This window comes from Pseudophryne corroboree, chromosome 11 (genome assembly GCF_028390025.1).
Source record: "Pseudophryne corroboree isolate aPseCor3 chromosome 11, aPseCor3.hap2, whole genome shotgun sequence".
Lineage (NCBI taxonomy): Eukaryota > Metazoa > Chordata > Amphibia > Anura > Myobatrachidae > Pseudophryne > Pseudophryne corroboree.
Window position 1 is genome coordinate 241517214 of NC_086454.1, and position 72089 is coordinate 241589302.

General features: G+C 44.2%; 1 pseudogene; it reads right to left on the reverse strand.

Moving 5' to 3' along the window:
* Window positions 1-36353: 36353 nt before the first annotated feature.
* On the reverse strand, window positions 36354-37139 carry LOC134968727 (spindlin-Z-like; annotated as a pseudogene).
* Between the last annotated feature and the right edge of the window lie 34950 nt (window positions 37140-72089).

Consider the following 72089-nt stretch of genomic DNA (forward strand, 5'->3'; position numbering starts at 1 on the left):
GCTCATAGTGTAGGGGTGTACACACCCACATGGCACTGGCCACACCCACGCAGCACTGATCATACCTCCCGCGTTACTCACAATAGGCCTTCGAATATTTTCAGCTCCAGGTCCATGAGGCCCTTAATCCGGCCCTGGATATCCATGTCTGAGCACAAGTGATTTAGGGGCAGATGTACCGACATTTCTCTGTTGTTAGCGGTAATACTGCTCCATTTGCATAGCGCTGCAGTGCAAAAGGCAAATATCGCAAATGTCATTATTATGCCCCGAGACGAAGAGGGCGAACTATCAGCGATGAGAGACCTGGCTGCAGCATCAGTGAAGCATGGGGACATATACAGTGAAAGGGCTCATCAGCAGACCAGCTTCAGCTGAGTTATTTTTGCAACAATGGGATAACTTTATTTAAAAAGAGCAAAACTGACAATAATGGAGAGTAGACCTTGACTCTATGCTGCAGGGAGCGCTGATAACGGCAGCTCATACAGATGAAGCAGGCACTGGAGAAAAGAGACACCTGTTAGTAATAGCTGAGGGTAATATCACCACCATAGTAGCCTATAGATGTGCAATATTCTGATTAAAAGCTATCGCAGACTGATGAAAACCAGTGAAAATTCTTTAGTACATTTTGCTAAGCAAATGTACAAGGATTTTCACAGTTTTTATTGTTTTTAAGGCATATCTCCTTTTAGTACATCTGCCCCTAAACCAGTACCTCAGTTATTTTTATTTAACCATCTGTGCTGGAGCCTGGGTATCACTAAAACCTGCACTGTTAGAGAGCCTTGAGGACTGAGGTTGGGAATGCCTGAGCTAGGCTACTGTATAATGGGGAATTTTTATGTAGGCAAAATACAGATGGACCCATTTATCAATGAGTGTAAAACTCGTTGTGAATGATAAAACTCATTGCGTATGATAAATGGTGCTCCAGCCAATCAGCTACCAAAAGTAATTTTTCAAACAAATGACAGAAGCTGTTTGGCTGGAGCACCATTTATTATACACAACAAGTTTTATCAACCACAATGAGTTTTACCACTCATTGATAAATGAGCCCCAGAGTGACAAGGAAATCGCAGACTATACAGAGTTGTAGGGAAGTATGAATTAGCCTTTTTTCAGATGGAATTTTGGCACCTTTGATTGGTTGCTGCAAGCAGGCCCGGTGACAGGGGGGTACAAAGGGTACACCCCTCCCGTGCCCCGCGGTTCAGAGTGGCCCCGTGGTTCAGAGAGGCCACAGCACCTAATTGTGATGGCTGCCGCTGTGTTGTGGAGAGGAGAGGGGGACACAGCTGCCTCTGTCTTCTCTGGAAGGTATGGTGGAAGTGTGCAGCGTATGTGCTGCAGTGAGGGAGCGGGGGCATCGGAGTCTACTCACTGCATTTGTGTGCTCCCGGGCGGCTGCTGTATGTGTGCGGGCGGGAGGAGGAAGGGAAGGTGAGGTGCCGGCCGCTGCTGTATGTCTGCGGGGGGGAGGAAGGGGAGGTGAGGTGCCGGCCTCTGCTGTATCTCTGCAGGGGGGAGGAGGAAGGGAAGGTGAGGTGTCGGCTGCTGCTGTATGTCTGCAGGGGGAGGAAGGGGACAGAGTCGGACTGGCCCACAGGGGAACAGGGGAAACTACCGGTAGGCCCCACTACCTGTGGGCCCTCCTCCTCCTCTAGGGATCAGGTACCAGTCTCTATCCTAGTGCACATGAGTTATTCATTATACATATGTTACATTATACTTCATAAGAAGATGGTTAATTATATATTTACCAAGGGGCACAGAACATGTACTCTGTAATGGTTAGCCAAACCTCTGTGGTGGCTGGCCACACCCTTAAGCATGGGCCCTTACAACAGCATTTACCAGGTGGGCACTTCATTCCCCAGTCCGACACTGGAAGGGGAGGTGAGGTGCCGGCCACTGCTGTATGTCTGTGGGGGGGAGGAAGGGGAGGTGAGGTGCCGGCCGCTGCTGTATCTCTGCAGGTGGGAGGAGGAAGGGAAGGTGAGGTGTCGGCCGCTGCTGTATGTCTGCAGGGGGAGGAAGGGGACAGAGTCGGACTGGCCCACAGGGGAACAGGGGAAACTACCGGTAGGCCCCACTACTTGTGGGCCCTCCTCCTCCTCTAGGGATCAGGTTCCAGTCCTAGTGCACATGAGTTATGCATTATACATATTAGAGATGAGCGGGTTCGGTTCCTCGGGATCCGAACCCCCCCCCCCCCGAACTTCACCCATTTTACACGGGTCCGAGGCAGCCTCGGATCTTCCCGCCTTGCTCGGTTAACCAGAACGCACCCAAACGTCATCATCCCGCTGTCGGATTCTCGCGAGATTCGTATTCTGTATAAGGAGCCGCACGTCGCCGCCATTTTCACTCGTGCATTGGAGATTGAACGGAGAGGACATGGCAGCATTCTCTCCCTGAAAAGCTCAGTAATCTGTGCTCAGTGTGCTGCAAATATCTGTGCTCAGTGTGCTGCAAATAATCTGTGCTCAGTGTGCTGAAAATATCTACGTTCTCTGCCTGAAAACGCTCCATATCTGTGCTCAGTGTACTGCAAATATCTGATCAGTGTGCTGCATTGTGGGGACTGGGGACCACCAGTATATAATAATTATAGTAGTACAGTACAGAAGGCCATTGCTGTATCTTGCAGCTCTGTGTCACTGCAAGTATCCATTCCATATCTGTGCGGCATTTTTGTGAGCAGTATATATAGTATTACAGTGCAGCATTTTGGTGACAGTATATAGTTGTACAGTAGGCCATTGCTGTATCTTGCAGCTCTGTGTCACTGCAAGTATCCATTCCATATCTGTGCGGCATTTTTGTGAGCAGTATATATAGTATTACAGAGCAGCATTTTGGTGACTAACAGTATGTAGTTGTACAGTAGGCCATTGCTGTATCTTGCAGCTCTGTGTCACTGCTAGTATCCATTCCATATCTGTGCGGCATTTTTGTGAGCAGTATATATAGTATTACAGTGCATCATTTTGGTGACTAACAGTATATAGTTGTACAGTAGGCCATTGCTGTATCTTGCAGCTCTGTGTCACTGCAATTATCCATTCCATATCTGTGCGGCATTTTTGTGAGCAGTATATATAGTATTACAGAGCAGCATTTTGGTGACTAACAGTATGTAGTTGTACAGTAGGCCATTGCTGTATCTTGCAGCTCTGTGTCACTGCTAGTATCCATTCCATATCTGTGCGGCATTTTTGTGAGCAGTATATATAGTATTACAGTGCATCATTTTGGTGACTAACAGTATATAGTTGTACAGTAGGCCATTGCTGTATCTTGCAGCTCTGTGTCACTGCAAGTATCCATTCCATATCTGTATGGAATTTTTGTGAGCAGTATATATAGTATTACAGTGCAGCATTTTGGTGACTAAAAGTATATAGTTGTACAGTAGGCCATTGCTGTATCTTGCAGCTCTGTGTCACTGCAAGTATCCATTCCATATCTGTGCGGCATTTTTGTGAGCAGTATATATAGTATTACAGTGCAGCATTTTGGTGACCAACAGTATATAAGCACATGAGGGAAGAGGGCCCTGCTCATGAGAGCTTACAATCTAAAGGGGAGGGGTAGACAGACATGGGTGACACAGATGGGGTACATAGAGAACGTGGAACAGAGGGTTAGGAATCAGGATGAGATTTGGCTCGGTTTGGTGAAGAAGTGGACCCCCAGAAGGCACAAGTCAATACTTAACATTGCAACATTTTACTGGGCTATGCAGGAGAAAATTAAAAATAGGGAAAAAAAAAAAAAAAAGAATCGATAACTTCTACCGCTTTCAAAAAGGTCAATGGAAGCAGAAATAATGGACAACTACCTCATGGAAGCCAGATACAGTATACCAAACAGTACTTAGCAGAGTTAGGAATGAGTGCTTATGAAATACAGTAACATTCTGTCATAATATTTCAGAAACTGCATGGCTGGTCTCTTGCACTCTTTTGCACTAATACACCACCTGCTTTAGGATTTATATTCAAAAACATTGTCTCCATAATCCCAAAAACGTCAGTCTTCTTGGAAAGTGGTTTGTTCCTTTGTAAGGGAAAGAGAACAAACGTTCTCAAACAACGGTTTCTCAATTTCTTTTTCCTCTGGGAAGGGATTGTGGATTCGCAGGAATATCTGAGTATTTCTGTAATCAGAAAGCAGCGACTTTCTACTAGTGATGAGCACCGGAAATTTTTCGGGTTTTGTGTCTTGGTTTTGGGTTCGGTTCCGCGGCCGTGTTTTGAGTTCGAACGCGTTTTGGCAAAACCTCACCGAATTTTTTTTGTCGGATTCGGGTGTGTTTTGGATTCGTTTTTTTTTTTTTCAAAAAACCCTAAAAAACAGCTTAAATCATAGAATTTGGGGGTCATTTTGATCCCAAAGTATTATTAACCTCAATAACCATTATTTCCACTCATTTTCAGTCTATTCTGAACACCTCACACCTCACAATATTATTTTTAGTCCTAAAATTTGCACCGAGGTCGCTGGATGACTAAGCTCAGCGACCCAAGTGGCCGACACAAACACCTGGCCCATCTAGGAGTGGCACTGCAGTGTCACGCAGGATGGCCCTTCCAAAAAACACTCCCCAAACAGCACATGACGCAAAGAAAAAAAGAGGCGCAATGAGGTAGCTGTGTGAGTAAGATAAGCGACCCAAGTGGCCGACACAAACACCTGGCCCATCTAGGAGTGGCACTGCAGTGTCACGCAGGATGTCCCTTCCAAAAAACACCCCCCAAACAGCACATGACGCAAAGAAAAATGAAAGAAAAAAGAGGTGCAAGATGGAATTGTCCTTGGGCCCTCCCACCCACCCTTATGTTGTATAAACAGGACATGCACACTTTAACCAACCCATCATTTCAGTGACAGGGTCTGCCACACGACTGTGACTGAAATGACGGGTTGGTTTGGACCCCCACCAAAAAAGAAGCAATTAATCTCTCCTTGCACAAACTGGCTCTACAGAGGCAAGATGTCCACCTCATCATCATCCTCCGATATATCACCGTGTACAACCCCCTCCTCACAGATTATCAATTCGTCCCCACTGGAATCCACCATCTCAGCTCCCTGTGTACTTTGTGGAGGCAATTGCTGCTGGTCAATGTCTCCACGGAGGAATTGATTATAATTCATTTTAATGAACATCATCTTCTCCACATTTTCTGGATGTAACCTCGTACGCCGATTGCTGACAAGGTGAGCGGCGGCACTAAACACTTTTTCGGAGTACACACTTGTGGGAGGGCAATTTAGGTAGAATAAAGCCAGTTTGTGCAAGGGCCTCCAAATTGCCTCTTTTTCCTGCCAGTATAAGTACGGACTGTCTGACGTGCCTACTTGGATGCGGTCACTCATATAATCCTCCACCATTCTTTCAATGGGGAGAGAATCATATGCAGTGACAGTAGACGACATGTCCGTAATCGTTGTCAGGTCCTTCAGTCCGGACCAGATGTCAGCATCAGCAGTCGCTCCAGACTGCCCTGCATCACCGCCAGCGGGTGGGCTCAGAATTCTGAGCCTTTTCCTCGCACCCCCAGTTGCGGGAGAATGTGAAGGAGGAGATGTTGACAGGTCACGTTCAGCTTGACTTGACAATTTTGTCACCAGCAGTTCTTTGAACCCCAGCAGACTTGTGTCTGCCGGAAAGAGAGATCCAAGGTAGGTTTTAAATCTAGGATCGAGCACGGTGGCCAAAATGTAGTGCTCTGATTTCAACAGATTGACCACCCGTGAATCCTTGTTAAGCGAATTAAGGGCTCCATCCACAAGTCCCACATGCCTAGCGGAATCGCTCTGTGTTAGCTCCTCCTTCAATGTCTCCAGCTTCTTCTGCAAAAGCCTGATGAGGGGAATGACCTGACTCAGGCTGGCAGTGTCTGAACTGACTTCACGTGTGGCAAGTTCAAAAGGTTGCAGAACCTTGCACAACGTTGAAATCATTCTCCACTGCTCTTGAGACAGGTGCATTCCACCTCCTATATCGTGCTCAGTTGTATAGGCTTGAATGGCCTTTTGCTGCTCCTCCAACCTCTGAAGCATATAGAGGGTTGAATTCCACCTCGTTACCACTTCTTGCTTCAGATGATGGCAGGGCAGGTTCAGGCGTTTTTGGTGGTGCTCCAGTCTTCTGTACGTGGTGCCTGTACGCCGAAAGTGTCCCGCAATTCTTCTGGCCACCGACAGCATCTCTTGCACGCCCCTCTCGTTTTTTAAATAATTCTGCACCACCAAATTCAAGGTATGTGCAAAACATGGGACGTGCTGGAATTTGCCCAGATTTAATGCACACACAATATTGCTGGCGTTGTCCGATGCCACAAATCCACAGGAGAGTCCAATTGGGGTAAGCCATTCTGCGATGATCTTCCTCAGTTGCCGTAAGAGGTTTTTAGCTGTGTGCGTATTCTGGAAAGCGGTGATACAAAGCGTAGCCTGCCTAGGAAAGAGTTGGCGTTTGCGAGATGCTGCTACTGGTGCCGCCGCTGCTGTTCTTGCGGCGGGAGTCCATACATCTACCCAGTGGGCTGTCACAGTCATATAGTCCTGAGCCTGCCCTGCTCCACTTGTCCACATGTCCGTGGTTAAGTGGACATTGGGTACAACTGCATTTTTTAGGACAGTGGTGAGTCTTTTTCTGAGGTCTGTGTACATTTTCGGTATCGCCTGCCTATAGAAATGGAACCTAGATGGTATTTGGTACCGGGGACACAGTACCTCCAACAAGTCTCTAGTTGGCTCTGCAGTAATGATGGATACCGGAACCACGTTTCTCACCGCCCAGGATGCCAAGGCCTCAGTTATCCGCTTTGCAGCAGGATGACTGCTGTGATATTTCATCTTCCTCGCAAAGGACTGTTGGACAGTCAATTGCTTGGTGGAAGTAGTAAAAGTGGTCTTATGAGTACGACTTCCCCTCTGGGATGACCATCGACTCCCAGCAGCAACAACAGCAGCGCCAGCAGCAGTAGGCGTTACACGCAAGGATGCATCGGAGGAATCCCAGGCAGGAGAGGACTCATCAGAATTGCCAGTGACATGGCCTGCAGGACTATTGGCATTCCTGGGGAAGGAGGAAATTGACACTGAGGGAGTTGGTGGGGTGGTTTGCGTGAGTTTGGTTACAAGAGGAAGGGATTTACTGGTCAGTGGACTGCTTCCGCTGTCGCCCAAAGTTTTTGAACTTGTCACTGACTTATGATGAATGCGCTGCAGGTGACGTATAAGGGAGGATGTTCCGAGGTGGTTAACGTCCTTACCCCTACTTATTACAGCTTGACAAAGGCAACACACGGCTTGACAAATGTTGTCCGCATTTCTGTTGAAATACTTCCACACCGAAGAGCTGATTTTTTTGGTATTTTCACCAGGCATGTCAATGGCCCTATTCCTCCCACGGACAACAGGTGTCTCCCCGGATGCCTGACTTAAACAAACCACCTCACCATCAGAATCCTCCTGGTCAATTTCCTCCCCAGCGCCAGCAACACCCATATCCTCCTCATCCTGGTGTACTTCAACACTAACATCTTCAATCTGACTATCAGGAACTGGACTGCGGGTGCTCCTTCCAGCACTTGCAGGGGGCGTGCAAATGGTGGAAGGCGCATGCTCTTCACGTCCAGTGTTGGGAAGGTCAGGCATCGCAAACGACACAATTGGACTCTCCTTGTGGATTTGTGATTTTGAAGAACGCACAGTTCTTTGCTGTGCTTTTGCCAGCTTGAGTCTTTTCATTTTTCTAGCGAGAGGCTGAGTGCTTCCATCCTCATGTGAAGCTGAACCACTAGCCATGAACATAGGCCAGGGCCTCAGCCGTTCCTTGCCACTCCGTGTCGTAAATGGCATATTGGCAAGTTTACGCTTCTCCTCCGACAATTTTATTTTAGATTTTTGAGTCCTTTTTTTACTGATATTTGGTGTTTTGGATTTTACATGCTCTGTACTATGACATTGGGCATCGGCCTTGGCAGACGACGTTGCTGGCATTTCATCGTCTCGGCCATGACTAGTGGCAGCAGCTTCAGCACGAGGTGGAAGTCGATCTTGATCTTTCCCTATTTTTGGAACCTCAACATTTTTGTTCTCCATATTTTAATAGGCACAACTAAAAGGCACCTCAGGTAAACAATGGAGATGGATGGATACTAGTATACTTATGGATGGACGAGCGACTGCCGACACAGACGTAGCTACAGCCGTGGACTACCGTACTGCGTCTGCTGCTAATATAGACTGGATGATAATGATATAAAAAATATATATATATCACTACTGCAGCCGGACAGGTATATATTATATAATGACGGACCTGCTGGACACTATCAGCACTGCAGACTCCTAAAGTAAGCTACTAGTATCAAGAAGATAGAAAAAAAAAACACCACAGGTAGGTGGTATACAATTATGGATGGACGAGCGACTGCCGACACAGAGGTAGCTACAGCCGTGGACTACTGTACTGCGTCTGCTGCTAATATAGACTGGATGATAATGATATAAAAAATATATATATATCACTACTGCAGCCGGACAGGTATATATTATATAATGACGGACTTGCTGGACACTGTCAGCACTGCAGACTCCTAAAGTAAGTTACTAGTATCAAGAAGATAGAAAAAAAAAAACACCACAGGTAGGTGGTATACAATTATGGATGGACGAGCAACTGCCGACACAGAGGTAGCTACAGCCGTGGACTACCGTACTGCGTCTGCTGCTAATATAGACTGGATGATAATGATATAAAAAATATATATATATCACTACTGCAGCCGGACAGGTATATATTATATAATGACGGACCTGCTGGACACTGTCAGCACTGCAGACTCCTAAAGTAAGCTATTAGTATCAAGAAGATAGAAAAAAAAAACCACCACAGGTAGGTGGTATACAATTATGGATGGACGAAAGACTGCCGACACAGAGGTAGCTACAGCCGTGGACTACTGTACTGCGTCTGCTGCTAATATAGACTGGATGATAATGATTTAAAAAATATATATATATCACTACTGCAGCCGGACAGGTATATATTATATAACGACGGACCTGCTGGACACTGTCAGCACTGCAGACTCCTAAAGTAAGCTACTAGTATCAAGAAGATAGAAAGAAAAAAAACACCACAGGTAGGTGGTATACAATTATGGATGGACGAGCGACTGCCGACACAGAGGTAGCTACAGCCGTGGACTACCGTACTGCGTCTGCTGCTAATATAGACTGGATGATAATGATATAAAATATATATATATATCACTACTGCAGCCGGACAGGTATATATTATATAATGACGGACCTGCTGGACACTGTCAGCAGCACTGCAGACTCCTAAAGTAAGCTACTAGTAGTATCAAGAAGATAGAAAAAAAAAAAACACCACAGGTAGGTGGTATACAATTATGGATGGACGAGCGACTGCCGACACAGAGGTAGCTACAGCCGTGGACTACCGTACTGCGTCTGCTGCTAATATAGACTGGAGATAATGATATAAAAAAAATATATATATCACTACTGCAGCCGGACAGGTATATATTATAATGACGGACCTGCTGGACACTGTCAGCACTGCAGACTCCTAAAGTAAGCTACTAGTATCAAGAAGATAGAAAAAAAAAACACCACAGGTAGGTGGTATACAATTATGGATGGACGAGCGACTGCCGACACAGAGGTAGCTACAGCCGTGGACTACCGTACTGCGTCTGCTGCTAATATAGACTGGATGATAATGATATAAAAAATATATATATATATCACTACTGCAGCCGGACAGGTATATATTATATAATTAATGACGGACCTGCTGGACACTGTCAGCAGAATGCGTTTATAGAATAAAAACACCACACGACGAGTGTTTAACTTTTTCAGGCAGACAATCACAATATACTGGTGGTCAGACAGTGGTCACTGGTCAGTCACACTGGCAGTGGCACTCTGGCAGCAAAAGTGTGCACTGTTAAATAATATGTACTCCTGCTACTGCTCCCCAGTCTCCCCCACAATTAAGCTGTGTGAGCACTGAGCACTCAGCACAGTCAGATATACATAGATGATGCAGCACACTGAGGCTGAGCACAGATATGGTATACTGTTACTGTGTCACTGTGTATCATTTTTTTTCAGGCAGAGAACGGATTATATTAAATAATAATATAATAAAACTGCACTGGTGGTCACTGGTCAGTCACTAGTAAACTCTGCACTCTCTGAGTACTCCTAAGCTCCAGTAAATCAAGTGTCTCACTCTCACTCTCTCTCTTCTAATCTAAATGGAGAGGACGCCAGCCACGTCCTCTCCCTATGAATCTCAATGCACGTGTGAAAATGGCGGCGACGCGCGGCTCCTTATATAGAATCCGAGTCTCGCGATAGAATACGAGCCTCGGGAGAATCCGACAGCGGGATGATGACGTTCGGGCGCGCTCGGGTTAGCCGAGCAAGGCGGGAAGATCCGAGTCTGCCTCGGATCCGTGTAAAAAGGCTGAAGTTTGGGGGGGTTCGGATTCCGAGGAACCGAACCCGCTCATCACTACTTTCTACATATGTTTTTGAATAATTCCAGTGATTTTGTAATTTTCTTCCAGTGATTTGGACCAATAATACCATTGATTAGAACAAATAATTCCAGTGATTTTGTCATTTTCTTCCAGTGATTTGGACCAATAATACCATTGATTAGAACGAATAATTCCAGTGATTTTGTCATTTTCTTCCAGTGATTTGGACCAATAATACCATTGATTAGAACAAATAATTCCAGCGATTTTTTCATTTTCTTCCAGTGATTTGGACCAATAATACCATTGATTAGAACGAATAATTCCAGTGATTTTGTCATTTTCTTCAGGTGATTTGGACCAATAATACCATTGATTAGAACAAATAATTCCTGTGATATTGAGGTGTTTGTGTCGCTTAGCTTAGCAGTCCAGCGACCACAGTGCACCTCTTTTTCTCTTTTCTTTGCATCATGTGCTGTTTGGGGCCAATTTTTTGAAGTGCCATCCTGTCTGACACTGCAGTGCCACTCCTAGATGAGCCAGGTGTTTGTGCAGCCCTCTTGGGTTGCTTTGCTTAGTCATCCAGCGACCTCGGTGCAAATTTTAGGACTAAAAATAGTATTGTGAGGTGTGAGGTGTTCAGAATAGACTGGAAATGAGTGAAAATTGTGGTTATTGAGGTTAATAATACTATAGGATCAAAATTACCCCCACATTCTATGATTTAAGCTGTTTTTGAGGGGATTTTGAAAAAAAACACCCGAATCCAAAACACACCCGAATCCGACAAAAAAATTTCAGGGAGGTTTTGCCAAAACGCGTCCGAATCCAAAACACGGCCGCGGAACCGAATCCAAAACCAAAACACAAAACCCGAAAAATGTCCGGTGCACATCTCTAAATATGTTACATTATACTTCATAAGAAGATGGTTTATTAGATATTTACCAAGGGGCACAGAACATGTACTCTGTAATTGTTAGCCAAACCTCTGGCTGCAAGTGCATACTGATAGTGATGATGGCTATACCCAAGCATACGAATAGTGGGTGGGTGAACTACACAGTTGTATACAACTATACATACAGGGAAATATACTCATTTATTTGCATACATGCATGCAGTGCATGATTAATTGCAGCGGACTTGGGTTCAGCTCTTCATCAGTCCCTACGTATCTTAGTGCTGTATTGTCTTTGAGGTGTCTGATTTATTTGGCTCTAATCAATAATATCATTGTAGCAATGATGACTCATCATCTTTGATGGAACTATCAATTTTGGATTGTACCAAAATGTACAAAAGGCGAACAAAAAGTGTGTCCTGTAGTAACACAGTCATCCTAAACACACAACACACAAATCAGTCTACAAAAATAAGTTTAAACAAAAGTAATTTTGGATTGGCTAAATCAAAGGCCCATTAATCCAACAGAATAATAATAATAATAATAATAATAATAATGCAGGGTAGTAAATTCCACGGGTTATATATTCCACCCATTAAGATACCAGATGAGACAGCCATCTTGGGTGCACTATATAGGATTACCCTGGGTGGAATAGGTCATGCCTAGAGTAAATTACACAAAATGTGGTGGTTGCAGCATCCTAACACTCATAGTAGAGTCTAAACATAACTGTCGTGTTCCATGTATTTTTAATTCCATACATGAGCATACCAGGTGAGGCAGCCATGTTGGGCGCCCTACAAAGATTACACTGTGGCAGATATACCATACAAGGACCAAGTCATATTTGGGAAAAGTGACATGTGTATATTATGATATAGTCTATATGAATAGATCCACAAGTAGCACATCCTGCCCATTGATAAACCGAATAAGGCAGCCTTCTGAGGCGCACTGTGTAGGTTGCTTCTGGAAGGGTGTGCTGATAGGATTGCAGCTAGATCCCTTTCAGTTAATGTACCCTCTGACATCATCATCTATTGAGAATAGTATCTTGTGGCGAGCGAAACGAGGATATATGTTTGTACTGTTGGTGGCTAGATAATAGGAAAAATAATCTTAGATTTTGGACAAAAATAACAGCATTTTAAGGGTATGGAATTGCACTTCCACCCTCACTTGACATCATATCTGGGTACATTGAATGAAAGGGATATAGACACAACTGTGCAGACAGTAGAGGTATAGTGGGGAATACAGGAAGAAAATATAAGAGAAAAGCAAAACACAGTGGCATAAAAGGCAGAATTAAAACAGTGGTGAGGTCAATATAAAAGTAATGGATTTAGATTTCATATACGGTATTTCAGGGAGCAGAAGATGATATTTGCAGCAGTAATGGAGCAAGGTGGTCCAGTCGCAAGAGTGGGAGATACCGTCAGGAGGGGATCCAGAGTAAGTACAGTAGTTAGATGGAAGCAGTGTTGGCTAATAGGTTGTTGTCCATTGTTTGCCTTCCATTTTCCTCCTTTTTAACCCTTGAATAAATCCAGCTTCGATTTAAAAATTCCAATATCACTTGAACTGAGCACTTGTTGTGGCAGAACAAGAAACATGGTGTTCAAGCAGAAAGCACATCAAAATCCAGGAGATAAATTTAGAAAGGAGCAACAGGCCGAGCTTTCTCCAAAATAAGGTGTGTAACTTATCAACAATTACAGTCCCATAGATGTTTGAATTATGCCATTGCTGCTCAAAGGGGTCGCACCAGTCCCTGAATCCTAGAGGTTGACATATTGTTTCAGACAAATACATTTGATGAATAATTTTGATCAAAAAATACATTAAAATGTTTTGTGTTATTTATTTTTTCTGTATTCATTTTTCTGGCTTAAATGAAGATCTGAACACAATTAAAGTCACATTTATGCAGAATTTCAGATAATTCTAAAGATTCACAAATCTTCTGTTGCTAGGTGCAATTGATCTATCATGGGGTGGATGGACTGAAGCTAAGACAATATTAAGCAACGATGATGTGTCTTCATAGATTGAGTGTTTTTATTTCATATAGCACAAGACACCTGGGGAGACAGATATGCTCTGAGATGAATAGCGTACTATGGCCCTCATTCCGAGTTGATCGCTCGCAAGGCGAATTTAGCAGAGTTGCTCAGGCTAAGCCTACGCCTACTGGGAGTGTATCTTAGCTTCTTAAAATTGCGACCGATGTATACGCAATATTGCGATTACAAACTACTTAGCAGTTTCAGAGTAGCTTCAGACTTACTCGGCATCTGCGATCAGTTCAGTGCTTGTCGTTCCTGGTTTGACGTCATAAACACACCCAGCGTTCGCCCAGACACTCCCCCGTTTCTCCGGCCACTCCTGTGTTTTTTCCGGAAACGGTAGCGTTTTTATCCACACGCCCCGAAAACGCCGTGTTTCCGCCCAGTAACACCCATTTCCTGTCAATCACACTACGATCGCCGGAGCGATGAAAAAGCCGTGAGTAAAAATACTATCTCCATTGTAAAATTACTTGGCGCAGTCGCAGTGCGAATATTGCGCATGCGTACTAAGCGGAATTTCACTGCGATGCGATGAAAAATACCGAGCGAACGACACGGAATGAGGGCCTATGAGCCTAATTCAGACTTGATTGCAGCAGCAAAATCTTTCTCTAATGGGCAAAACCATGGGGGTAATTCTGAGTTGATCGCAGCAGCAAGTTTGTTAGCAATTGGGCAAAACCATGTGCACTGCAGGGGGGGCAGATATAACATTTGCAGAGAGAGTTAGATTTGGGTGGGTTATTTTATTTCTGTGCAGGGTAAATACTGGCTGCTTTATTTTTACACTGCAATTTATATTTTAGTTTGAACACACCGCACCCAAATCTAACTTTCTCTGCACATGTTATATCTGCCCCCCCTGCAGTGCACATGGTTTTGCCCATTAGAGAAAAAAGTTTTCTGCTGCAATCAGGTCTGAATTAGGCCCAATATTTTTCTTTACATTTGACATCTTGTGGGGTAATTTAGACTGCATCGCTGCAGCAGAAGCGCTCACAGTCTGAATTAAGGTGCGCAGTGCGTACGCGTGGCAGGTGCACTGCACATGTGCAGCCAGTGAGATGCGAAAGCATCTCACTGGTGTGATCGCCTCTGCCTGATTGACAGGCATAGGTGGTCGCGGGGCGGGATGGGGCGTGCCAGTGGCATTAGAATGCCATTGGCGGGGCATGGTCTGGACACGCTTCCTTGGGGGACAGGCCGCGGTGGCTGCGTGACATCATGTGCAGCCTCTGCGACCCTGGACGCGACTGTTAGCCCCCTGCCAGAGCGCAGGTGCTGCGCTAGCAGCGAGCTACTTGTCAGATACAAAAGCATCGCTGCCATGCGATGCTTTTGTACCTGTGCAGGGGGGGGGTGTAGGGCCTGACATGGGCGGACTAGCCCTGTGCTGGGCGCCCCCCCCGCATGTTAGAGTAAATGATTGTAGATGTGCTAAATTTAGCACATCTACTATCAACTCTGAATTACCCCCCAGGTTCTGTAGCAATTGCAGCAAAAATCTGCTCATAATGTACTAAAGACAGAGACGCACCGGAATTTGTATAACACACGAAGACGCAGATAAAGCTCAGTGGAACTTAGTGTGATGAAAAGCTGCTGCTGCTCGCATTGGAGGCCTTTTAATATAGAATCAGACTCAGTCTCACTCAGATGAACAAATGCTGCAAGCCCCAGTGGTGAGTGAAAAAGATGCTCATACTCAGTGCATCGGAGTCACACCGGACCTGGCATCCTGATAGGGGATATCGGGTGCAACTTGAGCCACAGTGTAAAAGGACACGTATGTATTTGGAAACAAAACAGAAAATAAATATATAGAAAAATAGAATTGACAGCAAATAAGAACCACTTGGCCCATCTAGTCTGTCCATTTACATGCATACAATAGGGTTTATTTTTGTCTGGAGCCAATTAACCTACCAGTATATTTTTGGGATTGTTTGAGGAGGCCAGAGTACCCGGAGGAAACCCACGCATGCATTGGGAGAGTATTGTGGGAATCAAACCCATGACCTCAGTGCTGTGAGGCCGGGTGTGTATCGGGTTACCGGCGGCCAGCATCCTGACGCCGGGATCCCAGCCGCAGAATGCCGGTGGGGAAGGGGGGGGATTGAGTGCATCAAGCCCCTTGTGGGCTTGCTGCGCTCACCACGCTGCGGTCTCAGTGGCAAGCTGCACTCACCACAGGTTCTATTCCCACTCTATGGGTGTCGTGGCATCCGCAAGCGGGAATAGTCCCTGTTGCTTGGCATGCATGGGCGGGATGTAGGTGGAGGCGTTGTGGCCGGTCACATAACTACATCCCGTGAGGCTAACCATTGCACCATCCGTATTGCCCTAATATACCCACACTAATACAATATTGTCCAGATTCCAGCTGCAAGGCAGCATAAATTACCTGTATCTATACTAGTGCGTATAGTTATTACATAAATTAAAACTTAATATTATAATTAATCCTTTATTTTTTAAACAATGGGTTGCTTTCACAATCTAGCACAGGACATACCACCCATAATGTTAAACATGTGTACACAAGCTCCATTTCCTGTTAAGCATTTTTTAGCACTATCCTCAAAGCCTTATTTTCGCAATAATATTGAAGCACACGTGTTCCACAATACATTTACATTACAAGGTGGGATACGCTAAGGGTCACCACAAATGTGAACAAAGTTTATGTTGCAAAGACATCAGCCACATGGCAATTATGCAGTTTGCTAGTTTCATCCCCACAGTTTTCACCTTTCTGGCTGTAATTCTGGAGCACCGAGAAATACCGAAGTCAGTGTTCAAGGATTAGCACTAGTATAAAACCAAGGGAAGGTATGCTTATTAAATTGCTCTTGGCACAGGTGATGCCTTATTTAACAGGGAGGTTCATGTAGCTCCATTCCATTCAACTTCAACAAGTCCATTTCCACAGGGGTTAAAGGTGGAAAGTAAAATTGTGTAATATACAGAACAATGTGTACATTATATGCAGCACATACAATAACATATAGTTATGGCAGATTAGCATCACTTGTCCTTTTCATTATGTCTCTTTCCTCTACTTAAAAACTTACTTTAGAATGTAAGCTGTCACGAGTAGGGCCCTCTCCCCTCATGTGCTTTTCCGTCTCTTACATAGACTATCATCTACTCCATACTCTCTACAACAGCACCTAACCCTTAGTTTCTGCCACCATGATGCTTATTTCAGTGTCATATCCACTGATGCAGAAATGTTTATATACTATTTACTTGTCCTATGTTGTCTTGTACTGTAAGCCACTGTTGCCTTGTTTGCTCACATTTTCATGTACTTGTGGTGGTGCCATATAAATAAAGGAAAATAATAATAATAATAATAATAATAATACTGAGTGTAGCTATAAAATAAAGAATACAATTACACTATGGGGGGTATCCAATTAGCCGTGGTAATTTACAGCGACTAATTTGCTCGCCAGGGCCTATGCAATAGCTCCGATGCGGCGCGCTCCTCCTCCCAATGCTGGCACTTATTGTGTATTATACTTTGTGTGTCTCAGGCACCCAAAGCATAATCCTTGATAAGTGCCTCCTAGACCCACGATAAGTGCCATGATGATGCAAAGGTCGTGGCTTTTCACGGGACCTATGTATTTTCTATGAAAAATTGGTGTTTTTGGCAAGACCTAATAGGATGGGATAATAAAAACAAAAAACACCCTTTTTTTGTGCTCGTGACACTATCACGGGTATTTGGATTTCCCCCAATGTATACCATATTTAGGATGTTTGCCTATAGGTGTTTTTGATACACAGATTGTCATTGTATCGAATTAAAAACACTTTTTGGGGCTTTTCTCTAAAATGCAAAGTCATATTGATAGGCATAACATGACATACAGCTCTGTGCTTTATTCACCCATTTTATTTAATAAAGTTCATTTAACTCCAAGTACTGTAGGCTATTTATCACAGGATGAACAACATGTGGAACTACACATGCATTAGGTATTGTGTTAGTGACTTTTCACTTCCCCTCTATACTGTACATGTATATCTTATTTCCATGTATTATTACTTACTATATAATAGTATAGCCATACTCATTCTGCCCATCATACAGCTGCACAAGCACATGTGCCACGGGTGCGACTTGGTACGCCGGGCTGTGACTACTCACACCAGACTAGGCAATGTAATGTCTTTGTATCTTGGGTGTGAATATATGCATGTTCATGCCGGCATATGCACACATTGTGCAAAATTAATTGCACCCGCAGCTGGTTGTAGCCGCAACCAGCGTGACTACATCTGTATCACACATTGTAATGTATGTTGTGCAGCCAAGATGGCTTCCTCACCTATGCTCTCATGGGTAGGATGAACAATGCATGGTTCTGATGATTTTGCAAGGATCCTGTATCTTTAGTATTCTGCCCCATTAGTGCCAACGATTCCAGGCATTGCTTAGTCTGCCCAGTGTAACCTATACAGTGCACCCAAGATGGCTGCCTCACCTGATATCTGCATGGGTAGGATACAGCAAATAATCATTGGAATTTAAGACCCAATATGGCTGCTTTAACTGTGTATTATGTTAATTGTTTCTTTATTTTTGGCAAATCTATTCCTCTGTATTATGATCATAATTTCTAGGTTTTTGCAAATGTAAGCCTATGTGTAATGTTCATGGTATCTGTATCTTCTGGAAATTTAAACTACAGTGTTATGTTCACAACTTCTGTAAAGCACCTTGAGCCCTTCTGAAAAAAATTGCTATATAAATAAAATTATAAATTAGAGCTGTGCACCGGAAATTTTTCGGGTTTTGTGTTTTGGTTTTGGATTCGGTTCAGCGGCCGTGTTTTGGATTCAGACGCGTTTTGGCAAAACCTCCCTGAAGTTTTTTTGTCGGATTCGGGTGTGTTTTGGATTCGGGTGTTTTTTTCAAAAAAACCTCAAAAACAGCTTAAATCATAGAATTTGGGGGTAATTTTGATCCTATAGTATTATTAACCTCAATAACCACAATTTCCACTCATTTCCAGTCTATTCTGATCACCTCACACCTCACAATACTATTTTTAGTCCTAAAATTTGCACCGAGTTCGCTGGATGACTAAGCAAAGCGACCCAAGAGGGCGGCACAAACACCTGGCCCATCTAGGAGTGGCACTGCAGTGTCAGACAGGATGGCACTTCAAAAAATTGGCCCCAAACAGCACATGATGCAAAGAAAAGAGAAAAAGAGGTGCACTGTGGTCGCTGGACGGCTAACCTAAGCGACACAAACACCTCAATATAACAGGAATAATTAGTTCTAACCAGTGATATTATTGGTCCAAATCACTGGAAGAAAATGACAAAATCACTGGAATTATTCGTTCTAATCAATGGTATTATTGGTCCAAATCACTGGAAGAAAATGACAAAATCACTGGAATTATTCGTTCTAATCAAAGGTATTATTGGTCCAAATCACTGGAAGAAAATGATAAAATCACTGGAATTATTAGTTCTAATCAATGGTATTATTGGTCCAAATCACTGGAAGAAAATGACAAAATCACTTGAATTATTTGGCAAGATCACTGTAATTATTAATTATAAATCAGTGATATTAATTGGTAAAATCTCGCTATCGCCTGCCTAGTGAAGTGGAATCTAGATGGGATTTTGTACCGGGGACACAATAACTTCATCAATTGTCTAAATCCCACTGCACTAATGGTGGAAAACGGGCACACTTCTAACAGCGCACTGATTATACTGAGAACTGATTATACTGATCACTGATGATACTACGGAGAACTGACACTGAGCAACGAGAACAGCACTGGACTATTGTACTGTAGTATACTGGTCACCACAATGCAGCACTGACACTGAGCACAGATATTAAGCACTGATCAGGATACTAGAAGTGACACAGAGCTGCAAGATACAGCAATGGCCTACTGTACTGTACTACTATATACTGGTGGTTACCAAAATACTGCACTGTCCTACTATATACTGCTCACAATAATGCAGCACAGATATGGATAGTATACTTGACACAGAGCTGCAAGATACAGCAATGGCCTACTGTACTGTACTACTATAATTATATACTGGTTGTCCCCACAATGCAGCACACTGAGCACAGATATTTGCAGCACACTGAGCACAGATATTTGCAGCACACTTAGCACAGATACGGAGCTTTTCAGGGAGAGAACGCAGCCACATCCTCTCCGTTCAATCTCCAATGCACGAGTAAAAATGGCGGCGATGCGCGGCTCTTTATATAGAATACGAATCCTGCGAGAATCCAACAGCGGGATGATGACGTTCGGGCGCGTTCTGGTTAACGGAGCAAGGCAGGAAGATCCGAGGCTGCCTCGGACCTGTGTAAAGTAGATGAAGTTCGGGGGCGTCGGATCTCAACGAACCGAACCCGCTCATCTCTAGTAAAAACTGCACCTGCTTTAGGACAGGTGCAAGTGTCAATGGTGAATCACTGGTGTGTTACACAGATGCAGAAATTGGGCGTCTCAGTGCTTGCACATTCAGGAGCACAATGGTACACCAGGGGAAGGCTGATACTAGCATTTGCATATTACTGCTCCATAAAGGTGAACGAAACACCTTCCACCCCGGAATCAGACCCTATGTGTAGGCTATAGAAATAAATACATTAATAATAATGATAATAATAATAATAATAATAATAATAATAATAATTCTTACAAATGTGCTGTTTGGTTTTCTAGAAATCTAAACCCACTCTAATTTTGTGGATTAGAATCAATTCAAAACCCAAACTGTAACTCCCTGCAGTTTGAAAATTGGATTTTAAATCTGAATTTCAGGTTTTAGATTGCAAAAATTACATGATTTTAACAATTTTCAAGAAATTCAAAACCCAATATTTGAGTTTTAAATCTAAATTCAGAACCAAAACACTTCAGCTGCTTTTGCAAAACCAAAACACGATGATGAAATTAGAACAAAATCCAAAACACAAGGCTCCACGCACATTAATAATAATAATAATAATAATAATAATATTGTTTTCCTACAATATTAGTGCCTCTTATAAAATGTCATGACTATATTATTGAACACATGATAAAATAGAATACCTTCCCCTAATACTGGGACTATATCTTTCAGAGAGGATTTAGACCAAAGACATCAAATCATTTTAACTCAAAAGATGTGAAGCTGTCATGGCATTCAAAACCAAAAGGTTCTTGCAAAATGAAACAATTGACAAAAAAAATCTTCAAAGGTTTTGTACATGATTTTCAAAGCCAATCTCTAGATAGATATCAAACAAAAATGTAATCCGCTGTGACTAAGCTGTCAGAAAATTGTTGGGAAAATAAAGTTAATCAATAGAGTGTCAAGAGTCTGAAATGGAAAATATTGAATATTCATTTCTTAGTTTCACAAAGGATTACCAGTAAAACCATTAGCTTTTGCGGAGTTTCATACATTTTTACATGATCGGCTTCTGTTTTCATTTGTGTTAATCACTGATGTACAGGAATACAACTTCAGTGACAATACAAGGAAATAACTGAATTTCACACATAAATGGCGTATGAAACAGCAACTGCATACAGTTTGTGATAGGTGAAGTACATCTACAGTATATAATAGTTATGACTGCTGATAAAACTTCCACCATCAGTCTGGCATGTAAAGAGTAAAACTCTTTGTGGTATAAGCAGAGAGAAACACTGTAGTGAGAGAAAGCCATGAGGGTTGAGCAGAGAGACAGTGAGTGAAAACCACGGGGGACAAAAAAAAAATGGGGGGATGGGGTGAAATAGTGAGAAAGAGCAAAAGACCTACAGTAATTATACAATTGCAGGATTTTTTGGGTGGAGCTTCTGCATTCTATAATTATTTTGAACACACATGTTTACTGATGGAGGTGCCACCTGACATCATAAGGCACTGTGCCTCATGGCATAATGCCGTGATTAACGAAGATATGGGGGATGGGTGGGGGTAGTCATATTAGCCCCGTTCCTTCACTGCAGCCATTGTAGGTGAGCAATCAGTCCATGAGGGGGTTCTAGGTATTCAGATACCTTCCCTGCGTGTAGCTGTGTTATATATACTGTAAATAATAATAATAATAATATTTAGAGATGAGCGGGTTTGGTTCGTCGAGATCCGAACCCCCCGAATTTCACCCATTTTACACGGTTCCTAGGCAGCCTCGGATCTTCACACCTTGCTCGGTTAACCCGAACGCGCCCGAACGTCATCATCCCGCTGTCGGATTCTCGCGAGATTCATATTCTATATAAAGAGCCGCACGTCACCGCCATTTTCACTCGTGCATTGGAGATTGAACGGAGAGGACGTGGCTGCGTTCTCTCCCTGAAAAGCTCTGTAATCTGTGCTCAGTGTGCTGCAAATATCTGTGCTCAGTGTGCTGCAAATATCTACGTTCTCTGCCTGAAAAGCTCCATATCTGTGCTCAGTGTGCTGCATTGTGGGGACTGGGGACCACCAGTATATAATTATACTTATAGTAGTACAGTACAGTAGGCCATTGCTGTATCTTGCAGCTGTGTCACTGCAAGTATCCATTCCATATATGTGCAGCAGTTTTGTGAGCAGTATATATAGTATTACAGTTAGAGATGTGCACCAGACATTTTTCGGGTTTTGTGTTTTGGTTTTGGATTCGGTTCCGCTGCCGTGTTTTGGATTCGGACGCGTTTTGGCAAAACCTCCCTGAAATTTTTTTGTCGGATTCGGGTGTGTTTTGGATTCGGGTGTTTTTTTTTACAAAAACCCCTCAAAAACAGCTTAAATCATAGAATTTGGGGGTAATTTTGATCCTATAGTATTATTAACCTCAATAACCACATTTTCCACTCATTTCCAGTCTATTCTGATCACCTCACACCTCACAATACTATTTTTAGTCCTAAAATTTGCACTGAGGTCGCTGGATGACTAAGCAAAGCAACCCAAGAGGGCGGCACAAACACCTGGCCCATCTAGGAGTGGCACTGCAGTGTCAGACAGGATGGCACTTCAAAAAATTGGCCCCAAACAGCACATGATGCAAAGAAAAGAGAAAAAGAAGTGCACTGTGGTCGCTGGATGATAAAGCTAAGCGACACAAACACCTCAATATCACAGGAATTATTCATTCTAATCAATGGTATTATTGGTCCAAATCACTGGAAGAAAATGACAAAATCACTGGAATTATTCGTTCTAATCAATGGTATTATTGGTCCAAATCACTGGAAGAAAATGACAAAATCACTGGAATTATTCGTTCTAATCAATGGTATTATTGGTCCAAATCACTGGAAGAAAATGACAAAATCACTGGAATTATTAATTCTAATCAATGGTATTATTGGTCCAAATCACTGGAATTATTCGTTCTAATCAATGGTATTATTGGTCCAAATCACTGGAAGAAATGACAAAATCACTGGAATTATTCGTACTAATCAATGGTATAATTGGTCCAAATCACTGGAATTATTTGTTCTAATCAATGGTATTATTGTTCCAAATCACTGGAATAAAATGACAAAATCACTGGAATTATTTGTTCTAATCAATGGTATTATTGGTCCAAATCACTGGAAGAAAATGACAAAATCACTGGAATTATTTGTTCTAATCAATTGTATTATTGGTCCAAATCACTGGAAGAAAATGACAAAATCACTGGAATTATTCATTCTAATCAATGGTATTATTGGTCCAAATCACTGGAATTATTTGTTCTAATCAATGGTATTATTGGTCCAAATCACTGGAAGAAAATGACAAATTCACTGGAATTATTCGTTCTAATCAATGGTATTATTGGTCCAAATCACTGGAAGAAAATGACAAAATCACTGGAATTATTCGTTCTAATCAATGGTATTATTGGTCCAAATCACTGGAAGAAAATGGAATAGATGGATACTTGCAGTGACACAGAGCTGCAAGATACAGCAATGGCCTACTGTACATAACTATATACTGTTGGGTCACCAAAATGCTGCACTGTAATACTATATATACTGTTCACAAAAATGCTGCACAGATATGGAATGGATACTTGCAGTGACACAGAGCTGCAAGATACAGCAATGGCCTACTGTACAACTATATACTGTTAGTCACCAAAATGCTGCACTGTAATAATATATATTAACTGCTCACAAAAATGCCACACAGATCTGGAATGGATACTTGCAGTGACACAGAGCTGCAAGATACAGCAATGGCCTACTGTACAACTATATACTGTAAGTCACCAAAAAGCTGCACTGTAATTAGTGATGTGCACCGGACATTTTTCGGGTTTTGTGTTTTGGTTTTGGATTCGGTTCCGAGGCCGTGTTTTGGATTCGGATGCGTTTTGGCAAAACCTCCCTGAAAATTTTTTGTCGGATTCGGGTGTTTTTTTTACAAAAAACCCTCAAAAAAAGCTTAAATCGTAGAATTTGGGGGTCATTTTGATCCCAAAGTATTATTAACCTCAATAACCATAATTTCCACTCATTTTCAGTCTATTTTGAACACCTCACACCTCACAATATTATTTTTAGTCCTAAAATTTGCACCGAGGTCGCTGGATGATTAAGCTAAGCGACCCAAGTGGCCGACACAAACACCTGGACCATCTAGGAGTGGACCTGCAGTGTCAGACAGGATGTCAGATTTAAAAAATAGTCCCCAAACAGCACATGATGCAAAGAAAAAAAGAGGTGCACCAAGGTCGCTGGATGGCTAAGCTAAGCGACACAAGTGGCCAACACAAACACCTGGCCCATCTAGGAGCGGCACTGCAGTGTCAGACAGGATGGCACTACAAAAAAATAGTCCCCAAACAGCACATGATGCAAAGAAAAAAAGAGGCGCAATGAGGTAGCTGTGTGACTAAGCTAAGCGACCCAAGTGGCTGACTCAGAACCTGGCCCATCTAGGAGTGGCACTGCAGTGTCAGACAGGATGTCAGATTTAAAAAATAGTCCCCAAACAGCACATGATGCAAAGAAAAAAAGAGGTGCACCAAGGTCGCTGGATGTCTAAGCTAAGCGACACAAGTGGCCGACACAAACACCTGGCCCATCTAGGAGTGGCACTGCAGTTTCAGGCAGGATGGCACTTCAAAAAAATAGTCCCCAAACAGCACATGATGCAAAGAAAAAAGAGGTGCAATGAGGTAGCTGTGTGACTAAGCTAAGCGACCCAAGTGGCCAACACAAACACCTGGCCCATCTAGGAGTGGACCTGCAGTGTCAGACAGGATGTCAGATTTAAAAAATAGTCCCCAAACAGCACATGATGCAAAGAAAAAAAGAGGTGCACCAAGGTCGCTGGATGGCTAAGCTAAGCGACACAAGTGGCCGACACAAACACCTGGCCCATCTAGGAGTGACACTGCAGTGTCAGACAGGATGGCACTTAAAAAAAATAGTCCCCAAACAGCACATGATGCAAAGAAAAAGGAGGCGCAATGAGGTAGCTGTGTGACTAAGCTAAGCGACCCAAGTGGCCTACCCAAAACCTGGCCCATCTAGGAGTGGCACTGCAGTGTCAGACAGGATGTCAGATTTAAAAAATAGTCCCCAAACAGCACATGATGCAAAGAAAAAAGAGGTGCAATGAGGTAGCTGTGTGACTAAGCTAAGCGACCCAAGTGGCCAACACAAACACCTGGCCCATCTAGGAGTGAACCTGCAGTGTCAGACAGGATGTCAGATTTAAAAAATAGTCCCCAAACAGCACATGATGCAAAGAAAAAAAGAGGTGCACCAAGGTCGCTGGATGGCTAAGCTAAGCGACACAAGTGGCCGACACAAACACCTGGCCCATCTAGGAGTGGCACTGCAGTGTCAGACAGGATGGCACTTCAAAAAAATAGTCCCCAAACAGCACATTATGCAAAGAAAAAAAGAGGCGCAATGAGGTAGCTGTGTGACTAAGCTAAGCGACCCAAGTGGCCGACACAAACATCTGGCCCATCTAGGAGTAGCACTGCAGTGTCAGACAGGATGTCAGATTTAAAAAATAGTCCCCAAACTGCACATGATGCAAAGAAAAAAAGAGGTGCACCAAGGTCGCTGGATGGCTAAGCTTAGCGACACAAGTGGCCAACACAAACACCTGGCCCATCTAGGAGTGGCACTGCAGTGTCAGGCAGGATGGCACTTCAAAAAAATAGTCCCCAAACAGCACATGATGCAAAGAAAAAAGAGGTGCAATGAGGTAGCTGTGTGACTAAGCTAAGCGACCCAAGTGGCCGACACAAACACCTGGCCCATCTAGGAGTGGCACTGCAGTATCAGACAGGATGTCAGATTTAAAAAATAGTCCCCAAACAGCACACGATGCAAAGAAAAAAAGAGGTGCACCAAGGTCGCTGGATGGCTCAGCTTAGCGACACGAGTGGCCGACACAAACACCTGGCCCATCTAGGAGTGGCACTGCAGTGTCAGGCAGGATGGCACTTCAAAAAAATAGTCCCCAAACAGCACATGATGCAAAGAAAAATGAAAGAAAAAAGAGACGCAAGATGGAATTGTCCTTGGGCCCTCCCACCCACCCTTATGTTGTATAAACAGGACATGCACACTTTAACGAACCCATCATTTCAGCGACAGGGTCTGCCACACGACTGTGACTGAAATGACTGGTTGGTTTGGGTCCCCACCAAAAAGGAAGCAATCAATCTCTCCTTGCACAAACTGGCTCTACAGAGGCAAGATGTCCACCTCCTCCTCATCGTCCGATTCCTCACCCCTTTCACTGTGTACAACCCCCTCCTCACAGATTATTAATTCGTCCCCACTGGAATCCACCATCTCAGGTCCCTGTGTACTTTCTGTAGGCAATTGCTGGTGAATGTCTCCACGGAGGAATTGATTATAATTAATTTTGATGAACATCATCTTCTCCACATTTTCTGGAAGTAACCTCGTACGCCGATTGCTGACAAGGTGAGCGGCTGCACTATACACTCTTTCGGAGTACACACTGGAGGGGGTGCAACTTAGGTAAAATAAAGCCAGTTTGTGCAAGGGCCTCCAAATTGCCTCTTTTTCCTGCCAGTATACGTACGGACTGTCTGACGTGCCTACTTGGATGCGGTCACTCATATAATCCTCCACCATTCTTTCAATGGTGACAGAATCATATGCAGTGACCGTAGACGACATGTCAGTAATCGTTGGCAGGTCCTTCAGTCCGGACCAGATGTCAGCACTCGCTCCAGACTGCCCTGCATCACTGCCAGTGGGTGTGCTCGGAATTCTTAGCCTTTTCCTCGCAGCCCCAGTTGCGGGAGAATGTGAAGGAGGAGCTGTTGACGGGTCACGTTCCGCTTGACTTGACAATTTTCTCACCAGCAGGTCTTTGAACCTCTGCAGACTTGTGTCTGCCGGAAAGAGAGATACAACGTAGGTTTTAAATCTAGGATCGAGCACGGTGGCCAAAATGTAGTGCTCTGATTTCAACAGATTGACCACCCGTGAATCCTGGTTAAGCAAATTAAGGGCTCCATCCACAAGTCCCACATGCCTAGCGGAATCGCTCTGTTTTAGCTCCTACTTCAATGTCTCCAGCTTCTTCTGCAAAAGCCTGATGAGGGGAATGACCTGACTCAGGCTGGCAGTGTCTGAACTGACTTCACGTGTGTCAAGTTCAAAGGGTTGCAGAACCTTGCACAACGTCGAAATCATTCTCCACTGCGCTTGAGTCAGGTGCATTCCCCCTCCTTTGCCTATATCATAGGCAGATGTATAGGCTTGAATGGCCTTTTGCTGCTCCTCCTTCCTCTGAAGCATATAGAGGGTTGAATTCCACCTCGTTACCACCTATTGCTTCAGATGATAGCAAGGCAGGTTCAGGACTGTTTGCTGGTGCTCCAGTCTTCAGCACGCGGTGGCTGAATGTCGAAAGTGGCCCGCAATTCTTCGGGCCACCGACAGCATCTCTTGCACTCCCCTGTCGTTTTTTAAATAATTCTGCACCACCAAATTCAATGTATGTGCAAAACATGGGACGTGCTGGAATTTGCCCAGATGTAATGCACGCACAATATTGGTGGCATTGTCCGATGTCACAAATCCCCAGGAGAGTCCAATTGGGGTAAGCCATTCTGCGATGATGTTCCTCAGTTTCCGTAAGAGGTTGTCAGCTGTGTGCCTGTTATGGAAAGCGGTGATACAAAGCGTAGCCTGCCTAGGAATGAGTTGGCGTTTGCGAGATGCTGCTACTGGTGCCGCAGCTGCTGTTCTTGCTGCGGGAGGCAATACATCTACCCAGTGGGCTGTCACAGTCATATAGTCCTGAGTCTGCCCTGCTCCACTTGTCCACATGTCCGTGGTTAAGTGGACATTGGGTACAACTGCATTTTTTAGGACACTGGTGACTCTTTTTCTGATGTCTGTGTAAATTTTCGGTATCGCCTGCCTAGAGAAATGGAACCTAGATGGTATTTGGTACCGGGGACACAGTACCTCAATCAAGTCTCTAGTTCCCTGTGAACTAACGGTGGATACCGGAAACACGTTTCTCACCACCCAGGCTGCCAAGGCCTGAGTTATCCGCTTTGCAGCAGGATGACTGCTGTGATATTTCATCTTCCTCGCAAAGGACTGTTGGACAGTCAATTGCTTACTGGAAGTAGTACAAGTGGTCTTCCGACTTCCCCTCTGGGATGATGATCGACTCCCAGCAGCAACAACAGCAGCGCCAGCAGCAGTATCCGTTACACTCAAGGATGCATTGGAGGAAACCCAGGCAGGAGAAGACTCGTCAGACTTGACAGTGACATGGCCTGCAGGACTATTGGCTTTCCTGTCTAAGGAGGAAATTGACACTAAGGGAGTTAGTGGTGTGGTTTGCAGGAGCTTGGTTACAAGAGGAAGGGATTTAGTGGTCAGTGGACTGCTTCCGCTGTCATCCAAAGTTTTTGAACTTGTCACTGACTTCTGATGAATGCGGTCCAGGAGACGTATAAGGGAGGATGTTCCTAGGTGGTTAACATCCTTACCCCTACTTATTACAGCTTGACAAAGGCAACACACGGCTTGACACCAGTTGTCCACATTTCTGTTGAAATAATTCCACACCGAAGAGGTGATTTTTTTTGTATTTTGACCAGGCATGTCAATGGCCATATTCGTCCCATGGACAACAGGTGTCTCCCCGGGTGCCTGACTTAAACAAACCACCTCACCATCAGAATCCTCCTTGTCAATTTCCTCCCCAGCGCCAGCAACACCCATATCCTCATCCTGGTGTACTTCAATAGTGACATCTTCAATATGACTATCAGGAACTGGACTGCGGGTGCTCCTTCCAGCACTTGCAGGGGGCGTGCAAATGGTGGAAAGCGCAACCTCTTCCCGTCCAGTGTTGGGAAGGTCAGGCATCGCAACCGACACAATTGGACTCTCCTTGGGGATTTGTGATTTAGAAGAACGCACAGTTCTTTGCTGTGCTTTTGCCATCTTAACTCTTTTAAGTTTTCTAGCAAGAGGATGAGTGCTTCCATCCTCAGGTGAAGCTGAACCACTAGCCTTGAACATAGGCTAGGGCCTCAGACGTTCCTTGCCACTCCGTGTCGTAAATGGCACATTGGCAAGTTTACGCTTCTCCTCAGACGATTTTGATTAAGATTTTTGGGTCATTTTACTGAGCTTTATTTTTTGGGATTTTACATGCTCTCTACTATGACATTGGGCATCGGCCTTGGCAGACGACGTTGATGGCATTTCATCGTCTCGGCCATGACTAGTGGCAGCAGCATCAGCACGAGGTGGAAGTGGATCTTGATCTTTCCCTATTTTACCCTCCACATTTTTGTTCTCCATTTTTTAATGTGTGGAATTATATGCCAGTAATATATCAATAGCAATGGCTTACTACTATATATACTGCGCACAACTGAAATGCACCACAGGTATGGATGGATAGTATACTTGATGACACAGAGGTAGGTAGAGCAGTGGCCTACTGTACCGTACTGCTATATAGTATATACTGGTGGTCAGCAAACTGTGCAAAACTGAAATGCACCACAGGTATGGATGGATAGTATACGTGACGACACAGAGGTAGGTAGAGCAGTGGCCTACTGTACCGTACTGCTATATAGTATATACTGGTGGTCAGCAAACTGTGCAAAACTGAAATGCACCACAGGTATGGATGGATAGTATACTTGACGACACAGAGGTAGGTAGAGGAGTGGCCTACTGTACCGTACTGCTATATTTTATTAGTGATGAGCGGGTTCGGTTTCCGAGAAACCGAAACCACCCGAGCTTTACCTTTTTTACACGGGTCCGAGCAGACTCGGATCCTCCCGCCTTGCTCGGCTAACCCGAGCGCGCCCGAACGTCATCATCCCGCTGTCGGATTCTCGCGAGATTCGGATTCTATATAAGCAGCCGCGCGTCGACGCCATTTTCACACGAGCATTGAGATTGATAGGGAGAGGACGTGGCTGGCGTCCTCTCCGTTTATAATTGTAGAAGAGACAGTTAATTGCTTGTTTTATTACTAATTGTGGGGAGGATTGGGGAGCAGCTGTTAGGACTCGGAGTAGAGTGCATAGTTTTGCTGATAGTGACCACCAGTTTTTTTTTATCCGTTCTCTGCCTGAAAAAAACGCTCCATACCATATCTGTGCTCAGTGTGCTGCATGATATATCTGTGCTGAGTGCTCACACTGCTTAATTGTGGGGACTGGGGAGCAGCTATAGCAGGAGTACAGTGCACAGTTTTGCTGACAGTGACCACCAGTATACGTTTGTCTGCCTGAAAAACACTCCTGTGGTGGCTTTTTTTTATACTAGTTTAGCAGTCTGCTGACAGTGTCCACCAGGTCCATTATACTGTATATAGCAGTACGGTAGGCCACTGCTGTACCTACCTCTGTGTCGTCACTCGTCATCCATTAATAATAATAAGTATACTATCCATCCATCTACATTGTATACCTGTGGTGGCTTTTTTTCTTTATACTAGTTTAGCAGTTTGCTGACAGTTTCCACCAGGTCCATTTATTATACTGTATATAGCAGTGCGGTAGGCCACTGCTGTACCTACCTCTGTGTCGTCACTCGTCGTCCATAAGTATACTATCCATCCATCTACATTGTATACCTGTGGTGGCTTTTTTTGTTTATACTAGTAGTACTAGTTTAGCAGTCTGCTGACAGTGTCCACCAGGTCCATTATACTGTATATAGCAGTACGGTAGGCCACTGCTGTACTTACCTCTGTGTCATCACTCGTCGTCCATAAATAATTTAAGTATACTATCCGTCCATCTACATTGTATACCTGTGGTGGCTTTTTTTCTTTATACTAGTAGTACTAGTTTAGCAGTCTGCTGACAGTGTCCACCAGGTCCATTATACTGTATATAGCAGTATGGTAGGCCACTGCTGTACCTACCTCTGTGTCGTCACTCGTCGTCCATAAGTATACTATCCATCCATCTACATTGTATACCTGTGGTGGCTTTTTTTTTATACTAGTAGTACTAGTTTAGCAGTCTGCTGACAGTGTCCACCAGGTCCATTATACTGTATATAGCAGTACGGTAGGCCACTGCTGTACCTACCTCTGTGTCGTCACTCGTCGTCCATAAGTATACTATCCATCCATCTACATTGTATACCTGTGGTGGCTTTTTTTTATACTAGTAGTACTAGTTTAGCAGTCTGCTGACAGTGTCCACCAGGTCCATTATACTGTATATAGCAGTACGGTAGGCCACTGCTGTACCTACCTCTGTGTCGTCAGTCACTCGTCATCCATTAATAATAATAAGTATACTATCCATCCATCTACATTGTATACCTGTGGTGGCTTTTTTTCTTTATACTAGTAGTACTAGTTTAGCAGTCTGCTGACAGTGTCCACCAGGTCCATTATACTGTATATAGCAGTACGGTAGGCCACTGCTGTACCTACCTCTGTGTCGTCACTCGTCGTCCATAAGTAATTTAAGTATACTATTCATCCATCTACATTGTATACCTGTGGTGGCTTTTTTTCTTTATACTAGTAGTACTAGTTTAGCAGTCTGCTGACAGTGTCCACCAGGTCCATTATACTGTATATAGCAGTACGGTAGGCCACTGCTGTACCTACCTCTGTGTCGTCACTCGTCGTCCATAAGTATACTATCCATCCATCTACATTGTATACCTGTGGTGGCTTTTTTTTTATACTAGTAGTACTAGTTTAGCAGTCTGCTGACAGTGTCCACCAGGTCCATTATACTGTATATATCAGTACGGTAGGCCACTGCTGTACCTACCTCTGTGTCGTCACTCGTCGTCCATAAGTATACTACCATCCATCTACATTGTATACCTGTGGTGGCTTTTTTTTTTATACTAGTAGTACTAGTTTAGCAGTCTGCTGACAGTGTCCACCAGGTCCATTATACTGTATATAGCAGTACGGTAGGCCACTACTGTACCTACCTCTGTGTCGTCACTCGTCGTCCATAAGTATACTACCATCCATCTACATTGTATACCTGTAATGGCTTTTTTTTTATACTAGTAGTACTAGTTTAGCAGTCTGCTGACAGTGTCCACCATGTCCATTATACTGTATATAGCAGTACGGTAGGCCACTGCTGTACCTACCTCTGTGTCGTCAGTCACTCGTCATCCATTAATAATAATAAGTATACTATCCATCCATCTACATTGTATACCTGTGGTGCCTTTTAGTTGTGCGCATTAAAATATGGAGAACAAAAATGTGGAGGTTAAAAAAATAGGGAAAGATCAAGATCCACTTCCACCTCGTGCTGAAGCTGCTGCCACTAGTCATGGCCGAGACGATGAAAAGCCATCAACGTCGTCTGCCAAGGCCGATGCCCAATGTCATAGTACAGAGCATGTAAAATCCAAAACACAAAAGATCAGTTAAATGACCCAAAAATCAAAATTAAAAGCGTCTGAGGAGGAGCGTAAACTTGCCAATATGCCATTTACGACACGGAGTGGCAAGGAACGGCTGAGGCCCTGGCCTATGTTCATGGCTAGTGGTTCAGCTTCACATGAGGATGGAAGCACTCATCCTCTCGCTAGAAAAAAGAAAAGACTTAAGCTGGCAAAAGCACAGCAAAGAACTGTGCGTTCTTCGAAATCACAAATCCCCAAGGAGAGTACAATTGTGTCGGTTGCGATGCCTGACCTTCCTCTTTTTTCTTTCATTTTTCTTTGCATCATGTGCTGTTTGGGGAGTATTTTTTTGAAGGGCCATCCTGCGTGACACTGCAGTGCCACTCCTAGATGGGCCAGGTGTTTGTGTCGGCCACTAGGGTCGCTTAGCTTAGTCACACAGCTACCTCATTGCGCCTCTTTTTTTCTTTGCGTCATGTGCTGTTTGGGGAGTATTTTTTTGAAGGGCCATCCTGCGTGACACTGCAGTGCCACTCCTAGATGGGCCAGATGTTTGTGTCGGCCACTTGGGTCGCTTATCGTAGTCACACAGCTACCTCATTGCGCCTCTTTTTTTCTTCGCGTCATGTGCTGTTTGGGGGAAAAAAATTTGAAGGGCCATCCTGCATGACACTGCAGTGCCACTCCTAGATGGGCCAGGTGTTTGTGTCGGCCACTAGGGTCGCTTAGCTTAGTCACACAGCTACCTCATTGCGCCTCTTTTTTTCTTTGCGTCATGTGCTGTTTGGGGAGTATTTTTTTGAAGGGCCATCCTGCGTGACACTGCAGTTCCACTCCTAGATGGGCCAGATGTTTGTGTCGGCCACTTGGGTCGCTTATCTTAGTCACACAGCTACCTCATTGCGCCTCTTTTTTTCTTTGCATCATGTGCTGTTTGGGGACAATTTTTTTGAAGGGCCATCCTGTCTGACACTGCAGTGCCACTCCTAGATGGGCCAGGTGTTTGGGTCGGCCACTTGGGTCGCTTAGCTTAGCCATCCAGCGACCTCGGTGCAAATTTTAGGACTAAAAATAATATTGTGAGATGTGAGGTGTTCAGAATAGACTGAAAATGAGTGGAAATTATGTTTATTGAGGTTAATAATACTATGGGATCAAAATGACCCCCAAATTCTATGATTTAAGCTGTTTTTTAGGGTTTTTTGAAAAAAACACCCGAATCCAAAACACACCCGAATCCGACAAAAAAATTTCGGTGAGGTTTTGCCAAAACGCGTCCGAACCCAAAACACGGCCGCGGAACCGAACCCAAAACCAAAACACAAAACCCGAAAAATTTCCGGTGCACATCACTATATATTATATACTGGTGGACAGCAAACTGTGCAAAACTGAAATGCACCACAGGTATGGATGGCTAGTATACTTGATGACACAGAGGTAGGCAGAGCAGTGACCTACTGTACCGTACTGCTATATAGTATATACTGCTGGTCAGCAGACTGTGCAAAACTGAAATGCACCACAGGTATGGATGGATAGTATACGTGACGACACAGAGGTAGGTAGAGCAGTGGCCTACTGTACCGTACTGCTATATAGTATATACTGGTGGACAGCAAACTGTGCAAAACTGAAATGCACCACAGGTATGGATGGATAGTATACTTGACGACACAGAGGTTGGCAGAGCAGTGACCTACTGTACCGTACTGCTATATAGTATATACTGCTGGTCAGCAGACTGTGCAAAACTGAAATGCACCACAGGTATGGATGGATAGTATACTTGACGACACAGAGGTAGGTAGAGCAGTGGCCTACTGTACCGTACTGCTATATAGTATATACTGGTGGTCAGCAAACTGTGCAAAACTGAAATGCACCACAGGTATGGATGGATAGTATACTTGACGACACAGAGGTAGGTAGAGCAGTGGCCTACTGTACCGTACTGCTATATAGTATATACTGGTGGTCAGCAAACTGTGCAAAACTGAAATGCACCACAGGTATGGATGGATAGTATACTTGACGACACAGAGGTAGGTAGAGCAGTGGCCTACTGTACCGTACTGCTATTTAGTATATACTGGTGGTCAGCAAACTGTGCAAAACTGAAATGCATTACAGGTATGGATGGATAGTATACTTGACGACACAGAGGTAGGTAGAGCAGTGGCCTTCTGTACCATACTGCTATATAGTATATACTGGTGGTCAGCTAACTGTGCAAAACTGAAATGCACCACAGGTATGGATGGATAGTATACTTGACGACACAGAGGTAGGTAGAGCAGTGGCCTTTTGTACCGTTCTGCTATATAGTATATACTGGTGGTCAGCAAACTGTGCAAAACTGAAATGCACCAGAAGTATGGATGGAAAGTATACTTGATGACACAGAGGTAGGTAGAGCAGTAGACTACTGTACCGTACTGCTATATATATAGTTATACTGGTGGTCAGCAAAATTCTGCACTGTCCTCCTACTATATACTACAATGCAGCACAGATATGGAGCGTTTTTCAGGCAGAGAACGTATAATACTGGTGGTCACTGGTCACTGGTCAGCAAAACTCTGCACTGTCCTCCTACTATATAATACTGCTGGTCCCCAGTCCCCACAATAAAGCAATTAGCACACTGAGCACAGATATTTGCAGCACACTGAGCACAGTCAGATATGGAGCGTTTTTCAGGCAGAGAACGTAGATATTTGCACTTGCAGCACACTGAGCACAGATATTTGCAGCACACTGAGCATTTGTGACCAGCAGTATACATATATAGTACAGTACATAGGCCATTGCTGTATCTTGCAGCTCTGTGTAACTTCTAGTATCCTGATCAGTACTCAATATCTGCTGCATTATTGTGACCAGTATGTATACTGTATAGTGCGACGTGTGTTATACACCTGGTGGTTATACATCCTGTAATCTGTACTGAGCGATGTGTGAGATACACCTGGGGATTATACACCCTATATTATTATTATCATTATCCTTTATTTATATGGCACCACAAGGGTTCTGCAGCGCCCAATTACAGAGTACATAAATAATCAAACAGGAAAACAGCAACTTACAGTTGATGACAGTATACTACAAGTACAGGGTAAATACACATAGTTACATCAGCAGATGACACTGGAATAAGTATCAGGTGGCAGAAGACTGCTGGATGTGGTACAGTTGAAGATTATTAAAGTAAGACAAAGGATAAGCACATGAGGGAAGAGGGCCCTGCTCTTGAGAGCTTACAATCTAAAGGGGAGGGGTAGACAGACATGGGTGACACAGATGGGGTACATAGAGAACGTGGAACAGAGGGTTAGGATGAGATTTGGCTGGGTTTGGTGAAGAAGTGGACCCCCATAAAGCACAAGTCAATACTTAACATTGCAACATTTTACTGGGCTATGCAGGAGAAAATTAAAAATAGGGGAAAATAAAAATAAATAAAAAGAATCGATAACTTCTACCGCTTTCAAAAAGGTCAATGGAAGCTAAAATAATGGACAACTACCTCATGGAAGCCAGATACAGTATACCAAACAATACTTACCTAAGTTAGGAATGAGTGCTTATGAAATACCGTAACATTTTGTCATAATATTTCAGAAACTGCATGGCCGGTCTCTTGCACTCTTTTGCTGTAATACACCACCTGCTTTAGGATTTATATTTAAAAACATTATGTTTCCATAATCCTAAAAACGTCAGTCTTCTTGGAAAGTGGTTTGTTCCTTTGTAAGGGAAAGAGAACAAACGTTCTCAAACAACCGTTTCTCAATTTATTTTTCCTCTGGGAAGGGATTGTGGATTCGCAGGAATATCTGTAATCAGAAAGCAGTGACTTTCTACAAATGTTTACATTAGATTACGTTTGGCAAAAAAAAGTACAGAATCCCATTTAGGATGTCTTCACCAAATCGTAGACATAAATATGGAAATCGTCATCAAACTTAATGAAGTACACAGATGGTTTAGCTTCAACTTGATGAATAACCATGCCAGTTCTTTTTGAGCCATCTTCTTTGGCATATTCCACTTGCTTGCCCACCAGGCTGTCCACAACCTCCCCTGTTTCTCTTTCAGCTGGAGGGGAATCATTTGAGTCTGGCATGATCCAAAGATCTCCTTCTTTATAGTCATCTAAAAATTGATACATATATAAGACTGGGTCCTTTTCATAGGTTATATAAAACCATGTGTTCATAATAGGTGCTCGTGCTAATACCATCCCTCGCCACTCATCCTTGGAACCATCCTCTGTTTCAAACATATGCTCCACTGCTTTACCAATCATTGTGTCAGCCAAATGGGCATCGCTGATTCGGGATGAGGCAACTCTGTCTGGTAGAACTTCAAGAGCAGACACCCTTTCATCCTTGTGAAGCTCAAGTCCATAGACACAATCAAATCCATCATACTTTATAAGATAGAGGGAGGGATTCACTGGTACTTGATCCAGAACTGTTCCTTTCCACTGGGTTATTGGCCCACTGCCCTCTTTCCACCCATGCTATATTCTACAGCCTACAATATTTTGCCTTGGCTGTCAGATTGGTTTACTTGGTTCCATATTGTTTTGATGTTTCTTATGAGATGTTCTTTTCTTCATCATATTTGCTGAAACACCTGCTTGTGCTGAATCAGCTCTTGATCGCTGACCGGCCGCCTTTCCAAATGGAGTCATTCATCTGTGTATTAAAGGGCAGCAGGGCTGCCGAACTAGGGTGAAAAGTGTAGTCACTCCAAGTTTGTTGTAGTCCTTCCACTTTACATGAAAAAGAACCCCTTCCTTTCCACCTTTCAGAAAAACTCAGACCCTCAATTGCTCTGATCAGAAGTCACTTATCTGGGGCAGATAGGATGTATTTCCCTCCACTCCCCCTGCAGGTAATGACTGCGGCACAGTGCTCCCCTGTGGCCAGTTGCCCCAATCCTCCTCCTCCCTCCTTTGTCAGACTCCGTCACCACCACTGTGCGCTGCTATGGAAGAGCAGCTCCCGCCTCACTCCCCCTGAACTTCCAAGCCCTCCGCTCAGACACTTCAGCGCTCGTTCCCTTCCCTCACCCCCTCCCTCTCCACACACTGCCAGATTTGGAGCTGGCTGCTACTATTCGGCCGCCTGTCACTCTGCTGCCAGGACCAGGCCTCGCCTTCCTGCCAAATACTGATCCCTCCAGAGCTGCATACGGTATACTGTACTGTGCAACGTGTGTTATACACCTGGTGATTATACATCCTGTAATCTGTACTGAGCGATGTGTGAGATACACCTGGGGATTATACACCCTGTATACTGTACTGTGCGATGTGTGTGATACAACTGGTAATTAATTATACACCCTGTGTACTGTACTGTGCGACGTGTGTTATACACCTGGTGATTATACATTCTGTAATCTGTACTGAGTGAAGTGTGAGATACACCTGGTAATATCTGTGCTCAGTGTGCTGCATTGTGGGGACCACCAGTATATAATTATAGTAGTACAGTACAGTAGGACATTGCTGTATCTTGCAGCTCTGTGTCAAGTATACTATCCATATCTGTGCTGTATTGTTGTGAGCAGTATATAGTAGGACAGTGCAGCATTTTGGAGACCAGCAGTATACATATAGTAGAGTACAGTAAGCCATTACTGTATCTTGCAGCTCCGTGTCGGACTCAGTTCTAGTATCCTGATCAGTGCTCAATATCTGCTGCATTGTTGTAACCAGTATATAGTAGTAGTACAGTGCAGCATTGTGGTGACCACCAGTATATAGTAGTATAGTACAGTAGGCCATTGCTGTATCTTGCAGCTCTGTGTCACTTCTAGTATCCCGATCAGTGCTTAATATCTGTGCTTAGTGTCAGTGCTGCATTTTGGTGACCAGTATACTACAGTACAATAGTCCAGTGCTGTTCTCGCTACTCAGTGTCAGTTCTCCGTAGTATCATCAGTGATCAGTATAATCAGTTCTCAGTATAATCAGTGCGCTGTTAGACGTGTGCCCGTTTTCCACCATTAGTGCAGTGGGATTTAGACAATTGGTGAAGTTATTGTGTCCCCGGTACAAAATCCCATCTAGATTCCACTTCACTAGGCAGGCGATAGCGAGATTTTACCAATTAATATCACTGATTTATAATTATTAATTACAGTGATCTTGCCAAATAATTCCAGTGATTTTGTCATTTTCTTCCAGTGATTTGGACCAATAATACCATTGATTAGAACGAATAATTCCAGTGATTTTGTCATTTTCTTCCAGTGATTTGGACCAACAATACCAATGATTAGAATGAATAATTCCAGTGATTTTGTCATTTTCTTCCAGTAATTTGGACCAATAATACCATTGATTAGAACAAATAATTCCTGTGATATTGAGGTGTTTAGGTCGCTTAGCTTAGCCGTCCAGCGACCACAGTGCACCTCTTTTTCTCTTATCTTTGCATCATGTGTTGTTTGGGGCCAATTGTTTTAAGTGCCATCCTGTCTGACACTGCAGTGCCACTCCTAGATGGGCCAGGTGTTTGTGCCGGCCACTTGGGTCGCTTATCTTAGTCATCCAGCAACCTCGGTGCAAATTTTAGGACTAAAAATAATATTTTGAGGTGTGAGGTGTCCAGAATAGACTGGAAATGAGTGGAAATTGTGGTTATTGAGTTTAATAATACTATAGGATCAAAATTACCCCCAAATTCTATGATTTAAGCTGTTTTTGAGGGGTTTTTGAAAAAAAAAAGCCCAAATCCAAACACACCCGAATCCGACAAAAAATTTTCAGGGAGGTTTTGCCAAAACGCGTCCGAATCCAACACACGGCCACGAAACCGAATCCAAAACCAAAACACAAAATCCGAAAAATTTCCAGTGCACATATCTAATTTTTACAGATGAACATGACTTCTGTGGAAGCAGCTGTGCACCTGAGGATGCAGGCACTTTCACTGACACACCCATGGCACTCCCATAACACACCAACGAAACAGACCTTTTTAGCTTTCACTTCAGGCTACCTCCCAGTCATTGCCCAGGAGTGGCCATCGCTTGCCCCTTCATTTCTGATCCCATCTGAGCCCTTCGCAACAGTGCCTATTCTCAGGGCAACACATACAGCATCAGAGTTTTCTGATTTGTTCACTCATGCACAGTAGCAAATAATCGCTTAAGAACATGAACATTGGAATTGCATGTGGTTTGCTTGCGCCTCAGAATCAGGACCGTATTCTGCAGTGCATTGCAGGGCATATTACAGTCATTCACATTAGTTCATTCTGGGGGGGTGCACCGGGCCATTTTTCGTGTTTTGTGTTTTGGTTTTGGTTCTGGATCTCCTTTGTGTTTTGGATCTGGATTGGTTTTGCCAAAACCACCCTTGTGGGTTTGGATTTTTTTTATTTTATTTTTTAAATCATTAAAACTGCTAAAATCACAGAATTTGGATGTGTTTTTCTTCCTACAGTTTTAATATCCTCAATAACATTAATTTCCACTTATTTGCATTCTATTCTGAACACCTCTCAGCTCACAATATTGTTTTTAGGCCAAAAGGTTGTTCCAAGGTTGCTGGATGACTAAGCTAAGTGACAGAAGTGGGTGACACAAACATATGGCACTTCTAGGAGTGGCACTCCAGTGGCAAACAGGATGGCAGTTTTACAAACTATGCCCAAAAAATGCTCCAAAGAGCACATAATGCAAAGAAAAAGAGGTGCAAGATGGAATTTTCCTTGGGCCCTCTAACCCACCCTTATGTTGTATAAACAGGACATGCACGCTTTAACAAACCAATTATTTCAGCAACAGGGACTGCCACACCTGTGGCTGAAATTATTGGTTTGTTTGCGCCCCCACAAAAAGAGAAGCCATTTATCTCTCCCTGCACAAACTGGCTCTACAGAAGCAAGATGTCGTCATCATCATCCTCCAATTCCTTACCCCCATCAGTGTGTACATCCTTGTCTTCACAGACTATTAATTTGTCCCCACCGGAATCCACCATCACAGGTCCATCTGTACTTTTTGGAGGTAATTGCTGGTAAAGGTCTTCCTCGTGGAATTTGTAATTCATTTTGATGACCATCATCTTTTCCACATTTTGGAGAAGTAACCTCCTACGCCGATCGCTGACAAGGTTCCCGCTTGCGCTATAAACTCTTTCTGAGTACACACTGGAGGGTGGGCAACTTAAGTAAAACAAAGCCAGTTTGTGCAATGGCCTCCAAATTGCTGCTCTTTTACTGCCAGTATTGAAAAGGATTGTCTGACATGTCTATTTGGATGCTATCACTGAAATAATCAGCAACCATTCTGTGAATGGTGACAGCATCCATAATCTTCATATGGTACAGCAACAGTGTCGCACAAATGAGTCAGAAATATATTTTTTGCTCTGGACCACACACAGAGGATATATCATATATAGCAGTAGTGTACGGCAGCCGCAGTACTAGTAGTTACTGAGTGACGCACCAATAGAAATATATTTTATTATTTTTTGCTTTGGATCACACACAGAGGATATATAGCAGTAGTGTATGGCAGCCGCAGTAATAGTAGTCAGTGTGATTCAGCAATAGAAATATATTTTTTGCTTTTGATCACACACAGATATATAGCAGTAGTGGCCGTCAGTACCGGTAGTCATCACTGAGTGACGCAGCAAGAGAAATATATTTTTTGCTTTGGATCACACACACATATATAACAGTAGTGTACGTCAGTATTGGTAGTTGTCACTGAGTGATGCACCAATAGAAATATATTTTTTGCTTTAAATCACATACAGATATATAGCAGTAGTGTCCATCAGTACTGGCAGTCGTCACTGAGTGATGTACCAATCAGAATATAATTTTTGCTTTGGATCACACACAGATATAGCAGTAGTGTTCGGCAGTAGTAGTCATCATTGAGGGATGCACCAATAGAAATATATTTTGTGCTTTGGATCACACACAGATATATAGCAGTAGTGTACGTCTGTATTGTAGTCATCACTGAGTGACGCACCAATAGAAATATATTTTTTACTTTGGATCACACACAGATATATAGCAGTAGTGTACAGCAGACGCAGTACTAGTAGTCAGAGGGATGCACCAATAATAATATATTTTTTGCTTTGGATCACACACAGAGGATATAGCAGTACAGTACGGCAGTACAAAGCTCCTTATAGACAGAGAATAACACCTGGTCTTATACACAGCCACAGTATGCTATATGCAGTGCACTGTCTACTATGCAGAACCATTTTTGTTCCCTAATGCACACTGAGTGAAAAATAATAATACTACATAATAATCAGATAATACGGAGATCTTAGTTGCGTATATCTGCAGATATAGGGTTAAGCCCCCAGGCCAATCGACAAGGCTTCTCCGTCACTGGGGGTCCCTAATACTAGGTATGGGTCCAGGGTGCAGGACCCCATCACGTCAGCACAGGTCGGCTACCCCAGGTCAGCACACAGGTGAAAATAAGGGTTAATAAGAAGTACAGAAGTGCTATGTAAGTGGTGTGATTAAAATAATACAAAATTATATACAAAGTGATAGGGAAAATCATAAGTGTTAATAAAGTGTTAGGGTGTGCCGACCTGAAGCCGCCCAGCCATACCGTCACAGGGGCCACCGCACCCCACACCCACCCCATAAATAATTACACATATGTCTGGGTCTAAATTCCCAGTGTAAGGCCACATGATAATGGCTCCTACAGTATCTGAGAGCCAGCTTACCTGGAGACACGCCTGGCTTCTCCAATGGCACTCTGGAGTCAGCAATCCCTCCTAATGCTGACCCATCCTGCCTCTCTAAGTACAATGCACATATAATGGTGAGCTGCTCAATCAGATAGTAATTTCACTCAGGTGCTAAAAGGGAGGGGTAATTCTGTGGAAGAAAAAACAATTTGTGTTCCCTAATGCACACTGAGTGAAAAATAATAATACTACATAATAATCAGATAATACGGAGATCTTAGTTGCGTATATCTGCAGATATAGGGTTAAGCCCCCACGCCGATCGACAAGGCTTCTCCGTCACTGGGGGTCCCTAATATTAGGTATGGGTCCGGGGTGCAGGACCCCATCACGTCAGCCGAAGGAGTCTGGGTTGAGATCTACCTTTTGAGTCTTCCCAATGATTATTTTCTGAACATTTGTGTCTGATTTTTGTTTTTTGCATAATACCTCCTGGAAGTGCACTTACATATGGACTTTCCTGTATGAAAAGTTATGGACTTTGGCCACACGGGTAATACATTCATATACCGTTCATTTTCTGCGCCATCTAAGGTTCTGTCCAAATTTCCTTTGTACACATGTATATATGGTGTGTTAGGTGACGCACCTGGAAAGTACCTGGGTTGGCTGCAGTGAGAGTGCGCAGGGATATATCTTAAATATCCATTCTTTATGTAAGTGAACACATCTGTATCTATCTATCTATCTATCTATCTATCTATCTATCTATCTATCTATCTATCCATCCATCCACTTTTAACTGCAATATTTTTAGGAGGTGCAGTTTTTTAATTTGTCCTGGGTGCCATGAACCCTAGTTTAACCTCTACCCTTGAATTGGGAGTCAAACCTACCCTCAATTGTTTCAGATTTCAGCATGATAACTGAAAGTCCCAGCACTGGTTGTATGGGCCTGATTCTGAGTTGAATGTAACTGAGATGCATCATAATCACACCTGATTTTGTACGTACAGCGTCACAGTACAGATTTGGATGCACGGTAGCAGAAATGTAAGCAGCATTACTGGACGATGACAGGGAGGTAACAAGGGGGCCTAAAAGGATGCACGGTGATAGTATGCCTTATGGGAGTGCCGCAAATTATTGTGTATGGTGATGCTCAACCTCTAACATAAAAGGCCATACTCAGCCGGAGAATTTTAATGCACAAAGCAGTACATGAGCATCTACAGATGTGGGCAGTGGGCGTCTCAGTGTGTGCACATTCAGATGCATGGACTTGCACCAGGGAAGAGCTGTGTAGTGGTATTAGCATAAAGTCACAGATACGACTTTGGCAAAAGATGCAAGGACCCAGAATCAGCCCCTGTGTGTGTTTTGTGAGTCTAGGGTGGGTATCAAGCCAGGTACAAATCAATGTTCTTTAGGATTTTCATGCGTGGGTCATCTAAATATTGTGAGCCGTCTCAAGGATACAGTTGTTAGGATATGGTGCACTTTGTGCTTGTCTCCTTCTGTGTATCAGTCTATGGGTGCATCCCCTAGTGTCAGACCTCTAGTGCCAGGAGTCACTCAGAGGCAGAGTTATATGATGTAGTTCCTGTTCCTCTATCTCAGAGAGAGTGAGGAGAGTGTGACACATACAGAGACTGAGAGACAGAGTCCTGGTGTACAAGTGTGCAGAGCTGAGACTGTGAGCAGATCTCACCTACAGAGACTCACAGTGTTCCAGTGCATGCGTCATCTTCTCTACAGTGGGAGTCAGACTGCACGGCTGTGCAGTCCTCCATGCTTCACCACCACAGACATCTCCTGATAAGTACCACTACCTAATGCTTTTACCTTGTGTGATATATGGGCTCCTGATTACCAATATCAGTGTTACATCAGAGTCACCCGTGTACACTAAATAAACCTGCATTTCTGTTTAAGTCACTAAGTGTGTGGATTGATGTCACTGCACCAGATAGCCCAGATTACTCTGCCAACAAAGGGTTCCTTGATGTAGTTCAGAATGTGAAATTCCTGCAATTGCTCAGGCTCATGAGATTGTAACAAGAAAATGTTGGGGGCAAATGCCGGAATTGTAAACAAGTTTTTTTTCAAATAGGGAAGCCTATTTATTAAGTATCAAAGTAGACAACAATGAGGGAGGGTGACAGTAGAGAGGTGTAGTAGTAGCGGCAGAGATGACAGCTGTATTGTGCTAGCAGGGGCACAAATTAGACAAAAGCTGTTTAAGCGTAACACTAGATCAGAGTCCTTAGTTTTTTGTACTTGGTTCAGAATTTGTCAACATTTGCCATGTAGATTAGGCTGGTGAGTTCTAGTTATTAGTTAGGATTGAACTATTAGGGAGTCTAGGGGAGTGGCTATTCTCCTGGTTTTAAGGACTGATAGTTATCTTGTCAGCCATCTTGCTGGATCGTGTTTGACCCTACCTCCCTTTTTTATTTTCTTTCTTCTTTCTGCATTTTATTAGATCTTTGTTTTGTTATGATACTGTTGGGCATGAAGGAGTACAAACCAGTGGCCATGTAGGGTGTAAGAGTTCGTTGTGGTGCACCTGCCCTTTCAAGGATGGATAGCATGGTCTACCTCTACGGGAGGGCTTTAGACATCTGTCCCTGTAGACATGCTTGTACTATGCTTTAGGAAGGAGCAGTGAGTCCTTGCAGCTCCGCTTACATTGGCCACAGGGGGGAGTATTTAGTCACCCCCTAATTTAGTGAAATATTTTATTTGGCTGGAGCTGAGTGTTTGCATTCTATTGCCTCCCAAATTAAACCAATACAGTCTCTGTCCAAGTGGTTATTTGTAGTGTGTAGTAAGTTAAGATATGTCGGTTTTGCGCTTTGTTGGTTATTTGCAATAAGTTTATGGACCCCTTACAAATTACTTATAAATATAATTAAAAAATTATTATTATTACTACTACTACTACTACTGCTACTACTAATATTAACAACATTTAATGTGTTCTGTATCGCTTTACAGAAAATGGTCAGCAGAGGCGTTGGGTTGTAATAATGATTATGTTTATTTTGCTTTCTACAGAGAAACAAAAAGACCCAATGCCAATATATTTTAACATAATCATCATGCAAATATTTTGGATATGTCTAGTTTAAAATGCCATTATGTATTGTGGGACACTTAAATGAACATGAATAACATAACTTGCCAGTCTTCTCCTGCTATATGTACAGCATACTCACATGCTATTTGAGGTGTGAGAAGCTACTATATATTTGGATATTGTAGAACAAACAACACCTAGGGGTATATTTACAAAGATTCGTGTTTTGGCCGTTTTGAAGGGTGTTTGAACTCGACTGGTATCGGGTGCATTTTACTGCAACTTTTTGAATCCTGATACGATCATTCACTAAGCTGCCGAGTTTTGCACAATCGTTTATTCCGATGTCGATGTGATTCGTAATATCAGGCAGTGTTTTACGGGAGTGATGAGTAAAACACTGCCTGAAAAAACACAAGGAATCCCGGCCGGATCTGTGAGATCCATGCAGGGCTTCATTGTGTACCTTAAAAAGTTGTTTAAAGTCTAAAAAATTCTGAAAAAAATTGCGTGGGGTCCCCCCTCCTAAGCACAACCAGCCTCGGGCTCTTTGAGCCGGTCCTGGTTGAAAAAATATGGGGGGGAAAATGACAGGGGTTCCCCCATATTTAATCAACCAGCACCGGGCTCTGCGCCTGGTCCTGGTTCCAAAAATACGGGGGACAAAAAGCGTAGGGGTCCCCCGTATTTATGAAACCAGCACCGGTCTCCACTAGCTGGGGAGATAATGCCACAGCCGGGGGACACTTTGATATCGGTCCCTGCGGCCGTGACATTAAAACCCCAACTAGTCACCCCTGGCCGGGGTACCCTGGAGGAGTGGGGACCCCTTCAATCAAGGAGTCCCCCCCTCCAGCCACCCAAGGGCCAGGGGTGAAGCCCGAGGCTGTTCCCCCCATCCAAGGGCGGCGGATGGGGGGCTGATAGCCTTGTGTAAAATTGTGAATATTGTTTTTAGTAGCAGTACTACAAGTCCCAGCAAGCCTCCCCCGCAAGCTGGTACTTGGAGAACCACAAGTACCAGCATGCGGTGGAAAACCAGGCCCGCTGGTACCTGTAGTACTACTACTAAAAAAATACCCCAATAAAAACAGGACACACACACCGTGACAGTACAACTTTATTACATACATGCACACCAACATACACACATACTTACCTATGTTCCCACGAGGCTCGGTCCTCTTCTCCATGTAGAATCCTAGGGGTACCTGTGAAAAAAATTATACTCACATAATCCAGTGTACCTTGTTCTTTGTATAATCCACGTACTTGGCAAAATAATAAAACGGAAACCCAACCACGCACTGAAAGGGGCCTCATGTTTACACATGGGACCCCTTTCCCCGACTGCCAGGACCCCCCTGACTCCTGTCAAAGAGGGTCCCTTCAGCCAGTCAGGGAGCGTCACGTCGTGGCACTCTCCTGATTGGCTGTGTGCTCCTGTAGTGTCTGTCAGGCAGCACACGGCACAGATACAATGTAGCGCCTATGCGCTCCATTGTAGCCAATGGTGGGAACTTTGCGGTCAGCGGTCGACCGAAAGTAACCTCACCGCTGACCGCAAAGTTCCCACCATTGGCTACAATGGAGCGCATAGGCGCTACATTTTATCTGTGCCGTGTGCTGCCTGACAGACACTACAGGAGCACACAGCCAATCAGGAGAGTGCCACGACGTGGCGCTCCCTGATTGGCTGAAGGGGCCCTCTTTGACAGAAGTCAGGGGGGGTCCTGGCAGTCGGGGAAAGGGGTCCCATGTGTAAACATGGGGCCCCTTTCAGTGCATGGTCGGGTTTCCATTTTATTATTTTGCCAAGTACGTGGATTATACAAAGAACAGAAGGTACACTGGATTATGTGAGTATAATTTTTTTCACAGGTACCCCTAGGATTCTACATGGAGAAAAGGACCGAGCCTCGTGGGAACATAGGTAAGTATGTGTGTATGTTGGTGTGCATGTATGTAATAAAGTTGTACTGTCACGGTGTGTATGTCCTGTTTTTATTGGGGTATTTTTTTAGTAGTAGTACTACAGGTACCAGCGGGCCCGGTTTTCCACCGCATGCTGGTACTTGTGGTTCTCCAAGTACCAGCTTGCGGGGGAGGCTTGCTGGGATTTGTAGTACTACTACTAAAAACAATATTCACAATTTCACACAAGGCTATCAGCCCCCCATCCGCCGCCCTTGGATGGGAGGACAGCCTCGGGCTTCACCCCTGGCCCTTGGGTGGCTGGAGGGGGGGACCCCTTGATTGAAGGGGTCCCCACTCCTCCAGGGTACCCCGGCCAGGGGTGACTAGTTGGGGTTTTAATGGCACGGCCGCAGGGACCGATATCAAAGTGTCCCCCGGCTGTGGCATTATCTCCCCAGCTAGTGGAGCCCGGTGCTGGTTTCAAAAATATGGGGGACCCCTACGCTTTTTGTCCCCCGTATTTTTGGAACCAGGACCAGGCGCAGAACCCGGTGCTGGTTGATTAAATATGGGGGAACCCCTGTCATTTTTTTCACCATATTTTTTCAACCAGGACCGGCTCAAAGAGCCCGAGGCTGGTTATGCTTAGGAGGGGGGACCCCACGCAATTTTTTTTTATCAGATTTTACACTAAACAGACCCTTTCACATAGATAACCATGCACAGATCTCACTGATCCGTGCATGAGTATCCAAACTCGACTGGAAAAAGCAGGTCTATTTTATTGCTGCTTTTTTAAACAAATCGAAAAAAAACAGACCCGCACTTGAGCACTCAGAAACTAACACCCAAATACGAATGAATAGTGAATGCCGTATTCTATGAAATAACAGCCGCGTTTGACCGATGGTCTATTCATTCGTATTTCTGAACGTTGTCATTCAAACCATTACGAATAGACCAGACACTGCCGAGATTGGTGCTTAGTGAATTCCCGGATTGGGACTTAGAAAAAAAAACACAAATCGGACAAACTCGGATTCCTAGTAAATACTGGCCCATGAATACATCACTGTGCATTCCTTCTCTGCGTATTCTCTGCTAATGATTTTCTTCTAACAAATATTGATTCATTAGACTGATGAATTAAAGCTGGAATTATCCTAAATACAATTGATCTGAAAACTGCCTATGTAAAAAAAAGAAAAATTTGGTGTACAAAATGTAACTTGCAACATCAACAATACAAGAGCTGATGCTGATTTGGACTTGCATCACTTTGTATAGGTTAAAATATGTAAATTGACTCTGCACACACCTAGACAACTGATTGCATGCATATGTGCATATGCAGATGTGCTCGGTGCTCAACTATGAGTATTGTGCGTGCTTGTTGTGATTAGAGAGGCAGACAGGAAGGAAAGGGGCTTTCTATCATAGGCTTAATACAGTAAGGATGTGCACACATAATTGCAGTGAGGGTCCAGTAGGGGCCCAGGCCACCTCACCCTTACCTGGCAGCAGCAGCTGCAGCTCTTTTCCTCAGCCCATCACACGCCGCTATGTACTGGGCTGCAGTGTGGCCATGGAGGTGCTTAAAATACTATTTTTTTTCTAGGGGTACATGACCACACCTCCTGTGATTAGGCCACGCCCCTTGAAAAGTACCTGGGCCCATCCCGGCTCTCGACTGCCCTGGGTAGTGATGGGCCAGCACTGGTAAGAACAGCAATGTGTGGAATATTCTCAGGATGCTCAGGGGCTCTTCATACACTCCAGTTTGCATATCTGATGCATCCAAAGGATGTCCCAGGCACCATGCAAGCCTACTGCAGGGGTTGCGGATGAGCGGATGCACCACTTGCACACCTCTAATTACAGCCCTGCATACACAAGATGGATAATTCTACCTGTTTTATGCTATTTTAGAGAGGTTTGTTTCTTCTTTTTGAGTAAATATATATAGGCACAATACGGATTATCTTGGTTCATACACTGTGCCGGATCATCTCCCCACTTCCTATTCGTAAACCTCCTGCAGCCTGACTGCCCCCAGCAGCCTAAATCTTCTGTGCAGCCTATTTGAGCCCTCCCGATCCTGACTGTGCTCTCCTGCATCCTAACTGCTCCCCTCCCACACCCTAATTCCCCCCGCCACCTGATGTGCCAGTCTGTGGCCCAAAAATATTCTGGAAATTCATTCAGCAACTGCATGTAAAGATTGCAGCAACTGCAGGAACAGTTCCATTTGCCATGCCACCAAATGAAGCAAGTGATGTGACCAAGTGCATTTTATATGCTTCAGCGGGTGTAGTACGGTATGCCGGTGCTCGGGCTCCCGGCGACCAGCATACCGGCGCCGGGAGCCCGACCGCCGGCATACCGACAGTGTGGCGAGCGCAAAGGAGCCCCTTGCGGGCTCGCTGCGCTCGCCATGCTGCGGGCACAGTGGCGCTATTTTATTCTCCCTCCAAGGGGGTCGTGGACCCCCAGGAGGGAGAATAGTTGTCGGTATGCCGGGTGTCGGGATTCCGGCGCCGGTATACTGTGCACCGGTATCCCGACATTCGGCATACAGAATACCACCCGCTTCAGCAACAAGCCATCAAAACCTACACTAGAAGCTATAACAGGCCTGGCTAACCTGTGGCTCGCCAGCTGATGTGAAACTACAAATCCCAGCATGCCCTGCCACAGTTTTAGCATTCCCTAATAGAAAAAGTGTGAAAGGGCATGATGGGACTTGTAGTTTCACAACAGCTGGAGAGCCACAGGTTGGCCAGGCCTGAGCTATAACATAGTGAAAGGAGGGGGAATATACCTTACTCCAGCACACTGGAGATTACTCTGTTTTATGCAAGCTACGGAAACCAATTGAAGTACTGTAGCAACTAATGAAATGTATAAAAAGACTCCTGTTCATTAAAATGAACTACAAAATCTATGATGAAGACCTTGCCACCCAATGCAACAAAGTACAGAGACTTCTGTAATGGTGTTTTACAGTGTTGGCAATTTTATCTTTTTCAGCAGTAATCTTTCCCTTTATTAGCGGTGATGTTTTTTTCTTTAGCATTTTAAAGTCTTGTTTAATTTAAGGTGTCCTTTCTTAAACCCTCTATGCCCTTAAGCACCTGTTTTAGTTGATGTTGAAGTATTACGTACTAAAATCATGATCATCATGACTCACAGCAGCCACAGCACTAGTACTTGGTTGCTGCTCCTACTCTTCTATTGGCTGATCGTGATCTATATTGACTCACAGTGCTTATATTTATACGCAGTGGCATGGCATCTACTGAGATTTATTGAACACACAAGTTGTACAAGCAGTTTTTTCACAAATGACAACTCACACTGCAGAATCACAGTGCTTATATTTATGAATGCAGTGGGGCATGGCCTGGCCCTGAACACAACAACTTTTTTGTGTGTTTCCTAATATTTATTTTTTATACACTTCTGCGAATTACTGCACTTATATAATTATACTACAACTAGCTGTTCTACCCGCTTTTTGAACAGGAGTTTCTGATTTGCATAGTTGTAAATATAAATGACTTAAAAATGTGGAAAATCTATAGAGCTGTAAATTTGAAACATCTTAATGTACGTAAATATTAATCCATGGTTCTTGGCATTACCCGAGGAGCACCCATAACAGATATGACAAGACCATTTTTGTAGGTTATTAAATACTAGAGATGAGCGGGTTCGGTTCCTCGGAATCCGAACCCGCCCGAACTTCATGTTTTTTTTCACGGGTCCGAGCGACTCGGATCTTCCCGCCTTGCTCGGTTAACCCGAGCGCGCCCGAACGTCATCATGACGCTGTCGGATTCTCGCGAGGCTCGGATTCTATCGCGAGACTCGGATTCTATATAAGGAGCCGCGCGTCGCCGCCATTTTCACTCGTGCATTGAGATTGATAGGGAGAGGACGTGTCTGGCGTCCTCTCCATTAGAATAGAGATAGATTAGATAGAGAGAGAGAGATTGTGCAGAGTCGCAGACAGAGTTAGTTTACCACAGTCAGTGACCAGTGCAGTTGCTAGTTAACTTTTATTTAATATAATATATCCGTTCACTTCTCTCTGCTATATCCGTTCTCTGCCTGAAAAAAAAAACGATACACAGCACAGTCAGTCACACAGTGTGACTCAGTCTGTGTGCACTCAGCTCAGCCCAGTGTGCTGCACAGTCATCAATGTATAAATTAAAAGCTTATAATTAATTGTGGGGGAGACTGGGGAGCACTGCAGGTTGTTAGCAGGAGCCAGGAGTACAATTATATTAATTAACAGTGCACACTTTTGCTGCAGGAGTGGTGACCAGTGCCTGACCACCAGTATAGTATTGTTGTATACTACTAATATCTCTTTAAATATCAACCAGTCTATATTAGCAGCAGACACAGTACAGTGCGGTAGTTCACGGCTGTGGCTACCTCTGTGTCGGCACACGGCAGGCAGTCCGTCCGACCAGAATTGTATTATTTATTATTATATACCTACCACCTAACCGTGGTTTTTTTTTCATTCTTTATACCGTCATAGTGTCATCCTAATTGTTACGAGTATACTACTATCTCTTTATCAACCAGTGTACAGTGCGGTAGTTCACGGCTGTGGCTACCTCTGTGTCGGCACACGGCAGGCAGTCCGTCCGACCAGAATTGTATTATTTATTATTATATACCTACCACCTAACCGTGGTTTTTTTTTCATTCTTTATACCGTCATAGTGTCATCCTAATTGTTACGAGTATACTACTATCTCTTTATCAACCAGTGTACAGTGCGGTAGTTCACGGCTGTGGCTACCTCTGTGTCGGCACACGGCAGGCAGTCCGTCCGACCAGAATTGTATTATTTATTATTATATACCTACCACCTAACCGTGGTTTTTTTTTTCATTCTTTATACCGTCATAGTGTCATCCTAATTGTTACGAGTATACTACTATCTCTTTATCAACCAGTGTACAGTGCGGTAGTTCACGGCTGTGGCTACCTCTGTGTCGGCACACGGCAGGCAGTCCGTCCGACCAGAATTGTATTATTTATTATTATATACCTACCACCTAACCGTGGTTTTTTTTTCATTCTTTATACCGTCATAGTGTCATCCTAATTGTTACGAGTATACTACTATCTCTTTATCAACCAGTGTACAGTGCGGTAGTTCACGGCTGTGGCTACCTCTGTGTCGGCACACGGCAGGCAGTCCGTCCGACCAGAATTGTATTATTTATTATTATATACCTACCACCTAACCGTGGTTTTTTTTTCATTCTTTATACCGTCATAGTGTCATCCTAATTGTTACGAGTATACTACTATCTCTTTATCAACCAGTGTACAGTGCGGTAGTTCACGGCTGTGGCTACCTCTGTGTCGGCACACGGCAGGCAGTCCGTCCGACCAGAATTGTATTATTTATTATTATATACCTACCACCTAACCGTGGTTTTTTTTTCATTCTTTATACCGTCATAGTGTCATCCTAATTGTTACGAGTATACTACTATCTCTTTATCAACCAGTGTACAGTGCGGTAGTTCACGGCTGTGGCTACCTCTGTGTCGGCACACGGCAGGCAGTCCGTCCGACCAGAATTGTATTATTTATTATTATATACCTACCACCTAACCATGGTTTTTTTTTCATTCTTTATACCGTCATAGTGTCATCCTAATTGTTACGAGTATACTACTATCTCTTTATCAACCAGTGTACAGTGCGGTAGTTCACGGCTGTGGCTACCTCTGTGTCGGCACACGGCAGGCAGTCCGTCCGACCAGAATTGTATTATTTATTATTATATACCTACCACCTAACCGTGGTTTTTTTTTCATTCTTTATACCGTCATAGTGTCATCCTAATTGTTACGAGTATACTACTATCTCTTTATCAACCAGTGTACAGTGCGGTAGTTCACGGCTGTGGCTACCTCTGTGTCGGCACACGGCAGGCAGTCCGTCCGACCAGAATTGTATTATTTATTATTATATACCTACCACCTAACCGTGGTTTTTTTTTTCATTCTTTATACCGTCATAGTGTCATCCTAATTGTTACGAGTATACTACTATCTCTTTATCAACCAGTGTACAGTGCGGTAGTTCACGGCTGTGGCTACCTCTGTGTCGGCACACGGCAGGCAGTCCGTCCGACCAGAATTGTATTATTTATTATTATATACCTACCACCTAACCGTGGTTTTTTTTTCATTCTTTATACCGTCATAGTGTCATCCTAATTGTTACGAGTATACTACTATCTCTTTATCAACCAGTGTACAGTGCGGTAGTTCACGGCTGTGGCTACCTCTGTGTCGGCACACGGCAGGCAGTCCGTCCGACCAGAATTGTATTATTTATTATTATATACCTACCACCTAACCGTGGTTTTTTTTTTCATTCTTTATACCGTCATAGTGTCATCCTAATTGTTACGAGTATACTACTATCTCTTTATCAACCAGTGTACAGTGCGGTAGTTCACGGCTGTGGCTACCTCTGTGTCGGCACACGGCAGGCAGTCCGTCCGACCAGAATTGTATTATTTATTATTATATACCTACCACCTAACCGTGGTTTTTTTTTCATTCTTTATACCGTCATAGTGTCATCCTAATTGTTACGAGTATACTACTATCTCTTTATCAACCAGTGTACAGTGCGGTAGTTCACGGCTGTGGCTACCTCTGTGTCGGCACACGGCAGGCAGTCCGTCCGACCAGAATTGTATTATTTATTATTATATACCTACCACCTAACCGTGGTTTTTTTTTTCATTCTTTATACCGTCATAGTGTCATCCTAATTGTTACGAGTATACTACTATCTCTTTATCAACCAGTGTACAGTGCGGTAGTTCACGGCTGTGGCTACCTCTGTGTCGGCACACGGCAGGCAGTCCGTCCGACCAGAATTGTATTATTTATTATTATATACCTACCACCTAACCGTGGTTTTTTTTTCATTCTTTATACCGTCATAGTGTCATCCTAATTGTTACGAGTATACTACTATCTCTTTATCAACCAGTGTACAGTGCGGTAGTTCACGGCTGTGGCTACCTCTGTGTCGGCACACGGCAGGCAGTCCGTCCGACCAGAATTGTATTATTTATTATTATATACCTACCACCTAACCGTGGTTTTTTTTTCATTCTTTATACCGTCATAGTGTCATCCTAATTGTTACGAGTATACTACTATCTCTTTATCAACCAGTGTACAGTGCGGTAGTTCACGGCTGTGGCTACCTCTGTGTCGGCAGTCGGCAGGCAGTCCGTCCATCCATAATTGTATTATTATTATAATATATACCACCTAACCGTGGTTTTTTTATACCACCTAACCGTGGCAGTCCGTCCATAATTGTATACTAGTATCCAATCCATCCATCTCCATTGTTTACCTGAGGTGCCTTTTAGTTCTGCCTATAAAATATGGAGAACAAAAAAGTTGAGGTTCCAAAATTAGGGAAAGATCAAGATCCACTTCCACCTCGTGCTGAAGCTGCTGCCACTAGTCATGGCCGAGACGATGAAATGCCAGCAACGTCGTCTGCCAAGGCCGATGCCCAATGTCATAGTACAGAGCATGTCAAATCCAAAACACCAAATATCAGAAAAAAAAGGACTCCAAAACCTAAAATAAAATTGTCGGAGGAGAAGCGTAAACTTGCCAATATGCCATTTACCACACGGAGTGGCAAGGAACGGCTGAGGCCCTGGCCTATGTTCATGGCTAGTGGTTCAGCTTCACATGAGGATGGAAGCACTCAGCCTCTCGCTAGAAAACTGAAAAGACTCAAGCTGGCAAAAGCACCGCAAAGAACTGTGCGTTCTTTGAAATCCCAAATCCACAAGGAGAGTCCAATTGTGTCGTTTGCGATGCCTGACCTTCCCAACACTGGACGTGAAGAGCATGCGCCTTCCACTATTTGCATGCCCCCTGCAAGTGCTGGAAGGAGCACCCGCAGTCCAGTTCCTGATAGTCAGATTGAAGATGTCAGTGTTGAAGTACACCAGGATGAGGAGGATATGGGTGTTGCTGGCGCTGGGGAGGAAATTGACCAGGAGGATTCTGATGGTGAGGTGGTTTGTTTAAGTCAGGCACCCGGGGAGACACCTGTTGTCCGTGGGAGGAATATGGCCGTTGACATGCCAGGTGAAAATACCAAAAAAATCAGCTCTTCGGTGTGGAGGTATTTCACCAGAAATGCGGACAACAGGTGTCAAGCCGTGTGTTCCCTTTGTCAAGCTGTAATAAGTAGGGGTAAGGACGTTAACCACCTTGGAACATCCTCCCTTATACGTCACCTGCAGCGCATTCATAATAAGTCAGTGACAAGTTCAAAAACTTTGGGTGACAGCGGAAGCAGTCCACTGACCAGTAAATCCCTTCCTCTTGTAACCAAGCTCACGCAAACCACCCCACCAACTCCCTCAGTGTCAATTTCCTCCTTCCCCAGGAATGCCAATAGTGCTGCAGGCCATGTCACTGGCAATTATGACGAGTCCTCTCCTGCCTGGGATTCCTCCGATGCATCCTTGCGTGTAACGCCTACTGCTGCTGGCGCTGCTGTTGTTGCCGCTGGGAGTCGATGGTCATCCCAGAGGGGAAGTCGTAAGCCCACTTGTACTACTTCCAGTAAGCAATTGACTGTTCAACAGTCCTTTGCGAGGAAGATGAAATATCACAGCAGTCATCCTACTGCAAAGCGGATAACTGAGGCCTTGGCATCCTGGGTGGTGAGAAACGTGGTTCCGGTATCCATCATTACTGCAGAGCCAACTAGAGACTTGTTGGAGGTACTGTGTCCCCGGTACCAAATACCATCTAGGTTCCATTTCTCTAGGCAGGCGATACCGAAAATGTACACAGACCTCAGAAAAAGAGTCACCAGTGTCCTAAAAAATGCAGCTGTACCCAATGTCCACTTAACCACGGACATGTGGACAAGTGGAGCAGGGCAGGGTCAGGACTATATGACTGTGACAGCCCACTGGGTAGATGTATGGACTCCCGCCGCAAGAACAGCAGCGGCGGCACCAGTAGCAGCATCTCGCAAACGCCAACTCTTTCCTAGGCAGGCTACGCTTTGTATCACCGCTTTCCAGAATACGCACACAGCTGAAAACCTCTTACGGCAACTGAGGAAGATCATCGCGGAATGGCTTACCCCAATTGGACTCTCCTGTGGATTTGTGGCATCGGACAACGCCAGCAATATTGTGTGTGCATTAAATCTGGGCCAATTCCAGCACGTCCCATGTTTTGCACATACCTTGAATTTGGTGGTGCAGAATTTTTTAAAAAACGACAGGGCCGTGCAAGAGATGCTGTCGGTGGCCAGAAGAATTGCGGGACACTTTCGGCGTACAGGCACCACGTACAGAAAACTGGAGCACCACCAAAAACTACTGAACCTGCCCTGCCATCATCTGAAGCAAGAAGTGGTAACGAGGTGGAATTCAACCCTCTATATGCTTCAGAGGTTGGAGGAGCAGCAAAAGGCCATTCAAGCCTATACAATTGAGCACGATATAGTAGGTGGAATGCACCTGTCTCAAGTGCAGTGGAGAATGATTTCAACGTTGTGCAAGGTTCTGATGCCCTTTGAACTTGCCACACGTGAAGTCAGTTCAGACACTGCCAGCCTGAGTCAGGTCATTCCCCTCATCAGGCTTTTGCAGAAGAAGCTGGAGGCATTGAAGGAGGAGCTAACACGGAGCGATTCCGCTAGGCATGTGGGACTTGTGGATGCAGCCCTTAATTCGCTTAACAAGGATTCACGGGTGGTCAATCTGTTGAAATCAGAGCACTACATTTTGGCCACCGTGCTCGATCCTAGATTTAAAGCCTACCTTGGATCTCTCTTTCCGGCAGACACAGGTCTGCTGGGGTTGAAAGACCTGCTGGTGACAAAATTGTCAAGTCAAGCGGAACGCGACCTGTCAACATCTCCTCCTTCACATTCTCCCGCAACTGGGGGTGCGAGGAAAAGGCTCAGAATTCCGAGCCCACCCGCTGGCGGTGATGCAGGGCAGTCTGGAGCGACTGCTGATGCTGACATCTGGTCCGGACTGAAGGACCTGACAACGATTACGGACATGTCGTCTACTGTCACTGCATATGATTCTCTCAACATTGATAGAATGGTGGAGGATTATATGAGTGACCGCATCCAAGTAGGCACGTCACACAGTCCGTACTTATACTGGCAGGAAAAAGAGGCAATTTGGAGGCCCTTGCACAAACTGGCTTTATTCTACCTAAGTTGCCCTCCCACAAGTGTGTACTCCGAAAGAGTGTTTAGTGCCGCCGCTCACCTTGTCAGCAATCGGCGTACGAGGTTACATCCAGAAAATGTGGAGAAGATGATGTTCATTAAAATGAATTATAATCAATTCCTCCGCGGAGACATTGACCAGCAGCAATTGCCTCCACAAAGTACACAGGGAGCTGAGATGGTGGATTCCAGTGGGGACGAATTGATAATCTGTGAGGAGGGGGATGTACACGGTGATATATCGGAGGGTGAAGATGAGGTGGACATCTTGCCTCTGTAGAGCCAGTTTGTGCAAGGAGAGATTAATTGCTTCTTTTTTGGGGGGGGTCCAAACCAACCCGTCATATCAGTCACAGTCGTGTGGCAGACCCTGTCACTGAAATGATGGGTTGGTTAAAGTGTGCATGTCCTGTTTTGTTTATACAACATAAGGGTGGGTGGGAGGGCCCAAGGATAATTCCATCTTGCACCTCTTTTTTCTTTTCTTTTTCTTTGCATCATGTGCTGATTGGGGTGGGTTTTTTGGAAGGGACACCCTGCGTGACACTGCAGTGCCACTCCTAGATGGGCCCGGTGTTTGTGTCGGCCACTAGGGTCGCTAATCTTACTCACACAGCTACCTCATTGCGCCTCTTTTTTTCTTTGCGTCATGTGCTGTTTGGGGAGGGTTTTTTGGAAGGGACATCCTGCGTGACACTGCAGTGCCACTCCTAGATGTGCCCGGTGTTTGTGTCGGCCACTAGGGTCGCTAATCTTACTCACACAGTCAGCTACCTCATTGCGCCTCTTTTTTTCTTTGCGTCATGTGCTGTTTGGGGAGGGTTTTTTGGAAGGGCCATCCTGCGTGACACTGCAGTGCCACTCCTAGATGGGCCCGGTGTTTGTGTCGGCCACTAGGGTCGCTAATCTTACTCACACAGCTACCTCATTGCGCCTCTTTTTTTCTTTGCGTCATGTGCTGTTTGGGGAGGGTTTTTTGGAAGGGACATCCTGCGTGACACTGCAGTGCCACTCCTAGATGGGCCCGGTGTTTGTGTCGGCCACTAGGGTCGCTTATCTTACTCACACAGCGACCTCGGTGCAAATTTTAGGACTAAAAATAATATTGTGAGGTGTGAGGTATTCAGAATAGACTGAAAATGAGTGTAAATTATGGTTTTTGAGGTTAATAATACTTTGGGATCAAAATGACCCCCAAATTCTATGATTTAAGCTGTTTTTTAGTGTTTTTTGAAAAAAACACCCGAATCCAAAACACACCCGAATCCGACAAAAAAAATTCGGTGAGGTTTTGCCAAAACGCGTTCGAACCCAAAACACGGCCGCGGAACCGAACCCAAAACCAAAACACAAAACCCGAAAAATTTCAGGCGCTCATCTCTATTAAATACTACACACTAGTGGTGCAATCCAATTTTTTTATCCGATTGTCCATTTGGGTGTTATCATTCACACAATGCAAGCCTTGCATCGGTATTGATGGCATTATATCAACCCTTTTTCATCCTCTTAGGGGAGGTTTATTAAAATTCTAATTACATAGCTTTCCCATTTCCCACCTGAAGAAAACCTATGTTAAATTTCAGCTTCATAACATATAGGGAAGTATGAGAATTAGTGATGAGTCAGTCAGTCAATGAGTGAGGGCTTTCACGTTTATATATATATATATATATATATATAGATAATGGTGGCATCCACCAGTGTGTACCAATAAAGGGTTAGTGCTGCACTGCGGGTATTTGCAAAAAAAACACCAGCGGGTTAATGCTGCCTTTGTGTGGATGGATAATATTGTTGATATTTGCCCCAGCAGTTTAGTAACTGTGCTCTCTGACCAGTGTCTCTGTGAAATGGCACCCGAATCACCATTGGAGGGACTTATACCAAGTCCAAAACATGCAAGATCCGACACCAGGAAAATGCTGCTTTGCCTCATTTTGGAATCCATGTCAGATTGTGTTCGGTCTGTGTCCCCGGAGGGGGCGCTAGTGGGTCAGTGGAGGTAGGAGGAAAGAGACGAGGAGGTTGTATCACGTTCTTGCGCATGAGCGCAATGGTATTTTATTCAGCAGATAAGTTTAAACAGAAATGCAGCAGAAATAATATATCAGATGAGAAAACACTTGGAATGATAACAAATAGTCTATGGCAATGGATGATAGGTGACTTGAGAAATCATATCCGGAAATAAAACAACAGAATGAATGTCAATGAAATGATTCTGGTTTGGAAACCAGAGCAGGGTTATAAAACAGAGAACTAAGGCAGTAGATGGATATTGCAAACCTGAGCATAAGCAGGAGACCAACTCACAGTGCAGGTGATGAGGCACTGGCAGCAGCAAGCTGTGTCACAGGTGGAGGAATGAACACACCTGGAGTTTAGTCTTCAACTGCAGGCTGAAGCACACAAGGTGGTGATGAGTGTGAAGCCCAATGCAGGTTGCTGGTATTGCTGAGCCTTGAAGTTCCACGGGAGCAAGCAGAATCACCAGGAGTATAAGTTCTTAGCAGAGAACCAGGAACTCAGGAGAAACAGGAGCCGATCCTTTCATGCAGGTTGTCAGAATGACACAAAGTCCAGGATGCCTGTGAGGTGAAACTGTAGCCTCCTATATACCCCATGGTGTGCAGGGATTGGATGGAGGAAAGGACAGTGGGTGCGGCCACGCACCGGATTGGCCGCAGTATACTAGCTGTTTGGAAACTGTCATGGCGGCGCCCACGCCGTGGCCCAGCGGGGACGCGGCGCGCACACGCCCGCTGGCTCAGGAGTGTTCCCAGGACCTTGATGATGTCCCATGGCAGGGGCATAGGCGACAGGTGACCGCAGGGAGCCAGGACGGAGTCCGCAGCGGCGGACGGATGCCAGTCTGGTAAGTCGATTCCTGACAGTACCCCCTCCTTTAGGGGTGGACACCGAACACCCACGTGGTTTGGAGGGATGAGTGCTGTGGAAGACACGGACCAACCTAGGAGCATGGACATCAGATGAATTCACCCAGCTTCTCTCCTCTGGGCCATAACCGAACCAATCGACCAGGTACTGGAGACGTCCATACCGGCAACGAGAGTCCAGAATCTTGTTGATCTCAAATTCCACGCCCCGCTGAGTTCGAACCTTGGGACCTACTGGAAGAGTATTCTGAAAGCGGTTTAGGATTAGAGGTCTGAGGAGAGAAATGTGAAAGGCATTAGAAATACGAAGTGAAGGTGGTAATTTCAACTTGTAAGCCACTGGGTTGATGACACTCTCAATAGGGTAAGGACCAATGAAGCGTGGTGCAAACTTCATGGATGGGACCCTGAGACGAAGGTTGCGGGTTGATAACCAAACCCTGTCCCCCGGTTTCAAATGGGGAACCGCACGTCTCTTGCGGTCGGCGTAGATCTTGTATCGACTGGAGGCTTTTTTGAGGGAAACATGAATTCTTTTCCAAATGGAGGAAAACTGAGTCAGAGCAGTAGTGGCAGCAGGAACATCCAAGTGAGGGAGTTCTTGGAATTCAGGTACTCGGGGATGTTGCCCGTAGACTGCAAAGAATGGTGTCGTGTCTGTAGCAGTGTGGTAACGAAAGTTATGGGCAAACTCGGCCCATGGGAGCAGATTGAACCAATCATCCTGGGAGGATGTCACATATAACCTTAGAAAAGTCTCAAGTTCTTGGTTGACTCTCTCTGTCTGCCCATTCGTCTGAGGATGGTATGATGACGAGAATTTCAATTTTATCTGCATGGCAGAACAGAGGGCCCTCCAAAACCTCGCTACAAACTGTACCCCCCGATCAGATATTATTTCGGAGGGTAAACCGTGTAAACGGAAGATCTCCTGTAGGAAGATCTGGGCAAGTTTCGGGGCAGAAGGGAGACCCTGGAGAGGAACGAAATGAGCCATCTTGGAAAATCTGTCCACTACAACCCAAATAGTGTTATGTCCCTGAGAAGGTGGAAGATCAGTGATAAAATCCATTGATAGGTGAGACCAAGGACGATTAGGGACAGATAAGGGTTGTAACTGACCTGTTGGAGACTGACGAGGAGTCTTGTGCTGCACACATTTCGGACAGGATGCCACGAAATCCTGGATGTCCACTTTCATCTTCGGCCACCAATATGACGCAGAAAGGAACTTGAATGTCTTCAGGACACCAGGATGACCAGTGAACTTGGATTGGTGGGCCCAAGCTAGCAACTTGGGACGGAGTTCTGGGGAAACAAAAGTCTTACCCGGAGGTGGAGCTGGAGAGACTTGAGAGGCAGCAAAAACCACGGGACTCAAGATGGAATGTGGCACAGAGTCAGATGTTCCCTCTTCTGATTCCATGGACCGGGATAATGCGTCGGCTTTCACATTCTGTGAACCTGGGCGGAAATGAAGCCTAAAATTAAAACGTGAGAAAAACATAGCCCACCTGGACTGGCGAGGGTTAAGGCACTGAGCTGCTTTTAGGTATAGCAGGTTTTTATGATCCGTGAAGATGTTAAACGGATGTTTAGCCCCTTCTAGGAGATATCTCCATTCCTCGAGAGCCAGTTTGATTGCCAGTAACTCTTGATCTCCCACGGAGTAGTTAGCTTCTGCGGGAAGAAACTTGCGAGAAAAGAATCCACAAGGGTGAACTTTCCCATCAGATCCCTTCTGGGAGAGAACAGCTCCAACCCCAACTGTAGAGGCATCTACCTCCAACTCGAACGGCCTGTTGACATCTGGCTGTGACAGCACTGGAGCAGACATAAAGGCTAGCTTGATCTTCCGGAAGGCTGCCAAGGCTTCTTCTGACCAGTTGGAATGATCTGCCCCTTTCCGAGTCAGGTTGGTAATAGGAGCGATGAGAGTGGAGAATCCTCGAATAAATTTTCTATAATAGTTGGCAAAACCCAGGAACCGCTGGATAGATTTGAGGGAGTTTGGAATGGACCAATTGGCAATGGCTTCCAATTTTGCCGGGTCCATCTGAAGATCCGATCCGGAAATTATATACCCCAGGAAGGGTATAGAGGGAACTTCGAAGGTACATTTAGATAATTTCCCGTAGAGACGGTTCTCACGAAGACGTCGGAGAACTTCACAGACTTGTAGGCGATGAGATGGAAGGTCTTGAGAAAAAATAAGAATATCATCTAAGTAAACAACAAGGTACTTATACAGAACATCACGAAAGATCTCGTTCACGAAGTGTTGGAATACTGCTGGAGCATTACTTAACCCAAATGGCATTACCAGGTATTCATAATGGCCATCTCGAGTGTTGAAGGCTGTCTTCCACTCGTCACCACTCCGGATTCTGATGAGATTATAGGCACCGCGGAGATCTAACTTGGTGAAGATGCGAGCCCCCTTAACTCTATCAAAAAGTTCGGTAATAAGTGGTAGAGGATAACTATTCTTGATGGTAATGTCATTGAGACCCCGATAGTCAATGCATGGACGTAATCCACCATCCTTCTTTTTGACGAAGAAGAAACCTGCACCAGCGGGTGATGATGACGGACGGATGAATCCTTTCTGAAGATTCTCTTTGATGTAATTACTCATCGCCTCTGTTTCAGGAACAGACAAAGGGTAGGTGCGCCCCCTGGGTGGCTTCTTGCCAGGAAGGAGATCGATGGGACAATCCCATTCCCTATGGGGCGGCAGGATATCAGCAGCCTTTTCACAGAAGACGTCTGCGAAGTCTTGATAAGCTGCTGGGAGTGTTAGCTGTGACTTTACTTCGGTAGACTTGATGGGACACACTTGGGCTAAGCAGGAATGATGACAGTGTGAACTCCATGAGGTAAGCTGCAACGTTGTCCAGTCGAACTGTGGGTTATGTAGTTGAAGCCAAGGCATGCCCAAGACAATCTCCTGGGTGGCTTGAGGGATGACCAGGAACTTGATCACTTCTGAATGGAGAAATCCAACTCCCAGAACCACTGGGGTAGTTTGATGTGAAATGTTCCCTTTAGAGATTCTACTACCATCCACAGCAGTAATGTATACAGGATAAGAGAGTTCACAGGTAGACAAGCAAAATTTGTTTACCGCAGCTTGGGTGATAAAATTTCCTGCAGCACCGCAGTCCACTAATGCTGACGCAGACTGGAGCCCAACGGAAGTTTCTAACGTCACTGGAAGAATGAGATCTTGTTGAGAAGGAGCTTGACTGAATGATCCTAACTTGACTCCTCCCTTACAAGTCAGGATCTGGCGTTTCCCGAACGCATCGTGCAGGAGTTAATTTGATGACCCGCAGCAGCACAGTATAGGCAAAGCCTCTCTCGTATTCTTCTTGCCCGCTCCTCAGGGGTTAGGCGGGACCTATTTACCTGCATAGGCTCGTCAGAAGAAGGAGGCTGGAACTGTACAGAAGGTATGAACCTTACTCTGCGAGGCTCACTCCGAGCGCGTTCATTATTGCGTTCGCGGATGCGAGAGTCCAGCTTTATACACAGGGAGATCAAGTCAGACAGTTGAACAGGAATGTCACGGGTTGCCAGTTCGTCCTTGATCCGATCCGAAAGTCCGTGCCAGAAGGTTGCTACCAGAGCTTGGTTGTTCCATTGGACTTCTGCAGCCAACGTCTGGAACTGGATGACATATTGTCCCATGCTTCGGTTACCTTGACGAAGTTGGATCAGGTCTGCCGAAGCTGATGTTGCACGACCAGGCTCGTCAAAGATCCGTCTAAAGGTTGACACGAAGTCTGAGTAGTTATTGATCAGAGGGTCAGCACGTTCCCACAGAGGAGACACCCAATTCAGAGCAGATCCAGAGAGTAAGGAAATGATGTAGGCAACCTTGGACCTTGGTGTAGGAAAGTTATGTGGCAATAACTCAAACTGTATTTCGCACTGATTAAGAAACCCGCGACATAATTTAGGACTGCCATCATATTTGCTCGGCACGGGCAGATGCAGACGTGACACTGGAGCTGATGCAGCCGACATAGAAGAACTTACAGCACTGGCAGGTGCTGGGGTAACAGTAGGTGAGAGTACACTTGGCAGGGACTGCTGCAGTGTATCCAATCGGGAGGACATCCCTTGTAGAAAGTGAAGCATCTGCTGCTGCGCAACCTCTTGACCATCCAGACGGGAGACCAGATTTTGCAAGGCCTCTGACCCCACACTCCGTCCACCATCCGAGTCCATCGATCCTGGACTTACTGTCAGATTGTGTTCGGTCTGTGTCCCCGGAGGGGGCGCTAGTGGGTCAGTGGAGGTAGGAGGAAAGAGACGAGGAGGTTGTATCACGTTCTTGCGCATGAGCGCAATGGTATTTTATTCAGCAGATAAGTTTAAACAGAAATGCAGCAGAAATAATATATCAGATGAGAAAACACTTGGAATGATAACAAATAGTCTATGGCAATGGATGATAGGTGACTTGAGAAATCATATCCGGAAATAAAACAACAGAATGAATGTCAATGAAATGATTCTGGTTTGGAAACCAGAGCAGGGTTATAAAACAGAGAACTAAGGCAGTAGATGGATATTGCAAACCTGAGCATAAGCAGGAGACCAACTCACAGTGCAGGTGATGAGGCACTGGCAGCAGCAAGCTGTGTCACAGGTGGAGGAATGAACACACCTGGAGTTTAGTCTTCAACTGCAGGCTGAAGCACACAAGGTGGTGATGAGTGTGAAGCCCAATGCAGGTTGCTGGTATTGCTGAGCCTTGAAGTTCCACGGGAGCAAGCAGAATCACCAGGAGTATAAGTTCTTAGCAGAGAACCAGGAACTCAGGAGAAACAGGAGCCGATCCTTTCATGCAGGTTGTCAGAATGACACAAAGTCCAGGATGCCTGTGAGGTGAAACTGTAGCCTCCTATATACCCCATGGTGTGCAGGGATTGGATGGAGGAAAGGACAGTGGGTGCGGCCACGCACCGGATTGGCCGCAGTATACTAGCTGTTTGGAAACTGTCATGGCGGCGCCCACGCCGTGGCCCAGCGGGGACGCGGCGCGCACACGCCCGCTGGCTCAGGAGTGTTCCCAGGACCTTGATGATGTCCCATGGCAGGGGCATAGGCGACAGGTGACCGCAGGGAGCCAGGACGGAGTCCGCAGCGGCGGACGGATGCCAGTCTGGTAAGTCGATTCCTGACAATCCAAGTCTGGTAGGAAAACCCAAGCCAGGGCTCAGATTCCCTGGCATCATCAAAGTTTAGTGGGATAATCTCTAATAAATAAATATATATATATATATATATATATATATATATATATAACAAAGTCAATACCTTTTCTGCGCTTATAATTAAGCAGCACAACTGAAAGTCCCCCTGCTAATAGGAACTTAGAAATAGAGACACAGAAAAAACAGAGTGCGCTAGCAGACTGCGATGTTTGAGTGATAGTCAATTCATCCACATAAGGGTAGGTTCTCTTGAGGTCTATTCCTCTCTGAGTCTTCCCAATTTGGGCCTATAGAGAAACCCACTCACCAGAAATAATCACCCAACAGAAAACACCAAATTAATAACAGAACTTTTGTTAAAAGAATTTTTAATACATAGTTTCATACAGTGTAATCACTTATTTTTATAAAACATTCCGACCAGTTGGACACACATCAAATTGCTATGATGTTGAAACAAGAATGGCCCCCTCACCTAGACGGTGTGAGCTCTAGGGGGACACTTGAAGCAAGAAGATAGTGTAGAATGATCGATGAGCCCTACGCGTTTCATCCTAAACAGACTTCTTCAGGGGTAAAAAACTGTCTAACTGAGTTTGGCCTGCTGATATCCACTTAGGGAACTATCAGATGATTTTGGCGTAATGGAAGACCTATAGACTCAAGTGTATTGATTGTGTGATCAAAATTGTGCTAACGATCGGGGTTGATAATAAATAACTCCCCTAATAAGGATTATTCAAATCTACTATGATCCAATGTCTTACGTGTCATGTGAACATCCTCCTCTACAGTGATCTTTAGAAACGTTTTAGCTGTCGTGAACCACTGCGTTAATGGAACTACGCTAATTGGAACAGCAGTCGCCTCTGATTGCTATAAAGGATCCACACTAAGTTATCTCCAAACGTGATTCTGAACTCGGACAGAGTGGGAAATTTAAAAGCACCCTCTTTATGATATAAAAGGATTTCTCTCTTCCTGACTGTGATGAACAGATGATCCAGGGATAAGCTGCAGTGGAGTTTTGCTATTGGACATTTATCCACTTTTTCGGTACACATTCCTGTATGCAAATCAGTCATTTATGCTGTGAGAAGAGAAACTTCTTTCGGCCCTTTATTGGGTCCATTTTACTTTGAGTACCGGTATAGACGTTGGACTTTAAAGAGGGTGCTTTTAAATTTCCCACTCTGTCCGAGTTCAGAATCACGTTTGGAGATAACTTAGTGTGGATCCTTTATAGCAATCAGAGGCGACTGCTGTTTCAATTAGCGTAGTTCCATTAACGCAGTGGTTCACGACAGCTAAAACGTTTCTAAAGATCACTGTAGAGGAGGATGTTCACATGACACATAAGACATTGGACCATAGTAGATTTTAATAATCCTTATTAGGGGAGTTATTTATTATCAACTCCGATCGTTAGCACAATTTGGATCACACAATCGATACACTTGAGTCTATAGGTCTTCCATTACTCCAAAATCATCTGATAGTTCCCTATGTGGATATCAGTAGGCCAAACTCAGTTAGACAGTTTCCCCCACCCCAAGAAGTCCGTTTAGGATGAAACGCGTAGGGTTCATCGATCATTGTACACTATCTTCTTGCTTCAAGTATCCCCCTAGAACTCACACCGTCTAGGTGAGGGGGCCATTCTTGTTTCAACATCATAGCAATTTGATGTGTGTCCAACTGGTTGGAATGTTTTATAAAAAATAAGTGATTACACTGTATGAAACTATGTATTAAAAATTCTTTTAACAAAAGTTCTGTTATTAATTTGTTGTTTTCTGTTGGGTGATTATTTCTGGTGAGTGGGTTTCTCTATAGGCCCCAATTGGGAAGACTCAGAGAGGAACAGACCTCAAGAGAACCTACCCTTATGTGGATGAATTGACTATCACTCAAACATCGCAGTCTACTAGTGCACTCTGTTTTTTCTGTATATATATATATATATATATATATATATATTGTGCCAAAGACAGCCTAGTTTGTTTTCAACAGTACCTTGCTCTGGAATATCCAATGCAGAGTAGATGCCAATCTGAAGGAGTCCTCAGTTGGGAGATACAGAGGTTTCAATCCAATGTGTATCTCATTGCATGAATACAATCCACTGATTTTGGAGAGATGGATGCATAGGGTAGAAGTTAAAGGATAGTCCTTGGATATCTATGATTATTTTGAAGTTAGTTGTGTTGAATTTAAGCTATTTTATGAAGATGTGCAGGAGTATGTAGAAGGTGAGACAGTCATCTTGGGTGCGCTCAGTACATATATGGAATATGGAATACCCTGCCCCAAGCTCACCTCCTCCCAGTCTCCAACTCCCCCCTTGCATCTATTGGCCAACCCATTTAAACAGTAACAGAGGCACTCAGAAGGTCTCCTCCTATTAGTGCTTCTGACCACTTTCCTTTCTGTGCCCCTGCCCCCGTTCCTATTTGTGTCACTGCCCCTTCTTTGAATAAACCATTATTTTTTATAGGTGTTCAAAATATGTTTTTTTTATTCACATATTTTTGTCTATTTTTGTACTTTTTATTTTTTTATTTTATTTTCATTTAATTTCTATTTTTCTTGTATGTGGATGTGGGAGGTCTGGTGGCATGTGTGAAAATCAGAAGGGCTTGTGGGGAGGTCTAAGGAGCCCATGATGTATTTAAGTACTTGGTGTAGGGGCATCATAGCATTGGATTGCCCTTGGTTCCTGGGCTTAATGCCACATGTTTGCATCCACTGTGGGGAAAGGGTGGTGTGACAGGGAGTCAAGGAAGTGTGGGGTAAGCTGTGTCTTTTTCAGTTGGGTCCCCCCAATTTCTGATTGCAGCCATATAGCAGTGTATAGAGTCCTAGGCTAGTATATGAGACTTCAGTCCTTATCTCTTGGTTCTAGGTGGGATAATAAAATGGAATCCAGACAAATACTGCTCTCTATAATTACAAATGCAATGGCTGTTGTATATGTATACTGAATTAGTCATCAGAACACAACTCTCCAAAAATAATTCTGTTAAAAAAAAATATATATATCACTGGGTGAAAGGAGAGATAATCTGGTAATGGATAAAGGTCCTAATTCAGACCTGGATGCTGCAGCTGCTGCATTCGCAGGTTGAAGGCCAGTGCAGTGTGCACTCATGCAGAAGCCACACTGCGTGTGCGCACATAGTGAGATGTGACTGCATCTCACTTGTGAGATCGCCTCTGCCTGATTGACAGGCAGAGGCATCACGGGCGGTCGGGGGCACGTCGGTGGTATTGGAACGGTGTTGCCACTGCATTGAAGGGCATGGTCTGGACAACGGAGGCATGTCTGAACCATTGCAGGGGCAGGTCGCGGCTGCTGCGTGACATCACACATTATGGGCAGCTGTCTGCCTTCGCAGCAAGGCTGCATAGGTAGAGAGCTACTCAGCTGGTGTGAAAGCATCGCCGCCGTGTGATGCATTCACATGTCTGTGGGGGAAGGGGGGGGAAGGACCCATCATGCTGGGCAGACTTGCCCTGTTCTGTGCGTCCCCCCATAAGTCAAAGATTTTGATTGTAGATGTGAGTTTTCTCGCACATCTACGATCAGGTCTGAATTAGGCTCAAAGAACCTACAATAGTTGTTGCACATATGCAGTCAGGAGATGCAGAGGAGTGAAGCTGGAGAGTGTGGTGAGGTGCCTCAGGTTTGAAAGGACTGGGCAAGCAACAACACTAAGGTGGTGGCAAGTGCCAGGGCCGTTGAATACCCACCGATAGAGTGCTGGGGAGCGCAGCAGACTTGGAGGCAATGTGTTTGAGAGATCCAGAGAGGCAGCATGGCAGTGCTAGGAGCCACAACAGGATCTGCGGAGGCTGTGAGAGTTAAGTTGATTAAGGAAGACATCCCTGTTGTCAGTGAGCTGCAATACCAAATAATATATATACAGTTGTTTCCTCCCTCAACATTGCCATGTTCTGTTTTCATATGCGAACGGATTGCGGCAGCGACTATTTGTACCCACTCATGACTAATCATGGGTGTGTATGCACTGATGCATTCCTATGGCAGCGGGCACACAAGTTTGCTGCAAACGTCCCACAGTTGCGAATAATCGTGGGTCAGATAACCGTGAGCACATCTATACAGTACGTGACAAACGATCATCTCAGGAATTGACTTACTGTACATTGTCTCTCTTGAGATATGTTGACATGGATTCGATATGAAATAATGGCTGTCGGGGTCCCGGCAGTCAGGAGACTGATGCCAGAATTCTGACAGCGAGCTCAGCAAGTCAGGGATGTGTCTGGGATCATATGAAGTGTGAAGTTGAGCAAGCCTATATCCATAGAAGATATATAGTTAGTTCTCCAAGATGTTTGGAACATCCTCTCTGCTGAGTACCTTCAAAAACTGTGTGCAAGTGTACTGTATCTAGAAGAATTGATGCTGTTTTGAAAGAAAAGGTTGGTCACACCAAATATTGATTTGATTTAGCTTTATCTTCTGTGCATTTAATTGATAAAAATAAACTATTAACACTTCTATTTTTTAAAGAATTCTTACTTTGCAGCATTTTTTCCAAACCTGCCTAAAATTTTGCACAGTACTGGATAGATAGATAGATAGATAGATAGATAGATAGATAGATAGATAGATAGATAGATAGATAGATAGATAGAAAGAAAACTGTGTGTAGTGTCACTCCTCTAACATATAACATACAATGCAATCCTTGACAGCACAAATTTTGCAGCCTCCAATGTAGATTCTATAATGGCGGTACTCGAAATAATGGCGCAGACTGATATGTATACCAACATTTCAATGCATTAAATGTTGCACCCTGATGAAATTGCAACATTTAAAGCATTGAAACGGTATACATACTTGTCTGCTCCATTATTTCGAGCACTGCCAATATTCATACATAAATATATGTATGAGAGGCAATCAAGGTGCTGGCTTCCGGGATCCCAGTGGTCAGGATACTGACGCCACCTGAGTAGGAATATAACCTTCTGGCGACTGAAGGTCGGCCCCAGGCCTGAAGCATGGCGAGCACAGTGATCCCGCGAGGGGACATGCTGCGCTTGCCGACAGTATTCTGGCTGTTGGGACCCCCGCATCAGTTTCCTGACCGCCGGGATATCATACTGAAAACTATGTATATATATATATATATATATATATATATAAACTCCAAAATCCGGCACTCGTTTAAGCCTACTGGTTGCTTTACCAGGTGCCCTCGAATGTGAGCCTCTTCCGGCTGACAAAATATAAGGATCCTCTGCGGTGGCTCTCTGTCTATTGAAAATTGGACTCAAGACATAGAGTTCACAAGACACTCCATCCCTGTGATACCTATTTTTATATAAAGATTAGAAATTTCACAAACAGGGCAATTAATATAATACTGTACATTGATTAATGTTCCTCCAACCATGGTGAAAACATTTAAAAACAACTACAACATAGTCAAACATTTCAGAAATATAACAATTCTTCTCCAGACTTTTTAACTCATGATAAGGTTGAAGTACCGTACAGATGCAAGTGCCAGAGGGACTACAGCTCCAGTCCTCCACTTTAAAATTGGCACCCCAGCAGCATCAGCATGAGAGCATGAGAGAGACTAGCTGCCTAGCAATAAATCATAAGTATTAACTTTTTATTTCTATCTTCTTTACAAAATGATGCAATTTTACAACTTTTATGTATTTAGGGAGACATTGGGGCTGATAGTGTAGGTGAAGGACACATCCACATGGCACTGGAAACACCTCCTCCACTTCTCACAATACTGCCTGATCATTTTCAGCCCCAGGCTCATGTGCCCCTTAATCCAGCCCTGGAGGTGAACACTTTTGAAGTTGGTCATTATGGATCTTCATTTTTGCCATCTGGCTTACATGAGAGCTGCAATATTGTTTCATTTTGTAAATTCCTCTTTCATACAGTATGTATATGTTAGTTTCGTTATAAGTTTTCCAAGAACGCACTTTAATCACTAGTAAAACTATAGTTGACACTGCTTAAGAATAAGTTTATAGAACAGTATAATGTTATGTTTTTTGTCAATTTTTATTGATATAGTTTTATTCCTCTCTGTATAAACATATATTTTTATGAATATTATAGGTATTATATTAAACATTTTATGAAAATAAAGATTTTTCCAGTATCAACATATCACTTATTATTTTTACTTTTTATATGACAAATGTACAGTATTTTTTTGCATGATGAATGCTTATGTTACACTCATAATACTTGTTACATTCTTCATAACATTTAAAAGGTCATAAACCTTTATTTTTCTATAGAAAGCATTCATTTATGTCTTCTAAATGTTTTTACTGCTCGTACAAAAGTAATTTATGTTTTTTAACATTCTGTTTTTTTTTTTACCTGTTCATTATTCTAATGTTAATATGAATTGTATAACTTAATTAGTACCACTTGCTTGCTGCTTAAGGGTGTTATATGTCTAGAGTGCAATTGGCTGAAGTTGCCAGGCTG